The sequence below is a fragment of the Lygodium microphyllum genome, chromosome 4 (assembly GCF_053477565.2).
Source record: "Lygodium microphyllum isolate KBCC chromosome 4, Lygodium_microphyllum_v1.1.10, whole genome shotgun sequence".
Lineage (NCBI taxonomy): Eukaryota > Viridiplantae > Streptophyta > Polypodiopsida > Schizaeales > Lygodiaceae > Lygodium > Lygodium microphyllum.
In genome coordinates, this window is record NC_141138.1 from 41,919,872 (window position 1) to 41,991,960 (window position 72,089).

The following is a 72,089-nucleotide window of genomic DNA, read 5'->3' on the forward strand; positions in this document are numbered from 1 at the left end:
TATGGACTCATGACAAAGCTTCTAAGGTAGGCATAGATTCAAGGGTATGTCCAAGGTGTCTCACAAAAATAGAAACCATTCCTTACCTTTTCATTGGCTGTAAAGCTCATAAGAATTAAAATACGCCACAAGTGATTAGTCTCCCCCTTCATCCTTCAATCCTCAATTGGATGATAATCTTGTTGGGTGAAATTCATGGATTACTTCCAATAGTCTAGAACTAGCTAGGGAATTATTGTCTATGGCACATTTGAATTACTTCCAATCAAGCAATCTTGAATCGTGAATATATTGATCCTTACTTTGGTTCTAATCTAAATATTTTATGGTAGGTTAAGACGGACCAAGAGAAAATCAAAAGAGCACATCTCAAGTGGGCTGAAGAGAGGGAAAGGAATGCAAGGATTGTTGCTTTGGAAAAAGCATCAACACAAGACACTAAAGGTATCATGCAAAGCTTCAACAATTGGCTAAGATAGTATGCAACTTTTGTTGCAATATCTGATAGAATTGGTATGCACATCATTTATCCATTGTTTTTTCAAAAATGCAAAGGCAATGTATTTATATCATTGTGAAAGTGTCCACAGCTTCCAAAAGGAATTATAATGGACTGTCATAAAGTTACGATGCTTTTGGAAGCATTTTAGCTAGAGACTTAAAGGAGCTGCTTTTGGGGGTTTTCTGAATGGCCATAGCCCCTAAGGAAAGTACATGCAAACGCAACATGATTTTGAGGTCTTCAAAGGATCCATCGCGCCTAAAACCTGACCCAAGCGAAAGTGAAGAGCTCAACTTTAGGAGCTTAAGATCCTAACCATGCAGAGGTTTTTGCCAAAAAGTCTTGCGAGGGAATCGATCTTTCAAATACACGGCTCTAAAAGGCCATAATGTGTTAGACACTTTTTCACGACATATGCACACACACCCTCATGACAGGCATGCAAGACGCGCAAGGCATCTATGTACAACACGCAAATGTTTCCATATCTATGTATCATGGTTTGTGGTTTATTTCACATTGCATGCATCAACCTTGCGTGCTAAGCATGTATTGACTGTGTCTTTGTGCAGATCGACTCTGGGTTGTATTAATTATTTGCCTACTCTTGCCCTGTTTCTCTACATAGTTGGGAAGAACCAACCGGATCCCAACTTTGCCATATAGAACTTACTAGTGAGGGTGCTACTCAAGGCATGCCAAGGAGACAAGCATGGATTTCATGCCAATCTTCAACAGTATAAAGAACACCAGCTGACTTCCGACTGCTGTTTTGCCTTGCTGAGAGAGACATCTGTTTGTCCAGAATTCCCTGGAAAAGTGGTACTAAGGCCACACCAAAGGCTTGTGCAACCTTTTTGAGAGTCGTACTTGATCCAACAACGATACCCAAGTCCGCATCCAATAAACACAGTAGATCAGTGACGCTGTCCCCAATGTAGACAGATAAAACAGGCCTTTTCCGAGTCTCTTCAAGATCCTTTCGTAATTTCTCAAACACCCTCTCTTTGTCTAGAGGAGTTTCAACCCTACGATCTATGTTCCCTGAGGTGCACCAACCATCTTCCATGAGCTCATTACTGTGAACCGTAACTGATGTGATGCTTTCTGTAGAGAACACGCCAGATTTCAGAAATTAGAGCTAATGATCTAAGAAACATGTTTGTGCACTTAGTTTACTAGAAACCTGTGCTGAAAGTTCTTCAGAGGACCAGAAAAACGAAAAAGGGGAAAATAACAAAAAAGACAGGCTGAGGTATCTCTGTATCTCAACTGAAGACAATAGTTGTTCGGATTTCGAAAGCTATTTATAGCCAAGTTGACCAGGTAAACTTGTTGGACTAACAAGAACTTCAAGCAGCTACAGTATAACTCAAGCTACCATCCCCTCAGAATGTTCAAATGGAAAATTGAGTGTTCTTTTGTTTGAATATCAATAGATTTCTATAAAGATGAGGTAAAGAAAGTGCACCTCTGGACAAGGCAGCTTCAATGAATGTTCTACTCCAGCATACTGATATAATGTGTGCTGTCAACTCACAATTCAATACAATTCTTCTGAACAAATCAGCACACCCTTCTTGTAGCACCATTTCAGCACCAGCTTTTCTCACTTCACCAAGATCTAAACCTTCAAATACACCTGCTTCCACAACTGCAGAATTTGACTGGGTCTCGAATTGTGAGAGTTTCTCCAAAAATGTATTCAGTCCTTCATGATCATATGACCTGAAAGCGTTCACTGTTCAGACTAAATGTCAGATGGAGACAATTAAAATTTCATAAACTTTGCCACCACAACGGGAAAAGGGGAAAAAATTAAAGGAGAACTCCCCCATAAAAGATAAGCTACCACAGCTAGTAATCTTGCTCACAATGCTTTTGGCTACCAAATTGTATAATGAATACACAGTCACAATTGAGAAAGGAATGGAAAGCTTGTAAACAATATTTGCCATTCTTCTTAACTAGACCACCACCTGAAGCCAGACAGATTGAAGCCTCCAGTTATGGGCCTCAATGTTCATTATGACAGTCATAAAGTGGGTGCTTAATAACTTGGCTGAATCAGAACTTGGACAGTCAATTTGAGACAAGCTGTGTTGCTCACATGCCATGGTCCCACCAGCTCCCTGCCCCTTTTGTGCTGGCCTTCCCTCCCTCTGCCTGCTTGCTGCGACCCTCCCCCTCTTCCTGCCAGCCATGCCCTCCCTTTGTGCCAGCCTTCTCCCTCTCTTCATGCCCCTTCCTCCACTCGTGATTGGTACTAATCAGCTGCTATCATCTGTCCCCTGCCATCCTGCTCTCAGCCACCTTGCCCTTCACCGTCATGGACAAAACCCATGAGGATCCTCTCATGGAATGTATGAGGCTTCAAAGGACAACTGTTCAGGTAGGGCCAGAGCTTCCTGAGACAAGACCAGCATAGAGCATTAGTGGGAGGATTGATAGACTTTCTCATGTTACAAGAGCACCTCAGCAGAGGGGGTATCTTGATGCTGTGGGAAGTTTCTGCCAAGGTGGAGCTATACTTGTTGGTCAGCAGCTGTGGGTCCCATAGAGATACAGGTAGGAGTTTGCAAATGTCGGGGAGGAGTGGACTCGGGTAGTATACGACTGGGGCATCTTGATTCTAGGGAGAGCCATGTAGTTCTTTGCAAGAGTGGAGGATGCACTTATTGGTCTATTGGTTATCTATGCACAAATGGCCGAACAGATAGGAGACAATTCTGGACTACCCTCAATAACGGCTCAGTTAGTTCCTACCACTATGCACAACCCTTCCTCGATAATGAATATCGTGTCATGCATCCCGGCCTCATACAGAAGGTGACGGCCCTAGCTGACTGCCTGCCAACAGAAAACTCCCCATGAGATACATCCAATTCTAGGTGCTATACAGCAAAGGACACGGCATACTCCTCTCCACACGAGCTGCACCTCCTCACATGACCAAAGGCAGAGCTTTGGGGTTTCTAGAGACTGCTGTGTGCAGCACTTACAACCTCCCTCTTGCATCTGGGCAAGCCAACTTCCCACCGCCAAGCCTCCATGTGCCACCAGCCATAAGAAATACGATACCCTCCTTGGCGTCCAACTATCCCATAGGCGACACCAGAAGGTCTGTCGGAAAGGCTCTCCGCGATGCTGTGCTCCGCCCAGTGCCTGCTACATGATGGCGCCCAATCCATATCCTCCTGCATCAGTACATGTCTCCCAATCCTGGCAGTGTACTCTAGAAACCTCGATGGCTTCTTGGCGACTGCAGTGGCCGTCCATATCCACTCTCCTAGATCTCACTCCAACTCATCAAGTGGTCTGCCCTCCTAGATCCAAAGGCGTCACTCCCTGAACTCCTTCCAAAAAACATAGGGGTCCAGTCGCCATGTCTTCCCCTGAAGGCCCACCACCTGAATCCTCCTCCACGAAAGGGCAGCTATCCCCTCATCCTACTACCCTCTGTCAAGGGCCAAACGCCCCCCCTCCTGAACGGTGAAGAAAGTCCCCTGCGGGGCACCGCCCACTCTACCTGCCACCTGTAGGGGTATGCCTATCGGTGAGAACCTAGCGGCCCATACCTCCCCAGGCTCTATCGGCTCTCATATCGGGGGAGTAAGCCACTCCAGAGATATTGCTGCGTCTACCTCCCTTCTTCTCGACTCCACTCCTCTCTAGCAACCTGATACTCGCTGCAGCACCTCCTTGTCCACCATCCTATACACCTCCCACCATGTCCTAATGGTACGAGCCGGGCTGGCTTCCCAACCAGCCCACTGGATGTGGGGGCACTTGCCAATCTATGCCCCTTCGCAATCTTTGACTTGGGGGTTCCAAATCATTGGCTGACGGTCTATCTCCTCCTAGCATCTTGGGGGGGCTCTGGATTAGGGCCTTACGAAGGCCCTGCCACACATAGAGTAAGATGCGTAGGAAAGGTGATCTGGGCTGACGTGAAGATCCATCTCAAGGACAGCCTCCACTCACCGCTACAATCCTAAAGACCCTCCTGCAATAAGACCTTCCAGGTCTGCCCGCCTGGTGTGAGGCCTCGGACAACTAGCTTGCCCAAGAGAGCCATACTCTGATACTCTGGGTCAATGATCCCAAGCCCTCCCTCTTACCGATGCCGTATGATAGTTACCCACACCACCTTGGCCCTAGAATCCCTGGAACCATCTGACCCTGACCAAAGAAAGTTCCGCACTAGACGGCAAAGCTGCACTACGCAGGATGAGAAGCACCAACACGAGGCGATGTACCAGGCCGTCGTTAGGAGGACCTAGTTAGCCACCAGGGCTCGGATGGCTAGTGAAAGGCGAGCCGTGCTCCAATAGGTCAGCTTCCTCCGAATAGAATCAAGGATAGGAAGAAACTGTTGGGCACAACGATGTCGAGTCCCACCTGGAACCCTAGGTACCGAACAGTCTACCCTTTGCTCACCCATCTAAATCCAAGGTGGACGCCCCACTTCGTGCTAGAGTCCGGGTCTGTGAGGAAACCAACCGATTTTTGCTAGTTGATTTTCGCTCCCGCTGCAGAACAGAACACCTCAAGAGCGAGCCTCACTCTCTCCAGCATCAACTCATCGTCCTCTATGTAGAGTGTTGTATCATCTCCACACTCTGAGTCTAACAACTCAGTCTCCTCTCTCACTGGAAGTCGGAGGCCACATAATCCACTCACATGTGACCTGAGGAAGTGAGACATTGCCTCTGCAAAGAGTAGGAACAGGTACGGGGCCAGGGGGCAGGGGGCAGGGGGCAGCCCTGCTGGACCAATCTCTCCAGCCGAAACTCCTCTCCTCGCCTATCACTTGTGAGAACCCTGCTAGTGGCCAATCTGTAAAGTGCAGAGACCCCGCGAATCCAAGCCTGGGGAAAACCCAACCTCACCATGGTGCCCTCTAGGAAATCCCAATCCAACCTGTCATAAGCTTTCTCAAAATCTAAGAGAAGTACGGCCAGTCTCTGCCCACTATGCTAAGCCCACTCTGTCACCTCAAAGAAGGTGAATACATTGTCTAGGATGCTCCTATTCTGGACAAAGCCTGTCTGTGTGTCATGGATGATGTCTGGAAGCACGGGGCGTAGTCTCCTGCCAATCATCTTTACCACTGCATAAGGTAATCGGTCTCCACTGGGACAACTCCAACCGGTCTTCCCCTTGAGGGAGAAGACTAATAAGGCTTGCCGAAAGATTCCCTTGCATCTGTCCTGAAGTGAAAATCTCCTGGAAGGCCATCAGTAGAGGGTTCTTCACCACTTCCCAGTAGGTAGTGAAGAAGGCTTTAGAGAGGCCATCCTCTCCCGAGCATTTCTGCCCATCCTGTGTATGGAAAGCCTCCTCTAGTTCCTTCTCTGTGAAGGGGGCTAGGAGGGATCTTCCCATCTCATATGTGACGAGGGACAGGATGTAATCCCAAACCTACTATCTACATCGCTCTCCTCTAGCTGAGGGTGTCTCTTGCTAGAAAAGACGTCTGTAGTAGTCGGTGGCAATCTCCATCACCTCGTCAAGGCTAGAACGAGTCCTCCCATACTAATCTCGAAGGCTGCGTATCTGCTCTCCTGAGGTGCGAGGTTGGTGCACCTAGAAAAACTCCATACACATTGTGTCCCCCTTCCACGCCCAAAAAGTTGGTAAGGTGCGAAAAGAGAACTCCGAGAGCTTGTCCTCTAGGCCAGCCAGGGATGCTCACGCGCGCACCTCCTGTGCGTGGAGGGTGGGATCCCTTGGTGCCTCCTATAATAATCTCTGTGTGGCTGCAAGGTCCCACCAGAGTGCTCTCTCCTCCTCCCAACACTGCAGCCTGGCTTGTCTGGCTGCCTCTAGACAGATACTGCTCAACTCGGCTAGGACCTCTGCAACCTCCTCTTCAATCCGATCTCTCCTACCCCACTCCCTAGTCCAAATATACTCAATCTGTCTCGTCACCTCCTCCCTCCTGTAGATCAAGTTAGGGATCCGATAGGATCATATTTCTAGGGTGGATGTTGGGGGGTCAAGTGTCAGGAGAACCAGGCATTGATCGGACAACGTGATGCCCGCCAACTGCCCAATCTGGCCTCCACAAGAACCTTCCCATTCTCCCACATAAAACCTGTCCAACCGCTCTAGCAGGACTCCACCTAGCCACCTGTATCCCCAAGAGAAGTCCAACGACTTCTCCCTCCTGTAGAAGGCAGGGTCTCTCCAGGCATCGCGTGCTCCTACTGCCAGTAGAAAGATCTCCCATGCCTCCTGCTCCTCCCTAGCCATGCCCTGGCAGTTTCTGCTTCTGCCCTGCTGGTCCTACAAAGCCTCCAGGTTGTTGAAGTCTCCTCCAAAAATCCAAGAGTCCACCTCTAGGAGTCCATCCGCGATCTCCACCCAGAACCTGTTGCGTGCCCTAACCTCCGTAGGGGCATAGACATTGAGGACTCCAAGGCCCGAGTCCCCAATATCCAATCTAATCCATAGAATCCTCCCTACCACTATCGTCCCGTGGTCACGAACACAGGTGGTGAGACTCGGGCCAATAGAGGTGCATACGTCTCCACTCATGCCGTGGGCCCCTATGGCATGCTCCTAGTAAGTATGCGAGCTGCCCGGGAGTACCTTCCCTACATGCTGGGCCTGGGCGGGGGCGAGCTTGTGCTTCTGTAGAAGTAAGATGTCGATCTGTCCGGCAAGGGCAGGTTGCAGCTCCTGCCGAACAATCAACTTCCTGGAACCACGTGCCCCACTGTAGTGGAGACTATTCACATTCCAAGATACAAGGTGTAAGCTCATGGGGAAACGTATGACTGATCGAACAGGCGTGGAGTCTGCTGATGAGGAGGAAAAACTACAGGGCATGCAAGTATGCTTTACCGCAGGTTTGGACGCGAACTCCAGTCTCCCATGGTGGCCCTCGGCCGAACCATAGGGGTGATAGATGCTCCAGGTGGTACTATCAATACATCTATCAGCCATATTGAGAGTCGTGACTCTATACACTGGTAGAAGCAGGCCGCCTGTGCCAGGGGCCACTCGATCACATCCCTCGGAGCTTTCCACTGTGGGGGGGCTCGAAAGATTAATGCTCAAGTATGGGACCTCGGCACCAGCCCACTAGTTGATGTCCATCATGCAACCAGGCCATTGCTGTGCAAACAGTGCTAATCCTTCTTCTCCCATCCACTGGGAGGTGTGGTCTGCCACCTGACTCTTCAACTCCTCCTCTATCTGTGTTGATGTCCAATCCCCTGAGTGAGAGGACTGAAGAAAAAAGACATAGTTTAGTCCATCCGATGGTGCTAGTAGATGGACCTTGCCCCTCCTTGACTTATGAACCACAAAGATCCCCACCTCTAAAGGTAGTGGGAACTCTCCAAGCTCCACAACTCTCAAGTAGGACCAAGGGCCACTGCAGAAGAACTCTTGTGACAACAGCTGTGCCTGTCTCGGGAAAGTGTGACAGGTGGCAAGGGCAGATGAGCTGGTGGCTGTGTGGGAGGGGGAAGACTACTGGTGCAAGAAGGATGTAGGTGTGTGTGGCTCATCACCTCCTATGGGAGGAGGGCTAGGTTTGGGGGGGATTACCTAAACCGGGTGCGGATTAGTAGGGGGGGTGCTCGGTAGGGGAGGTGGTGGGATGGACAGAGGTATGGGGCTGGTGGCCCTGGAAGAAGGGGGGCTGTGTACCAGGGGGGGGAGCGCGCCTGTGGGATCTCAGGTGAGATAGTCTGTGGCGCAGGTAGTGGATGTGGGGGACTACGGTCCTACGGGGTGGGGCAAGCAGAGGGGGGCTGTGAAGTGCCCTGAGGGGGCGTCGCTCGCCCTCCTACTCCCTGTTGCGTCGAGGCTGGGTCTGAGGAGTTGGCTGCGCCCCCCTACCGTCTCCCTCTCTGTTGTCTCTGGACCTGTGTGAAGCCCTCAACATCCACCTACGGGCCTGTAGGTGGAGCCGCCTTGGCTCCGAAACGTATACAAACTGCTGCCTAATGCCCAAAGTCGTGGCAATGCAAGCACTACCCTGGTTGCCCAATCACAATGACCTGCTGCCTAAAGGAGTGACCTCCTGCCTCAATCTCCAAGAACTTTGGTATACTCTTTGTGTCTTTCACGGCCACTCGTACCTTTGGGACTCCTACAGCTATCACTGCATCCACGAAGGAGGCAGGAAGAACTGTGCCGAAGAGCCGTCCAAAGTCTTCCACTAACTGGCAGTACTCTACCGCCAGTCCACGGAAAAGTAAGGTGACTGGATGTCTGAGAAATTTGTTATGGAGCGCAAATGTCTCCACTGTGAAGCCGCTATACTAGGAAACCATGTAAATGACCCCCTTCGTGGAGGCATAGGGTGCGCTCTCCACTAGCTCATGAGCTGCATCCACAGAGGTGAGTCGAACCATGAAGATACCTTGGCCCATGAGGACTGCCTCCACGATCTCCATTGTGCCAATGCGCAGCGTGGAGTGGAGCTAGTCCCGCAGCTAGGCCCTCGATGGGGAGTGTCCAATGACCTGACCAAAGATTGCTGTTTCTTTAAACTCCAGCTCTGTGGCACGGACGGCTAAGAGCTGTTCCTCAGAGAGGATGATGCGCAAGGTGTTTGACTGAGGGGCACTCACGGAATGCGCCGACGTCTGACCGGAGGTTTCCATTGCACGTCCCTGCTGAGAACCTACCTATCACGCTGCAGTGCTACCTACTGCTTTTTTTTTAAATATAAATATTAACTAGGCGGAGGCGACAAGCAGGGGAGGAGGGGCGACAGGCACAAGCGGGGATGATGTCCATGGGGCGAGAGGAAGCACTGGCGGGGGATGATGTCTAGGGGGGGGGGGAGGGATCAGGGGGCGGGGGCGGGGGCGGGGGCGGGGGCGAAAGCCACATGCGAGGGGGGCAGGCGGAATGATGGCCAGGGGGTGGGGCAACGGGCAGGGCAAGCGACAGGCGGGGCGGGGGCGGAGGCCATAGGCAAGGGGGAGGCGGGATGATGGCCAGGGGGTGGGGCGACGGGCAGGGCGGGGTGCAAGGCGGGGCGGGTGACGGGCCGACAGGGCGGAGTGGGCAACGGGCAGGGCAGGGCGACGGGCCACAGGCGGGGAAGGGGGCACCAGCGAAGGCGACGGGCAGGGCGAGCACAAGCGTGAGGGAGTAGTCGGGAGGTGGGGGTAGCAAGCGACACGACGGCAAGAGTTTTTTTGCAAATGAAAGAATCTACAAGAAGAATCTTTGTGTGGCATCTAAAGAGAATGTACGAGAGCTGGAGGGATTCTAGAACATTCAATCTTGCTGATTCTAATGATGTACATAAGACTATAATCCAATCATGCTTGTGATGTGCATAGCCTATAAAAGGCACATACAACTACAACAAAGATAATGTTGTTGCTTCAAAATATATTGCTTCTCTTTTGTTCTGTTGTATCTTAATCATCCTATTACCGTGCCCTAAGTATGTCTTGATGAACTGCTTAGTACATTTTCTTCCACCATAGCATTTATGCTTTTCCATGCATTATACGTTTAATTTATGTCAATTGCTCAATCAAATTCACAAAGTAACCTCAACTTGTTTAGGAGAGTGTTGAATGTTTATACAATCACCAGAGTTGGCAAATTGTAAATCACATCTGTAATGATCACTAAAGGTCCATTTTTCAGTACATAATATAGGCAGACAAAAGTAGGCAAGTAGAAATTATATTGTAATGATCAATAAAGGTCCATTCTCTTGTTCATAATATAAGCAGAAAAAAAGTAGCACATCCCCAAATTGATATAATGAAGTACAAGAGAAGCAGGCGATAACCTTGGTCAGTTGGGAAAGTTGAAGATAACAGACTCATGTATTTATCATTGTAAGACTTCTCAAGTTTGTCCCAAAGTCTCCTCAAGTCTGCAGACAACATCCAGGGTTTACTGGGTATTTCTCTGCCTTCCTCCAGCTTAGCAGCTGCTTTGATAGATACTTCAGCTAGAGCAGGACAGGAATCAGCTACACTGCAAGTTGAATCGAAGTCAGACACCAAGAGGTAACTATAGTCAGAGTCAACCTGCCTTCTGAAAAAAGGAACAAGTTCAAGCTGACAATCAGGTTGAGCTGAGAAGAACTCCAATTCAAGATTCATAGCCTCATTGTAAACACTCTTCAACTGTCTGACATCATCTTCCCCTAGACAATCTGCTAAACAGTTAAGAAGTTGTTCAATATGGAAAGTCGAAGCCTGCATAGCAAACAAGAAAACTTATTGTTTTTAACATACTTGCTCCTGTAATTTGGTAACGACCCCATATTTATGATAGGGCAGCGTTGATTGCAGATCACTTTTCTACTCAAAGAGGATGCACATTTTGTCAATGGTAATACATTGAAAGAAACAGACATCAGTTTCCTACAAACACCATTTTGACATGTGCACAGCAACACTTTTTACACACATCCAAAAGAGAGAAATGTTTTAAACAAGACCCAACCATAAACCTCAGTAAAGGAATGAATGGTTTACCTGGAAAGCTTCTGAAGAATACGTGTCAACCCAGTCATGATAAGGTAGTCCGCTTTTTTTTTCACCTAGTGATTTTGAAATCTCATTTCCCAGAAATGCATAAAGCCTCATGCATGGTGTCATGGCTCCAATGGTCAAGGCAGCAAGTCGTCTTTTATTGAGTAGTGTTCCAGCTGCATCTGTAGATATTTTCAAATGTCCTTTACCAGTTGCCGTTGCCAAGAGAAACTCTGTATATCTCAATGTGGAAAGGTTTGGCTTGCATTCCTCAGTAATATCTACACCCCAAGCCTACATAACATAGCATTTAGGATCCTGTGCTACAGAATCTCAACAGCATAGAAGCCAAAAAAGAGGTAGCTTGCTATTCTTCTTTAAAACCATCAAACTTGTTGACATATAAAGCAACTTTCAACTGTCAGGAAACCCACTAGAAAGATAGGGAGACTGTTTTTCAATTGAGAAGACTCCACAGGATGCAGAAGCTAAAAATACTAAAGATACAAAAAACTATCTGTATCATGTAGAAGCTAAAAATACTATAGATACAAAAAACTATCTGTATCATGTAGCTGATTCAGATTGGAACTACAATACAAAAGTTGTAAGTGATCCTTAAGGGACAAAATGAATCTACATCGACCAAAGACAAACAAATCTACATCAGGTTTTGGAAACAGGCAGTAATTTCCAAGAGGTAAGACCAAAAGTCCAAAACTACAGGAAAAGAACATGGACACATGTCGCCACCATGGACTCCTGGACTCTAGGGCAGCCCCATAGGATAAATAACTTCCTAAGAGCTCTCCTCCAAACCTCCTGGACTCTGGGGCAATCCCATAGGCAATGTCTCTATCTTCTCTGGCTAACCACATCATGACATGCCACTGGGTCCCTGCCATGGGCTTCACCTGCTTCTTTTGCACCAAGATATTATAGCACTGCTTCTGCTATATAGCAAAGTTGTGTGCACCCTCAAGCTTCTTAATGTGCAAAAGATTGCGGCTATCACTAGTGCTAGCCATGATTCACAGCCCAAAAGTGACTCAAAAGTCAACAAATGTAAGTCCAACTGTCACACAAATGACCTAGGTACAAAATAAGTACCAACTAGCAATGAAAAACCAAGTAATTGCAGAAATTTCAGATCTACAAATCAATTTTCAGAGTGACAAAATATGTTCTACAGCACACCACAGGTAATTACAGCTCCAAAATTTAGCTGCAATTTCTGCTCCAAATGCATCCACGGGCACAAATTTGACTCACACAGTTAAATGCCCCAAATTTTCTCTGCTCAAATTGCATCAAACAACTCCCAAGTAGATTCCACAATCCAATTTTGCCAAAATTTCACAAATTTTGTAAAAGCGCCAAATCTACCCAGGGTCCAATGTCTCAAATTTTCAAGAAATTGTGCTCGTCATTGTGCAATTTCCACAAATACATGAAAAGCCCCAATTTCTGAGACCTGAATGTGTGCAAATTTCCCAAATTTTACTCAACTAAGTAAAACCTTCAAGCATACGTCAAAAACCCCAAATTCCAGGAGTAAATGCATGCAGAATCACTCAGATTTGGCAATGTGCGTATCCGCACTCACGACAACCCGCAAAATTTGCCAAAGGATAAACCTTTTGAAAAACAATGTGATTTTTGTCAAGAGAAAGAAAAAGTGGAATATCGGGATGCTGTGTGGCCTACCCCTGGCCTAGGAACTACCGCCGAAGTGTCACCTAACTACTGTTGTGACCTACGCCTGACTACGATGGACCTGTGTTGTCATGCGACTTGCACCCTGTGTGACCTCCAACCTACACCTAAGACCTGTGCTTGGTCTGCGTGTCCTGTGTGATCTGCAAACTGATCAGAACTGAAGGAAACTTGCTGCTCTCTTGGGTGGGACGAGCTGACACAGCTCGAGCAAACTCCGAGAAGCGCGCTCGCAATAACTGACACTCTGAGACAGTTTGAAGTGTCGAATGCGCAGTTCAGAAGCAATGGTCAACAATGGCGATGGCAAAGAGAGAGAAAATAGTGAGCAATAGTAAAGAGTAGAGAGTGAGAAATGTAAAATGTGCGGATACAATAGAGTTGTACCTTTTTTAGGTTTTTGAGATAGATATATATAAAGTACAAGTACTAAAGGTGCGTTCACACCCGTGCACATATAAAAGGCATGGTGGCCTTTTATTCCCAACACTACCCACCTCCTCCTCCTCCCCTCCACCACCTCCTCCTTACCCACACTATTCTCCTTACCCCACCTATCTAACACCTCATGGTTCTTCCTCCTCATCAGCCAAGCACGCTTTCATTGACAAGACTCATTTTAACGAATCTAAATACACTAACTGGACAAATCTGATGAGACAAGTCCTTGACTCCCAGAACCTATGGGATATTGTGCAAGAGTTGAAACCCCAACCCGATCTTGCACTTGTTCCAGAATCCAGAAGAGGTTGTCTGCTCATGGAAGGCTATGAATGCATTTGCTATTGTCAAGATGATGCTGGGTTTAGTGCCCAAGTTTCATTCTCAGCTTCAACATTTTAACTTAGCATCAGAACGTTGGGCACACTTGCCTAACCACTATGTGGCTCAAGATAGGACTTGTTACATAAGTCTTAACCACGAGCTCCAAAACCTTAAAATCATTCATTGGGATGACTTGAAAGTCAAGTTGGCTGAGTATTGGTGACTTCTCGCTAAGTTCTCTACAACAAAGGCTTCCAAGTCCTCTGATGATTGCGTCAAATTTTTCCTTAACAAGTTGACGCAAAAATACTTTCATTTCGTGTAGCAAATGATCTTACAGCCTACTATGCCCACATTCTTTGACTTCGAGTATCAGCTATTGTGTTACACTTGGCTATTCAATCAATTTTATAGTATGACCTCCTCAAATAGGGCTCTCGTTGCTTCTTCTCAAAAGGGGCCGCAAGGGAAGGGCAAGAAAAACCAAAAGTCCAATCCAAATCAAATCCAAATCCAAGCTAGTGAGACCCAAGGGAACTTTGAGTCCTCTCTCAAAATGTACCGAAGAAAAATAGGTATTGTCAACATTTTGTCAAAAAGCTAGCCATTTTGACAACGAGTGTCAATCAAAGGCAATATGCATAGCACCAAAACCTAAGACTTAGAATCCTACCTCTTGGCCAAGCAACCCCCAGCAAGGAGGCAGGGTGGTGGCGACCCCCAACACAGGCAATGGCAAAGCCAAACCCACATTGCCACCAATCAACCATCATAGTCAATATCATTTTTAACGCCAAGAGCATGTCTATCTCCTTGAGACAGAGGGCCACATCATCTCCATAGAGACATTTGAGGATGTAAGTCTCGTCCATATCTACGAGTTGCCTCCCCATGAGGTTACTACAAAGACCTACTCATCACAGCCGAATACTTCAACTACTTGGATTATGGACAATGAAGCTACTCATCATATGACCCCCTATCAAGGACATTTTCATCTCCTGAGACCTTGCCATGGAGATAGTTTGTGTTGGAAACGACTCCTCGGTCAAGATTCAAGCTCATGGTCATGCCCGTTTTGCCAGTAACTAGGGCTCAAATCTCACTACATTGGATAATGTAAACTATATCCCCCAACTTTAGGGTGACTTGCTATCTATTCAACAACTTTACTGGTGGGACAAGCACTTTTCTATACACTCACCACAAATGACTCTCAGATTAGTTTAGAGATTGCTCCCTATGAAGCACAACCTATTGGTCTATGCCACATGACCCACTTCCAAGATTTAGCCACCACATGGAAGCCCACAAACAATGAGCATCTTTGGCCTCTATGCACAGGTATTCAGTCCACTCTATTAGTTTCTACATTTTCCTTTTTTATTCACAAAAGAAAGATCTTCCTCTCTCTCTCTCTCTCTCTCTCTCTCTCTCTCTCTCTCTCTCAATCTATTATTCAGCATTAGTTTTGCGTGCGTGCAAGAGGTCCTCTCTCTCTCTCTCTCTCTCTCTCTCTCTGTGACAAATGATGCTTGACGCCTGACAGAGGACGCCTCTTTGACGCCTGATGGAGGATGCCTCTCTGACGCCTGATGGAGGATGCCTCTCTGACGAATGATGCTTGACGCCTGACGGAGGGCGCCTCTCTGACGCCTGACGACGGACTCTCTCTGACGCCTCACTCTCTCTCTCTCTCTGATGAATGATACTTGACGCCTGACAGAGGATGCCTCTCTAACGCCTCTCTCTCTCTGACGAATGATGCTTGACGCCTGACAAATGATGCCTGACGGAGGACGCCTCTGACGCTTAATGGATGACGCTTGACGCTTGTGCTGACTACTGACAGACGCGTCATGAGGACCTGACGAGACGTACCTGGCGTGACGTCAGACCTATCGTGGTGTCAATCCTGTAGGGAGGGACCTATTGTGATGCGAGACTTGTCGTGAGGTAGTATCCCTCTAATGTGAGGCAAACCTGTCGTGAGGCAGACACCTCTCTAGCATGAGGCAGACTTGTCATGAGCAAGAATGTAGCTGGCGTGAGGCAAACCTGTGGTTAGCACTATAGTGTTGCAGAGATGTACTGAATGCATTGACGCAGGCGTATTGTATGCAGTAATGTACTGACACAGCAAGGTACTCACACTAACCCAGATGCCAATGTACTGAGATTGCAGACATAATCAAATCGATATGACACGAATGTACTCAGAATGACATGAATGCAGACTTGGGTGAATGTATTGATGCACTGGTTTGTGGAGTAGGCAATGATGCACATTGACTTTGATTTTGATCATGTCTTGGAGTATGCAGTAATGCACTGACTGGGGCTGCAATTTGTATTTCTACAGTGATTGTAAACAGTGTGAAGGCATTTGGGCTCATAAAAGATTATTGGGCTTAAAAAAATTTAATTAGGGGTCAGGGAAACCCTGGAAATTTGCACGAATCACAAAAATTGCTCTGATTTGACTGTACAAAGTACAAGCTGAGTGGCTTTGCACACAGTGTGTGAGAGATGGATAATGTAGACAAATGCAAACATCAAACCGTGAAAAATGAATATCTGGGAGACGAATCTGATCAAGAAGAATGACTTACAAGCACAAATGCTGTCCAAAATGCACACATTGAAAACTGAAATGCTGAAAGTTGTAGATGCCTCTGAAATCTCAGAACTGGGAGAAGAATTGAATACATTTAAGAAAAAAGAAATGAACGTGCAATAAGAATTACCAAAAGAGAAAGAGGCTTTGAAGGCATGTGAAAGGGAGGTTCACTCATGGGCAGAAGTGTCAAAGACAACACAGAAGCGGATAGAAGAAGCCAGCCCATGGATTGAGGTAGTAAAAAAGAATAAGGGAGCATCAATGAACAAGACTGAAGTAATGAATGCTACCTTGGAAGAAGAGGCTAGGAGACGGGGTAAGGTTTTACATGTACGAGTAGTAGGATGGGATGCCCACAGGAAGATGCTAAGACACTTGCTGACAAAATTGGGGCTTCAGACGTACCTATCATTAGTGCTTGGAGAGTGGGGAAAGAGGACTCTAAGTCCAAGGCTCTAATTCTTCGCTTTGGAGACAGAGAAAAAAAAGGCCTTCCTCTCCAAGAGGAGAGCCTCAAGGGTGAGAAGATTTATTTGGATGAGGACCTTACCCCAGCACAAATAGCGCATCGCACAAAACACATGGCCAAGGTATTGGAGGCTCGCAAAGAGGGAAAGTGGGCTGTTTATAGGGATGGACGAGTCATCATCACTGACAAAAGGACTTCATGACGGTACGAGGCCTATGAGACACTTCGGATGTCAATATGGAATTGTAATGGAGCCCTATGCTTGGATGCTGGTTACTTTGAAGATAACTTCCAAAACATAGATATAGCAATGTACACAGAAACACACCAATGTAAAGGTAGCCGACTACCAGACATGCGGGGATACAAGTGGAAAAGTGCATTTCGTCCAACAGCTAGAAAACCAAGAAGCACTAGGGGTTCTGGAGGTGTGGCCATACTATACCGGGAAGACCTCAAACGGATAGTGCAAGTAATGAAAAGAGATGATGATGCAAGATATTTATGGATTAGGATACATGCAGGAAGACCATGGGATATATTCATCGCAATATGCTACTTTCTTCCTGCAAATTCTACCTATGCCACACGAGATGGATCTCCCTTTAATGTTCTTTATGAGGATATCATGAGATATGCTAGCATTGGGGACATATTATTAGTAAGAGATTTCAATGCACGCACTAGAGATAGAAAGAGTGACTTTTATATGCATGATAATGCCATGTTCAAAGAGATCGAAATAGATGAAATAGGCCTACGCAGGAGAGCCCAAGATAAGGAAGTGAGTACCTAGGGGATACACATATTGACTTTAGGAAGTGCACATGGACTAGCCATCTTTAATGGTCTGCCACAATGGCCAAGATCTGACAATTTGACATGTTGGAATTACAAAGGAGGGGCAAGCATTTTGGACTACTTGATAGGCTCACCAGCATTGATACCAGACATCCAAAACTTTAAGTTATCTAAGAGACCAATTGGCATAGCAACAGATCATGCTATTTTGACACTCATGCTCTCTTGTGTACATATGAAACATGAAACACCATGCCTCCCTAAACATCCCAAATACTACTTTACAGAAGACACCTCACACATCTACAGTGGTTCTCTACAGACCAGTTTACATACATTGGACTTGAGTAGATCGTTGGAAGAATGTACAAGGGATATAGTAGAGGCCATACATGGATCAGCCATGTATGCATTCCCACACACCTTGCCCCGATGTAGACCCACACGATCTACTGTTCCACAAAATAGCTGGTATGATGATGAGTGTAGAGTCACCCGAGCTTGCTTACAGAGAGAAGTGGAGCTAGACACTCAAACACATCGCCAAGCAAAGGTGTTCTTCAAATGCCTTGTGCGGAAGAAGAAACGAGACTACTTAGAGAAAGCACAAGCAAAGATATATCAGCTATTTTGGGGGTGGGATAGCAAGAGCGCATGGAAGATGTTTCATGAAAGACAGCCCCCCATACAGATTACATCACCAAATGCTTGGCTTGACTATGGGAGACAGCTGTATGACCTGCCAGGACAACCACATATGCAACCCCCACAAGCTTGTAGGCCAACACAGTGGTCATTCTTTACATGGAAAATGGTTAGGGATGCAATTTATAGATTGCAAAATGGGAGGGCACGGGATGAAGATGGACTAGTAGCAGAACATTTCTCACATACTTGTGACATATTAGCACATATGTTCATTAGAGCAGTATGTGAAGGTTTCCCTATGAGTTGGTCAAACAATACTATAATTCCGCTATTTAAAAGTGGTGATCCCTTGATTCCTAGCAACTACAGGACTATCATGATCGGTCCTACTTTGGCCAAGATATATGGATCTATATTGAAGCATGAACTCAGTGAGTGGGCTGAAATGCAAGGCAAGAGAGCACAAGGATAGGCAGGTTTCTAATGAGGATATACCACACTAGATCATATTCTCACACTTACAGCCATTATTGAGGAGGGTCGAGCCCGAGACAAGAAGATCTATTGTTGCTTTGTAGACTTTCGCAAAGCTTTTGATACAGTGCCTCATACACACATCATGCAGAGATTGCACGACATTGGAGTACTGGAGGGTATACTATGTGGTGTCTATGCATTATATGAGGCAGTGACAGGTCATGTACGAGCACCTGGGGGGCTATCAGAGAGGATTGACACTACCATAGGAGTGAAACAAGGATGTCCACTTTCACCCACATTGTTTGGTCTATACATAGATGAAGTGTTTGATTACATAGACCAAGGAGGAGGAGATGGAGCCAGCCTAGCAAGGGTGCTGATACCGATATTATTGTATGCAGATGATATTGTTCTCATTTCAGATTCACTGGAGGGACTGCAGTGCCATCTAGATGCTTTGCACATCTTCTGTAGAGATAAAGACCTCATAGTGAACCTTGGGAAGACCAAAACCATCGTTTTCAATACTTCAGCAGCATGGGTGACTAGATCTATGTACCAGTTCACATTTGGGGGAGACATACTAGAGCATGTGAGGGAATATGTCTATTTGGGAGTCACCTTCTCTGGCCCACGTTTTTCATTGAGAGGGGCATCAAAGGCACGTCTAGCATGTGGATACACAGCACTAGGGGCACTCGAGAGTCAATGTGCTCACATACAGTTCCAAGAGCCCCGCACCAAACTCTGGTTATTTGACACCCTAGTCACACCTACATTACTATATGGAGCAGAGGTATGGGGTTGCAGCTTGTACCATAGGCGTCTTAGCCGACTCACTGATCAAATTGGAGTAGAGGGAGATTATTATGATGGTTGGGATAGCATGGAAAGGCCATTGATCATGATGATAGCACGCATGATTAGGAGTAAGCCCTCCACCCCACATCCCATTGTCAGAGCAGAGCTAGGGGCAACACCTATAGTTACGGAGGCACTCTTCACGGCGGTGACCTTTTGGCACAGACTATGGGAACTTCCACGCCATAGATACTCTAGATTGGCACTAACCTCATCTAGACAACTAGCAACAGGAGGCAAGAAGAACTGTTGGTTTTCACAAATGGCTATTTGAATGAGCCTACATGGTTTGGATATTGACCGTCTTCCACCTTTGGATTATAGCCTTGACTACCCTACACTTTCTCTCAGCCGATCAGAGTTGAACCACGTGATCAAAGCTGCTATCTTGAGGATTGAGACAGCAAGGACATGGATCCATCCACCACTCCCTCTAGAATCGAGGATGGAGTTCTACAAGAGTCATTTCTTGTGTCTCTCTGATGATGGTTTCACTATTCGGCCAGCATATATGGACACCCATATCTCCCATAGCGTACGGGTTGCTATCGGACAGATTCGCACCTCCTCACATAGGCTTCAGATGGAGACACGCAGATGGACAAATACCCTAGCAAAGGATAGGACTTGCCAGCTTTCTGGTCAAGAGCCTGAGACGGAGGAGCACTACATATGCAGATGCATAGTATACTATGACATACGAGGACGGTACCACTGCCTCTTCCGTGATGGATTTGGACCCCTTCGTCGCGTCATGGAGTAGAAGGACAGAGATGCCTAGGTCTTTTCCTCCTGGAGCTCGAGAGGTGCCAAACTGCACTACTACGAGACAGGAGGCTAGCTCACCCAGAGGGACACACACAAAGAGCAATGACAGACTTCTACAGAGCCGACCCTACTGACACTACCAGCCTAGTAAAGACATAGCCACCACGCCAGACACCTTACAGGCCACACCGTGGAGTCACATTGGATAGAGCCATTTCCCTTCGTCGAGCACGACGACCCCGTCTACCAGGATCACGTCCGAGGAGGCCACACCACAGTTGGATTAGAGCCATTATCACGAGACACTGCAGACTCACCACCAGGCATATCAGTGAAGCAGCTAGGGACCGCATCATAGCTGAGATCATGTGTAGATCTTCAGATCAGCTACAGCCCATAGTCTCCACTACACTTTTGTACATGATTCTATCAGATCTGGTTCTCCTTTCCTTTCCTTCTCTTTTCTATAGATGGAACAACACTACACATGGTTCAACCCTAGTATAGTCCCATCATATAGTTATTTCACTATTGTTTCATAGGCCACCCACTTATTTGTAATGTTATCTTTACCTTGCTGATGAGATGACAATAGACACGGATGTACTCTGGATTTTTGTCTCATAGGCCACATTGGCCTTATGTAGACGTTAATATTTCTTTCTTTCTTTCTTTCTTTATGAGTTCTCACATTGACAAACGGTTGCGGCCCTTCCACACCTGAAGTTATCTCAAGAGATTTGTAAATCTTATCGACTCAAGAAGCAACATTGTACCCCATTCCCTCAGCAGCCCACGCATAGAGCTTAGATATATTTTCAATTGATTCATGTTGATCTTTGTGGGCCAACATCCACTACTGCCTTAAATGGAGTGATGTCCTTTTTTATAGTAGATTATCATTCTAGATACATGTGGGTGTATTTTCTTGTGCATAAGCCCGATGCATTTTTATGTTGATCTTTGTGGGTCAACATCCACTGTTGTCTTATATGGTGCACTGTACTTTTTTATAGTGGATGATCATTCTAGATACCTGTGGATGTACTTCCTCAAGCATAAGTCCGATGCATATCTATATTTCTCAGCTTGGGTGCTAGTGATTCATAACCACACCGATCATCATATAGGATGCATGAGGAGTAACAAAGCCTAAGGTGCAAGCTGGCCAAATCTTCTAGTGCCCTCTAGAGTGGAATCTAGTGAAAGGATCTTAAACCCCACGTCTACTGGTACTAGCGAGGTTACTAGCGAGGTAACATATCTCACAAAGGGGGCTTGGTACTGTAAACAACATAGAGTGTGCCATGTTCATGATAGTCCGATTCCTATGCTCTATAACTCAATTCTCAGAGGGGATTTGGTAGAGGTAAGGTGGCAATAGATGCCATACTCCTATAGAAACTCAAAAAACTCGTGGTACATAAACTCACTAGCATTATTGTTTACAGCTGATATAGCACACATTCTGAGCCAAAAAGTTAACAGGAGGCTCTTCAATAGCCTCAATGGTGAGAGACCATGGAGAAGGAGCTAGAGAGTATTGACCAAAATGAGACTTGGACCTTTGTGGATCGTATGAGTTACAAGAAAGTCATCAAGACAAAGTGTATATCTAGGACCAAATTAAAGGCTGATAGGACTTTAGACAAGTACAAGGCTTACCATGTCATGCAAGGATTTGGATAGAAGCAAGGCATTGACTATGAAGAAACCTTTGCTCCTACTATGCGGTTGACATCCTTTTGTCTATTGGTTATGCTAGTTGCTCACCATAGTTGGCCAATCTATCAGATGCATGTCAAAAGTGTCTTTCTGAACGGTTATCTGGAGGAGGAGGAAGTATATATGGAGTAGCCACTCGGATTTTCTTCTACTAACCGGAAAGATAAGGTCTTTCGCTTTGTAGAAAGCTCTTTCTAGATTGAAGCAAGCACCATGGTCTTGGTTTGAGCGGATGGATGAGTCCTTCAAATTTATGGACACCATTCTACCCCTTATAACCTAAACTTATATATCCATCGGAAATTAAGGCCAAGCTCTATGCTACATTTAAGATGACAAACCTTAGTTTGTTGACTTATTTTTTGGCCATGGAGAGAGTTAAATTTGGGGAATATATTTTTGTGTCACAACAAAAGTAAGCTCTTCAATTGGTGGAAGACTATTGCACGGATCAAACACAACATGTGGACATCCCTCTCAATGACACTATCCACTTACCTAAGAATACCCTAGGTCAGTCCTTCAATGAGCATATCTATAGATCTATCATAAGGCATCTTCTTTGGTTAATTCATACTAGGCAAGCTTTAGCATGCTCAATTAGTTTACTCAGTCAATATTTCATAGTACCTAAAATGTCACATTGGATTACATGTCTTTGTATTTTAAGATATTTGAGATCTACTTATTCCAATGGTTTGACTTATGGTTCTAGTTTATGCTTGCAAGGATACACTAATTCTGATTGGGCAAGAGATTCTAACACCCAGCCTTCCCATGGAAACTACCCATTTACCTTGGGCACAGCTCCCATTTCTTGGGCTAGTTGTAAGCAAGAGATGGTGGCAATTTCCACAACTAAGGCTAAGTATAGGGCTCTCTTTGATGGCACCAATAAGGCTATCTATCCAAGGAGCTTACTAGCGACACTTCAATTCCCATATGTTGCACTGGCTATTATTGACTACGACAACCAGAGTGCGATTGCACTAGTTGGTAATCCGATCATCACATCTTAAACACGGCCCATTGGCATCTACTATCATTTCATCAAAAAGCATATTGAGCTCAGCACTATTCGCCTAGAGTATGTACCTTCATCAGACAACTTTGCAGACTTATTGACCAAGGCAGTGTTAATTGGCCAATGCTTCCGTATTTACTATCCAAGATCACCTTGGATACAACCTCCTCTAATTCTTCATATTCACGGAAAAAGAATGCTTCCCTCCAATCTTCCCTTCCAGTTTAAGAGGGAATGGCTTGCTTCTCTTGATGGTGACTTATTATTGTTCACAATTTTGTTTCAAACATTATACATATTGTACATTGTATCTTCATCCCCATCATCAAGATAACCATGATTATAAAATGACACTTAAGCAAGTAAACTATTCCCTTGCAAGAGCAATGTTCCAATGATACCATCGCATAGCATTTTGCATAAGCATGATCACACTTGCATTGCCTCTTAAATAACTCCAATGCATCGGCATTTAGTTCTTGTAAACATGCAACTGTGCACATTTATTTCTTCTCAATCTTTGGAGTAGTTGACTCTGGATCCACCATATGTGGCATTGCACCTAGTAGTCTCCCTTGCTTGCTTTGCTTACTCAGCTTGTCTAGCTTGCTTTCCACACTTTTTTTCTACCTCTCCACATATCCACCATAGTTGCTTCACATAGCCTATTTCCTTCATCATTGACACCCAATAGTGGTAGGGATAGTCTTGCTTGTTTTGTGAAGGTCTTGGGACCAACCATCCCTTTCTCCCCTTAGGGCACTAGTACTCAATACGCTGAAAACTTATGGGAAACTCTCACTTATGCTAAATCTATTGCAAAACAAAACAAAAGCCCATTTCCATCTGCCTTGCACAACTTGGTAGGCCACTGGGCAGCTGACGAGTACCCTTTGTCTAAGGCTCTATCCTCTTTGGGGTGAATAGTTGGCCTCCCTTGATCAAATAACCATTGGCTCTATAGTCTTGGTAAGTCACTACACAACCAACGTGCACCCCTTGCTCGATACCTTGGCTGCTTTTGAGTGGGATGCCTTGGGAAAAAGATAAGAAAAAGGGCTTGGGCTTATTTGCAGTCCTTTCTTGTTCCAAATTTAGACTTCAAAGAGGGTGTTGAGCTAAAAATCATTGACCTTAATTAAACAACCCCAAAACTCAAGATTAATTAATGAATTTAAACCATTTCTTTTAAATGAACACAACTCTAGAGAGTTTCAATGTTCCGCATGTGAACGTTAATTTGGGAGGCCCCAAACTATCTATAAAGAGATAAGTTGCCTTTCCTCTCAGCCCAATCTCATTTTTGTAGTTTGTAGGTGCTAGGGCTTTGCTGCCCACACCCCATTCGTGAAGGACATCTTAGTTGAAGCTACCCCAACCTATCAAATTGTGGCTCTTTGACACATTAGTAATGCCCACACTACTCTATGGAGCAGTCATTTGGGACCCAAGCCTTTATCATACTAGATAGATGCCTCTCATGGACTGTAACAGACCTGAAGCACAACATTATGATGGCTGGGAACATATGGAGAGACCGCTGGTCATGATGATAGCACGTATGATAAGGGTGAAAGCCTCAGTACCACAAGAGATCATTCGAGCAAAGTTGGGTGCAACACCCATGGTAGTGGAGGCACTATTCCAGGCAATCACTTTCCTCCAAAGGATATGGAAACTACCTAAAGACCGATACCCTAGGCTAGCTTTGGAGTCTTCAAGACAGCTTGCAATCACTTTCCTCCAAAGGATATGGCAGCTACCTAAAAGATTGATACCCTAGGCTAGCTTTGGAGTCTTCAAGACAGCTTGCAACAGAGGGAGACAGACAATGTTGGTACGCACATATGAGCATGTGGCTGAACTTGCATGGCATGAATATGGACAGATTGCCACCGTTCAGTTACAGCCTTGATTGTCCCACTTTGAATTTCAACCGTTCAGAGTTGAATAGAGTGATCACAGCAGACATTACTAAAGTGGAGACAGAGAGGACTTGGTCCAAGCCCCCTTTCCCATTAGGCACGAAGATGGCACAATACCAGTGTCATTTCTTGCAACTTTCCCATGATGGTCTCATAGTGAGTCCGAGATATATGGATGCTCAACTCTCTCATGGGCTTCAAGTTGCTATTGGACAGATCCGCACCTCATCACATCAGCTAATGATTGAGATAGGTCGATGGAGTCATGTTGCAGCAAATGAGAGGATATGCTAGCTTTGCGGATGGGAGCCAGAGACGGAGGAACACTACATTTGTAGATGTACTGTGTACTATGATATCCAATGCCACTACCATTGCCTCTTTAAGGAGGGCTTTGGACCATGGAGACAGGTGATGGACTATGAGGACCAGAGATGTCTAGGTCTTTTCTTATCGGAGCTCTAATGGCACATCGTAGCATTGTTACAGGATCAGAGCCAATCCCAACCACGTCCACCCCTCCAAAGAGTAGTTACAAACTTTTTCAGTATAGCTAACCCTCTGGCCACTGCCACCTTAGACACTACATCTCCTACTAACAAGCACCATCAAGGGACATCATCAGGTGGCATCACAGTAGACAAAGCTACAGTATTATGCAAAGCATAACACCCTAGGGTACTTGCGCGGCAACGTAGGCATACTCATATGCGACACATTCGCACAACGATTGCTCACTATAGACAAAGATTACCACGCTGACTCAATCGGAGATAGCTGGCAGAGTTTTGGTGGATTCCATAGAGACTGAGAGGGAGATACTCTATACTCTTTCCTTATTTTCATTTCCCATTCCAAATTATCATGTAGATCTAGACATAATTTTGTTTTTCTTCGCTGATGCAAGATGATGATACCAGTTGTATTGGTTATGGTCTCATAGGCCATCCTAGCCTTCTAGAGACGTTAATAGCTCTCTCTCTCTCTCTCTCTCTCTCTCTCTCTCTCTCTCTCTCTCTCTAGCTCATCGATTTGGGGGTTTCTACTCAGATTGAGTGTTATCTTGGTCAACTAGGTTGACTAGTTGGCAAGCAAAGTGGGTAGTCCCTTCAAGACAAGGAAGGCCTTGATGGCTGACATGCAACTCGCTTCTGCTAGAGTGTCTACCACAAACTGGCACCTCTTTTGCTATGGTATCTGCCATAAACTGGCACCTCTAGCAACTGTGCCTAACAGGGTAACCCCAATGACGAAATGAGTAGCAGTTTTTGATGAGTTGCACATTGCTTTTTTGACCAAACTACGACTAATGGTGATGCTGGTGGGGCTTATATGGCAATGGTAATATTTTGGTTTATCTTGGGTAAGAGGTAAAGATCATAGCAAGCCATGATGGGGTGTTTAAGGAGAAGCCACATACAATGGACGAGGAGAATATAGGTTCTTCCCCTTTATCATCCACCAGCAAGAAAGTAGTCCACTATGAACCTATCCTAAGAGCTCTCTCTACCCTCAAGGAGAAGGAAGCATCATCTTCGGATGATGAGGAAAAAGTTCACCAACCTACAATTATGCCATTGGAAAAGCCATTGCCACAATGGGTGAAGCAACTCTATGATTGCAATAATCCTACACCTACCACAATTGAGGAAAAAGAAGATGGACCAAGAAGGTCTCTGAGAATAGAGGAGCAAAGAAAGGCTTCTGCTCACATAGTCAATATGGCCTCAATGGTTGAGATTATGAGAGAAGTAAAGAAGCCAACACACTTAGAAGAAGCACTTGCCGATCTAGCATGGAGAGCAACTGTGCAAGCTAAGTATGACAGCATAATGAAGAATCATACTTGGGAGCTAATGGATCAATCCGAAAAAAAGGAAGATTATTCGCACCAAGTGGGTCTAGAAGGTAAAGTACAAGACTGATGAAAACTTAGAAATTTACAAAGCCAAATTAGTTGCACAGGGATTTTCATAGGTTGAAGGATTTGATTTTCAAGAATCATTTGCTTCAACTACTAGAATGACCACTATTCACATAGTACTTGTAGTGATCACTCATAAGAAATGGCTAGTTTACCAAATGGATGTTCAATCAGTGTTTTTGAAAGGAGACCTCAAGGAGGAGATGTAGATGGCTCAGCCACCAGGGTTTGAGGTCCCCCCATTCCGTGAACAAAGTTTGTAAACTGAAGAAGGCATTGTATGGACTAAAACAAGCCCCTATAGCATCGTAACGTCAAATACATAAATTCTTTTAGGCTTGAATTTCAAAAGATATGCCTCAAATACTAACTTGTATGTTTAATGCCTTTCTTCTCTGCGTAGCCCTTGGCCACAAGCCTGGCCTTATATCTGTCAATGGATCCATCTGTATTCCTTTTCAGCTTATAGACCCACTTTGTACCAATGGCTTTCTTCCCAACAGGCAAGGATACTAAATCCCATGTTTGATTCTTTATGATGGAATCAAGCTCAACTTGCATTGCTGCCATCCAATTCACACTATGTTGTGCATCCTCAAAACATTCAAGCTCCTCATCATCAAGTGTATCTGCTGCCATAACAAAGTCCATGATATATGCACCATCATGCATACAAGCTTGCCTTCTAGTACGACCAGCAATAGGAGCATCCAAATGACTATCTTTCATAGTCTGCAAATACCATCTAGGCATCTGCCTAGCCTCCTAACTGTGTACAAGCTCTTGCTGAATTTCAAATTCAACACCTTGCTGAATATTCAAATCAACCATGGGCTGATTTTTTGCATTACCCAATGGAGCAACTGGCTGAACATTAAGTTCACTTGCTGAAGCTTGAGCTGTATCACCAAAGGAAATGGGCAACAGCCCTTCAAAAACATCATTGGCAGCCTGATATGTCTCAAAACCAGCAAGGGATAATTCTGATTTTTCATTGAAAACCACATCCCTAAAAAATGTGGAACGATCCTGCCGTCGCGTCGCGTCCACTATCCTGCCTTCCCCCCCCCCCCCCCCCCCGCCTGATCCCTCGCGCCAGTCCGCCTGCCCCCTCACCATCGCCATTGCCTGGTCCCCCATCGCCAGCACCATCACCTCTCCCATCGCCAGCGCCTGCTCCCCCTCGCCCGCTCCACTTGTTTTGGCTACTGCTATCCCGCACGTTGCCTACTCCTAGGCGCCGCCAACCCTTGTCCGTCCCCTACTCCTACCCCGCAGTGCCTACTCCACATGCTCCTAGCCGCTGCCAGCCCGCCCATCGCATGCTCCTGCCCTGCAGCCCTTAACCGCCGCCTCACCTGTTCATGGCCGCCGCCATCCCGCCCGTCGCCTGGTTTTGCCGTGCAGCCCCCCGGCCGCAGCCCCACCTGCTCCGCCTTGTCACCCCGTCCCTACCCTTTCCGTCGCCCACACGACTGGCCACACCCGACTGCCCACATTGATGACCCCCACCCGACTGCCTGGCCTGCCTGCCCACACTCGACAACCCCTCCCCCCCCCCCACCCCGGCCCGCCTAGCCTCCCATTCCACCTAGCCGCCTTGCCCATCCTACCCCAACATTCTGCGCCCCCCGCCTAGCCCAGACAGTTCACTCCCCCCCCCCCCCCCAAAGGCTACCCTCAGTTTCCAGATTCCCCCCTCCCCTGCCCCAAGCTATCCTCTGCTCCAGATCCCCCCTCGGGCGCGCTTCCCCCGTCCGCAACCTCGAACCCATCCGTAGCAAACACGGCAGTATCCCTCCCCCCTCGCCATTGATCCCCCCACCCTCCAGTTGCTCCCTCCATCTACAGCAACTCCCCCCTTAGGTAGCACCGCGACATGATTGGTAGTCCTCTCAAGAGGGACACGCAATGGAAACCTTTGGTCAGACGCCGGCGCACTCAGCGAGTGCCCCCCGGTCAAACACCTTGCGCGTAGTCCTCTCTAAGGAACAGCTCTTAGCCGTTCAAGCTAAGGATCTGGAGCTAATGGAAACAGTGATTTATGGTCAGGTAGTAGGGCATTCCCTAGCCACGACCCAACTTCGGGACTGGCTACACTCCGCGCTGCGCATCGGAACAGCGCAGATTGAGGAGGCGGTCCTATCGGGCCAAGGGATCTTCATGGTCCGGCTCAGCTCGGCAGACGCAACTCGCGAGTTACTCGCCAATTCACCATATGCGTCCACGAAGGGGGTCATACACATGGTCCCCTGGTACAGGGGCTTTACTGTGGAGGCATTTGCACTCCACAACAGGTTTCTTTGGCACCCGATCACCCTTCTTTTCCCCGGCCTAGTGATTGAGTATCGCCAATTGGTGGAAGACTTTGGACGGCTTTTCGGCACTATCCTTTCCGCGTCCTTCACAAATGCAGTGACAGCTGCAGGAGTCCCAAAGGTACGGGTGGCAGTGAAAGAGGTCAAGAATCTCCCACAGTTCCTAGAGATTGAGACGGGCGAGCACTCCTTTAGGCAAAAGGTCATTGTGACAGGGCAGCCAAGGCAGTGTCTGCGCTGCCACGACTTTGGGCTTCAGGAAGCAGGTTGCATGCGTTTCGGAGCCAAGGTGGCTCCGCCGACATGCCCGCAAGTGGACGCTGATGGCTTCACACAAGTCCAGAGACGACAGAGAGGGAGACAGCTATGGGGGGCGCAGCCAACGTCTCAGACCCAGCCTCGACAGCAGGGAGTAGGTGGGTGTGTAATGCCCCCTCGGCAGAGCACTCCACGACCCCCCTTGCCTGTCCCACTCGGCAAGACCGCAGCCCCCCACATCCACCACCCACGCCACAGACTACCTCTCATGAGTCCCCACAACCCCCACACCCACCGCCCTCCACATCCCATGCCCCCCCCCACTGACCCTAGCCCACAGCCCCCCCACTTTCAGGACCACTAGTCCCCCTCCCACACCCGCCATGTACTTCCGTCCATCCCACCATCCCTTGATCATCTTCCCCCCCACCACCTCCCGTACCGAGCACCCCCCCTAATCCGCACCTGGTTCAAGCAATCCCCCCCAGACCCACCCCCCCCTCCCACAGGAGGTGATGAGCCACACACACCTACATCCTCTTCGCACCGGCAATCCTCCCCCTCCCATATAGCCACCAGCTCATCCACCACTGCCGCCCGTCACACTTTCCCGAGACAGGCACACCTATTGCCACAGGAGTTCTTCCGCAATGGCCCATGGTCCTACTTGAGAGTTGCGGAGCGCGGAGAGTTCCCACTACCTCTAGAGGTGGGGATCTTCGTGGTTCGTAAGTCAAGGAGGGGCAAGGTCCATCTACTAGCACCACTGGATGGACCAAACTATGCTTTTTTTCTTCAATCCTCTCACTCAGGGGAGTGGACGACGATACAGATAGAGAAAGAGTTGAAGAGTCAGGTGGCGGACCACACCTCCCAGTGGATGGGAGAAGAAGGACTAGCATTGTTTGCACACCAGTGGCTTGGTTGCATGATGGACATTAACTGGTGGCCTGGTGCCGAGGTTCCTCACCTGAGCATTATCTTTCGAGCCCCTCCATAGTGGAGGACTCCGAGGGATGTGATCGAGTGCCCCCTGGCACAGGCGGCCCGTTTCTACCAGTGCACAGAGTCTCGACTCTCAGCCTGGCTGATAGATACATTGATAGTACCACCTAGAACTTTGATCACCCCTATGGTCCGCGGCCAAGGGCCACCATGGGGGAACATGATAGATATTAATTAGAAAAGTGCAAAAACATTATTAAGATAGGCCATGTTTTTGGCCTTTGAAACTATGTTGCGTATGTTTATGAAACACCTAGGTATGAAACAAGTTTCCTAACCTTATGAAACACATTGCTTGGAAACTAGGAGTTGTGTCTAGGGGATTGGATACTAAACTTACCACCATGATTACAATGGATCACAATAGACAAGTGGGCAAAGTAAGAGGGTTAACCAAATCATGTGGGGTATGCTACATGCATATATAAGTAGGCAACAAACTCATTGGGTAGAGTACATATCTACAGTAGAGTTTGTATATGCAGTGCCAAGCCCTCTTCCACTATATACACTCCAATCATGTTAATATATGGGTCTCAATGTAGAGCTCCTTATACAATAGGACCGTAGAAGGAAAATTTTCAATAAGCCCGAGTTTTCTTAGAATATATGAATGAATCAATATAACTTGCTTTCACTTTTAAGAAAGGAAAGAAATTTTATTTTAGGGTACTTGAGCAACCTGAACCCATGAATACATGAAAATATCCAAAACTATAACCTATGTATTGTGCTCCATTTACAATACTTAAGAGGATAAGAGAGATGGCTTGTGATGGGATAGTGAAGCACTTTGATAAACAATCACTTCCAAGGATTGTTCAAAAGAGAGTTGAATATGGGATGGCGGAGCAATTTGAGAAATAATCACTTCAAAGGATAATTCAAAAGAGAGTTCAATATGGGATCAGCACAACATTATGAAGAGTTGTGACTATCTATGTAGTATAGAAGATACATGTATAGGATTCAAGGGGTACAACTATTATGCACATGTGAGACACGTGTGAACACAAGCTAAGGCCAAAGAGTTTATGGGCTTGGGCCATTTAATGTGTGTGAAGAGGGACTAAAACCAAGCAATTTAATGTGTGCACTAGCATCCCTTTACTGGAATTAGCAACTTACCTCGTGAACTGCTTGTATGAATTCAGCAGATCCTAATATTTGCTAACCATATTTCTAGGACAGTTCAAAAAATACTGGCTTGCTTGTTGCATGAACTAATGAATCACTAAGGTCATGATGCATACTCAAACAAAACTCACATTTAAATATTTGGTCATTTTGGTTTCTTGAATTCTAGGTTAAAATTAAACATGCACCTAAATGTAAGCCCCTAAAAAACTGGACACCTAAGAAATATCAAATCTCTTATGAATTCTTTCTCTTGAAGCGACACACAAAAGCGTTATCCTATTCAAGCATGGGAATCAGATAATTGCAAGTCCATTAGCTGTCACATATTATTACCTTTGCATAAGATGAATGCAATTTAAGCTCGTCAATGACTGCCTGTTGGAGCTGGCAAATAGACAACCTTGAAGCCTCATCACCAGTGTTCTCTAATGCAAGGCCATACCTACAGGAGGAAAACACAATTAAAAGATGCAAATGAAGCTCCTCTTCAGGCAAACAAAATGGAAACAATAATATCCAATCATATCTATACACTAGTTCAATGAATCTTATCATAGGGAGCCTTCACACAGCTTGAAAAGTGACTTGTAAGAAAATGCACAAGACTGAATTCTGCTGAAAAGTAAATTAAAATCTGCAATCCAATCCTCTCCAAAATTGCAACTTTATAGGGTTCTCTCTTTCATACTTAAGACAAATTGACCTACCCAATTTAATAATTGGCCGGTGAAATTGATTTTATGGGCACTAGAATAATTATTAAATTAACTTTCAAAATAAGAATTAATATTTTGAAAATTAATTTAAAAAGCTAGATAATAGTGAAAATGGGATTAGAAGGCTGCCACTTGGCAAAACTTGCCCATGCAAGTGGAAAAAACACTTTTAGGGGCTCGTGAAAGTCTATTCCAATCATTGTGAGAGAAAAGGAGGCTGTTAGAGAGCAAGGAGAGACTGCTGATGTGATTTGCAATCACCAAGGATCAGTCCTACAGCATGTGACAGCATTTTGGAGCCCTCTAAGAGTAGGTGATAGCAGCCCAAGGTCCTTCTAGTACAGATGACAACATACAAGAGGGGACAACAGTCGTTATGGTGGTCCTAAGCTGTCAATGACAACTTCCATGGTCGTTTGAGCAAGGTAGCAATAGCTTTTCAACGTTTCTCGTGATGGAACTTTAAATTTTCTCTCTCTACAATATTCTCTACATCCCCGAACCATCTCTCAAGTTATCTTGGCATTTTCTAGCAATTTGAGCTGTCAGAGGAAGAGATTTCAGTCAATCTCTACTATAAACCCTAATTTACAGCAAAAATTACACTTTTCACAACCGCCTTGGGATACATACTCAAAATTGAGGACCTAGGGCTTGAATTCCAACAGCTAAAATTGAGGAATTTCAAGGAGATTCAAGAGGCCAACCAGTCAATATCAAATTTGGGACTTAATTTGTTTTTTAAGGAGCAGGGTGAAAGCCAATCCTTGAGCAAACCAAGGGGCAAATTGGTTTGGAGACTTGTTGGTCAGTTTTAATAACAAGATGCACTTGCATTAACGGAGGAGGCCAAAGGATCTTAGTTGTACTCCATCCATTTGCAATAAAAGTCAAAGAAATACCACAAGGGATACCAATTTTGGGGCCAATGGGCTATCCAATATCCAAGATTGTATGGTAAAGTGTGCATTTCAGTTTTGTGAATTTATTAATTATTGTAATTAAGTGCTTAATTAGATTTTTTACCACCCTATCTGAGAAGAAAGACTCATCTCTGTTGGGTTTGACTCACGTCTACGCTTATAGAGGAGTGTCAGTGACCTTCAGTAGGACACTGGGGCAGTTTTTACTCTCCGTACAAGAGGTTTTTTCCCTTAGATTTATTCCTTTTATTGTTTTAGACACTTATCGTATTTCACACGCTTCGGGTGTGAACACCCTCTTACAACCCAAAGGTTTAAGGGTTGTACTTTGTACTTGCACTACACACTTCAGATTATTGCCTTTGGGTGTTGTGCTCTCACACTCTACACTTTCTACTCCACTCTCAACTAAGCTTCGATCTCTTCCTGCAAGAAGCATGTGGAAACTTCACCTCTAACTTTACTTGCCTCAAACCTCCACTAGATTGTAGGCCTGCCTTCTCCTTAAGCATTGCAATGCTTTATACTTTTACATTGTTGCAATTCCAACTTAACTAATATGCAACATTGCATCCAGTTGACTAGCCCCTCACATGCACTTGATATATTAGGAGCACCATATGCATAAGAAAACATTCTTGTTTGCATACTTTGGACCATTGCAATGTGACTTTGCATGGAAATTTGCATACTATTGGCCATAACAAGATACATTTTTCCATACATTGCATGCATTACTAGCAACATTTTCCCTCATGACCAACACTATACAAAGCATTTGCATAACCAACATTAATACCATGAGTCCCAAACACAGTTGGCTTCATATATGCATTGCCAAACTTACCACTTTGTGACCCAGCACCATCCCAACATTGCTATACATGAGGTTATGCATATTACCAGCCATACCCTGATACATTGGGCCTTGCACAACATGCATTGGTTGCTGCATACCATAAGGAGCTGTGTCATACATCCCCGTATGTGGTCCCTAACCCACCATAGCATGGACACTAGTGCCACCAATAAAGCAACCTGGCTGCCCCATAAATATATGCATGCCCTACTGTCCAAAAAGCATTGGATTGGTACTTCCAAGTTGGCCTTGCATAGGCATCAATTGCCCCACTCGCATCATTTCCTTGTGGTCACTGACACATTTATAACATGATGCTGCTGTATTGGCTCTTCCTTCTGTGCATCTTGCTGTCCCAAAGCTCTTAAAGATAATTTCCTCATCTTGCCTTTGCTGCCCTCCTTTAAGGGTTTAAAAAGTGCATGAATTAAGAATCATTTGCCAATTGCATTAACATTTCAGCTGCTCTCCTCAGCTGATCTTTACACTGGTCATCAAATTCCTCTTCTATTGAGCTAAAATATGCATTACTTGCTGATTAGCCTCTTAAACAGCCCCAAAACACACTAAAAATGCTCTTTTAGAGTAAAACCCTAACACGCTCAGACATTGTTTCAGCCTGCTGTTTACAGCAGACTGTGCACAGTTTCCAGCCCCCGATCGGCAGTACATTGCTGCGTTTTGGTGACCAGCCTGCTGTCATTCACTATTCAGCACTCCTACACTCCGACCGGTGTTCACAGACTTGGGATCCGTCTTTGGTGGACGTCACACTCCGACATTGCTCTGCCCTTGAGCACACTATACACTCTTACATTCATTTACAGCATTCATTCACTTTAGAGTTGTGTTCTCTCTCTCCCTTCTTCTATTTGTGTTTGAGTTTTTGTGTTTGAGTTTTGAGTTTTACATTTAGGGTTTGAGTTTTGCCCTCTGTGTCTATGTCTGTGTCTTTGTGTTTCTGTCATGGTCGTACACTCTGTGTCCTCAGTGCAAACCCTAGCAGTCTTCTTAACATGGTATCAAAGCCGGTGCTCTTGTAAAGAGTATCCTGCGGATATTGTTGAGAGCTAGTCTTTGTGCAAGGCACACAATACGAGTCGTAACCGAATCACAATGTCCCTGACACCTTCTTCTCCAATTCCTATGATGTCTTATCAGGCTTCTCCATCATTGGAGGCCCTGAGAAGGCATTATGGACTCGGTGAGGAGGATGACACTCCACCTTCACCAGATTTCACTAACATGACAGAGGAGGACTTTGAGGAGTACTATCGCAACAAGTATGGTGATGTTTACACCCCTCCTACCAATTTTGCTACCACATTCGAACCGGTTGGTGAGGCTGGCCACCTCTCCGATCATGGAGGACATATGGCATTCGCAATGTCTGGCGATCCATCTTCATCATCTCCGCCAGGTCCAATGTCAGGTTTATACAATTCTTTTGTGTTGCATAAATCAAAACCCTCGCTTGTTTCTTCTTTTGAGGTACAGGATCCGGATGGCTTTGCGTATGTGAACTTCAATAGAGGGGGCTCACGGCAGACGAAATTCAGGTACATCTACAGCTTCTGTTTCATTTGAGCATATTACATACACTTCTCACTTCCCTCCCATCCCACCCTCTTCTATATCACACCTTGATCATCTCTCATCATCTTTCCAAAATCTTGGATTACACTCCACATCTGCATCACACACCCTAGGGGTTGGATCTACCATCTCCGCTCCTAGCACCTTTTCCTTCTCCACCCCATTCTCTACCTCTTTGCACCATGGTACTTCGTTAGAGGGAATGCCACCCTTTAACACAGTGCCTCTCACCTTTCAGCAAATGAGCACACCCATCACTCCTGGGTCGACTGTGATGGGCATCCCCCTCACTATCCCCAGCTTCACATCTCCCAGGACCACTCATACGCAGGGGTTTCCATCCTCAGCTTATGGTGCGTCTTCACACTCTCCTTGGGTTACACCTACGCAGGGATTCCCATCTTTTGCTCCCCGTGTTCCCATCCCACCTCCTTGGGTTCCTCATGTGGCTACCATGCCCATGCCTAGTCAGCCCATCCCTACCTATGGATCCACCTTGCACACTACCCGCATACCCGGTGGGCACTCTGGGGCCCATTCCCAAGTATACTCCACTCCCCCATCCTACCCCCACTACACTTTTTCACACTATCCATCTCCGAGCACTACCACTCCTGTTGCAACAGCCAAGAATGCCTTCACGGATAAGACACATTTTAACGGGTCAAATTTCATGCAACAAGTGCTTGAGTCTCATGGACTTTAGGACCTCGTCATTGGTCTAGAGCCTATGCCGGACCCTCGACTAGCTCACCCTGACTATATCCGTCAATGAAGAGTCCGCAATGCTACAACCAATGTTGAGCTGCAACAGGGATTGCTTCCTGAGTTTCACTCTCAGTTGCAGCACTTCCCGCTCACGTCAGAGCGTTGGAGTCACCTTCTCGACCGTTATGCGGCTCGTGATCATACTCGACACATCAATCTCGACTTTGAGCTTCAAGAGTTCTCTCTTAAGGAAGGGGATGATCTGAAAGTCAAGCTGGCTAACTATAGGCGGTTACTTGCCGAGTTCGCCACTACTGGCTCTCCAAAGTCAGATAATGATCAGGTTACATTCTTCTTGAATAAGTTGCCCACAAAATACTTCGATTTCATTCAACACATCATCTCCCAATCTCGATTGCCAACCTTCTACGAGTTTGAGTGCCAACTCTTGCGTTACACAAGGCTGCATGATCAAGTCCACAAGAAATCCTCATCACAGCCTTATTCAGAGCAGAGGGGGTTGGTTGCCTCTTCTTCGAGAGGGAAAACCACCAGTGGCAAAAACTCGCTAGATGCGAAGGCAAGCCAATCAAAGGGTGACTCCTCTTCCTCAGATGGAACCAAAGAATCAAGACCTCTCTGACAGCAACTCCCTAAGAAAAATCGGTTTTGCACACACTGCCAGAGAGCAGGCCATGTGGATGAGGAGTGTCGCTCCAAGGCCTAAGGTCTTCCACCTAAAAAGCCTCAGCAGACCGCTGCAACTCCACAGTCCAATGGGGCTATGCCTTCCGCTCCTGCTTCATCTGCTCCTTCAGCACTCGTTGTTGCTGCTAGACATGTGGCTCGAGTACAGCCTCAGCAGCCCATCTCTTTCACTACCCTTGAGGAACTGGTTGATTGGTCTGCAGGTTCCGATCCCGTTGCACTTCATGCATCTATCTCACCTTCCTCCCCACCTCGTCAGGCATTCCCTTGGCAGAGCCCTGCTACTAGACGTACGCGATGGTGGCCACCTTCTTAGACTAGCATGTCTCTAGGTCCTTTCGGATAACCTAGGTTAGTCTAGCATTCATTTTTCGCACTCTTTGAGTCGGGCCCATAGGATTTTTGTCTCTACATTTTAAGTCTTCCGCTGCATTTACTCACACACACATCCACATTTGCATCTTTGTACTTGTTCCTTTAGTTAGATTTCCATTTTTGTTTTGTTTTGTTTTTGAAGCATCTCACTACTGACCTCTGTGATTACAAACTTTGATCTCCTTTGCAGGTTTTGTTTTCAGTGTAGGGCTAACATGCAGGTTTGCCCAGTCCTACCTGGGCTAGAGACTTGGGATGTGCGCCATTCCTTCATGGTTTCATCATCCTTGGAATTTTGCTCTTCTACCAGCATGGAGGCTTCCCCTCCCGAGGCGGATCGTGCAGCATCTCTCTTGATGCTATCATGGCGGTGACTTCTACCTAGCTCTTCCAGCTGGGATGCTTCCTCCTCCTCTTCATTCCTTATGGTTCTCGGCACCACACAAAGACCGACATCAGGCTCCTCTTCCTTATTCGGCATCTACATCCAAGTTGAGAGGGGGTTCCTACCCTTCTTGGTATTCTACAAGCTTCAGCACTTTGTCTTCGACATCGGCTTCTCCCCCTTGTTGTACCTTACTCTTTGCATTGCATGATTTCATCATCTTTGTACTAGGGCGCTTGGGCAAGTGAACAATTTTCCCATGAGGGACACTGTCCAAGTGGCACCTGCTGTATGAGCATTCTTCAGCATGTAGCATACTTTGCATCTCATTGTGCAGAGCACCACTTACGCGGATCCTAAGTTGTTTCCACCGGCGGCTATTGTTACCACACCACCATCCTTCTTCATCACATGGATACCTCGTCACCTATTTTTCCTCGTCATCGACATCCTGAGTGGATGGGTTAGCTTGTACTGTTTTGTGATGTGTTGGGTGTACCCTCCCTACTCCCGTCTTCTGGGTCACTTTTACTTAATCGGTCACATCCCATCAAATTTACTTCACTTATTCAAAAAAAAAAACATTCCATGTAGTTCCATCCGCCTTTGTAGGGCTTGGTAGGCCATTGGGCAGCCTTTGTCCGATGCTGGATTCCCTTGGTAAGATAACCATCGCCTCTGTAGTCTTGGTAGACCACTGTGCAGCCGACATGCACCCTTTGTCCGATGCCTTGGCTGCTTTGGGGTGGGACGCCTTGGGGTACATCAACATCACAATGGCTGGCCTAACCTTTCGGCTCAGTTTTGGGCCTGAGAGGGGGTGTTGAGCTAAAATATACATTATTTGCTGATTAGCCTCTTAAACAACCCCAAAACACACTAAAAATACTCTTTTAGAGTAAAACCCTAAAATGCGGAGCGGTTCGAGAGAGTTCAGTGGAAAACCTAAAACGGGTAGCGGTTCGAGAAAGTTTACTGGAAACCCTAATTTTTGGGGCGCCCTTCCACATCTATAAATAGACAGGTTGCCCCCATTCAGCAATCATCCTTGTTTTGCAGGTTACACCAGCCCACACACCCTTTGCTGCTGTTTGCGCCCACCAGCGTCCAGCCTGCAGCCCGCTTCCATCTGCTGTCCAACCATCATCAACTGCAGCCATATCATCTTCAGCCTGTCCATTGCTGTAGGCGACAGCTCTTAGCTGCTGGCGACTGCTCCAAATTGTCCCAAACTGCTGTTCAGCCTGCTGTCCATTATCTCCAGGGTCAACTAGCCTGTGTTTTCAGCATTGCAAGCCCTGACACTCTCAGACACTGTTTCAGCCTGCTATTTACAGCAGACTGTGCACAGTTTCCAGCCCCCGATCGGTAGTACACTACTGCATTTTGGTGACCAGTCTGCTGCCATTCACTATTCAGCACTCCTACACTCCGACTGGTGGTCACAGACTTGGGATCCGTCTTCGGTGGATGACGTCACACTCCGATATTGCTCTGCCCTTGAGTACATTGTACACTCTTACATTCATTTACAGCATTCATTCACTTCAGAGTTGTGTTCTCTCTCTCCCTTCTTCTATTTGTGTTTGAGTTTTTGTGTTTGAGTATTGAGTTTTGCGTTTAGGGTTTGAGTTTTGAGTTTTGAGTTTAGGGTTTGAGTTTTGCCCTCTGTGTCTGTGTCTGTGTCCTTGTGTTTCTATCGTGGTCGTACACTCTGTATGTCCTCAGTGCAAACCCTAGCAATCTTCTTAACATCTTCCTCTTGCAAATCATCAGCTTCTAAAGGCCTAGAAGGACCCACCCCTTGTCCAATTCTTTCCTTCTCGGCTTGCTGCCCATGCTCCATGCCTTGTCCAAGATCAAGCATTGCATTTTCCCCAACACTCTGTGAATTTTCAAATTGAGAGTCATCATCCCTGCTTCATCCCATCTCACTATCTAAAGACATTTTTGCTGCAGTACTCAACTAAATACAATTTCAGCACTGCTTCTATTTTTCAATCACGTACCATGGGTCCACCAATTCGAGGGAATTTATAGTATCTGGTGATGGAACCATGAGAGCAGCCTTCCTTCTCAAATAGGGTGGTAAATAACCTAGTTAAGCACTTAATTACAACAATTAACAAATCCACAAAACTGAAATGCACACTTTACAATCTTGGATATTGGATGACCTGTTGGCCCCAAAACTGGTGCCCCTTGCGGTATTTCTTTGACTTGTATTGCAAATGGATGGAGTACAGCTAAGATCCTTTGGCCTCCTCTGCTAATTCAAGTGCGTATTGTTGTCAAAACTGACCAACAAGACTCCGAATCAATTTGCCCCTTGGTTTGCTGGAGAATTGGCCTTCACCTTGCTCTTTGAAAAACAAATTAAGTCCCAAATTTGATATTGGTTAGTTAGCCTCTTGAATCTCCTTGAGATTCCACAATTTAAGTTGTTGGAATTTAAGTCATACGCCATCAATTCTAAGCACACATCCCGAGGCGGTTGTGAAAACCCTACTTTTTGTTGTAAATTAGGGTCTACAACAAAGATTGACTGAAATCTCTTCCTCTTACAACTCAAACTACTGGAAAATGCTGAGATAACTTGACAAATGGTTAGGAGATAAGAGAGAATATTGTAGAGAGAGAAATTTCAAAGTTCCATCGCGAGACACATTGAAAATCTACTGCTGCCCTGCTCAAACGGTCATGGAAGTTGTCAGCTACAGCTTAGGACCACCAGAACGACTGTTGTCCCCTCTTATATGCCGTCACCTGCACCAAGACCTTGGATTGCTGTCACTTGCTCCTAAAGAGCTCCAAATTGCTGTCACATGCTATAGGACTGATCTCTGGTAACTCCAAATCACATCAGTAGCCTCTTCTTGCTCTTTAACAGCCTCCTTCTTTCTTAGAATGGCTGGAATAGACTTCCACTAGCCCCTAAAAATGTCTTACCCACTTATATGGGCAAGTTTTGCCAAGTGGCAGCCTTCTAATCCCATTTTCCAATCTTATCCAACTTTTTAAATTAATTTTTAAAATATCAATTCTAAAATCCACAAAATTGAAATGCACACTTTACCATACAATCTTGGATATTGGACAGCCTGTTGGCCCCAACACTGCATCCCTTCTCGTATTTCTTTAACTTCTATTACAAATGGATGGAGTACAACTAAGATCCTCTAACCTCATTTGCTAATCCAAGCAGCTCTTACTATCAAGACTAACCAGCAAGTCTCCAAATCAAGTTTGCCCTTGGTTTGCTTGGGAATTGGCCTTCACCCTGCTCCTTGAAAAAAAAATTAAGTCCCAAATTTGATATTGGCTAGTTGGCCTCTTGAATCTCCATGAAATTCCTCAATTTAAGCTATTGGAATTCAAGTCCTAAGTCCTCAATACTGAGCACGCATCCCAAGGCCGTTGTGAATACCCTAATTTTTGCTGTAAATTAGGGTCTACAACAAAGATTGACTGAAATCTTTTTCTCTGACAACTCAAACTACTAAAAAATGCTGAGATAACTTGACAAATGGCTAGGGGATGAGAGAGAATATTGTAGAGAGAGAAACATTTACAAGCTACTATTGCCCTGCTCAAACGGTCATGGAAGCTGTTAACTACAGCTTAGCACCACCAGAACGACTATTAATCCCTTTTGTATCTTGTTGACTACACTAGAATAACCTTGTGTTGCTGTCACTTGCTCCTAGAGGGCCCCAAACTGCTGTCACATGCTGTAGGACTAATCCCTGGTAACTCTAAATCACATCAGTAACATTTTCTTGCTCTTTAATAGTCTCCTTCTCACTCACAATGGATGGAATAGACTTCCACCAACCCCTAAAAACGTTTTATCCACTTGTATGGGCAAGTTTTGCTAAGTGGCAGCCTTCTAATCCCATTTTTCAATATTATCCAGCTTTTTAAATTAATTTTTAAAATATCAAATCCAAAATCCACAAAACTAAAATGCACACTTTAGATATTGGACAACCTATTGGCCCCAAAATTGGGGCCCCTTGTGGTATTTCTTTAACTTTTATTGCAAATGGATGGAGTACAACTAAGATCCTCCGACCTCATCCGCTAATTCAAGTGTCTCTTACTATCAAGACTAACCAGTAAGCCTTCAAACCAATTTGCCCCTTGGTTTGCTTGGGGATTGGCCTTCACCTTGCTCCTTGAAAGACAAATTCAGCCCAAAATCTAATAATGGCTAGCTGGCCTTTTGAATCTCCGTGAAATTCCTCAATTTCAGCTCTTGAAATTCAAGTCCTAGACCCTCAATTCTGAGTACCCATCTCGAAACGATTGTGAAAACCCTAATTTCTGCTGTAAATTAGGGTTTACAACAAAGATTAACTTAAATTTTGAGATGCTTTAATCTTGGTGATAACATTTGATTAAATTATTAATCAAATGTGCAAGATTTTTTAGCACATGTGATACACATGGCCGTTATTTCATGGTAATAGGCCAAGGACCCCAAGGATGCTATGGGTGTCAAAGGCAAAAGTTGTAATAAGTTATGCCTGACAGATACTGGGTAGTATCCAATGTTAGATTTGGGCTTAGACCAATTTATTGGCCACCAATGTCAATGATGTATGATTCAAGACTAGACATAAATTAATTAATTAATGTCAGTCTCAGGATCAACAGCTGCTCAAGGATACTTGGAAGACAAATTGGCTTAGCCAATTTAATTATTGGCCAATGAAATTGATTTTGCGAACAGTAGAATAATTATTAAGTTAATTTTCAGAAGTAATATTTTAAAATGTAATTTAATAAAATAGCTAATACTGAAAAGTGGGATTAGAAGGCTATCACTTGGTAAAACTTGTCCATACAAGTGGAAAAAAAGTTTTTAGGGGCTGGTGGAAGTCTATTCGAGCCATTGTGAGAGAGAAGGAGGTTGTTAAAGAGCAAGAAGAGACTGCTGAGGTGATTTGGAGTCACCAAGGATCAGTCCTACAGCATGTGACAACAATTTGGAGCCCTTCAGGAGCAAGTGATAGCAACCCAAGATCCTTCTGGTGTAGTCTCGAAATGGGACTCTGAAATTTCTCTCTCTACAACATTATCTCTCATCCCCTAGCCATCTCTCAAGTTATCTTAGCATTTTCCAATAGTTTGAGCCATCAAAGGAATAAATTTCAGTCAATCTCTACTATAAACTCTAATTTAGAGCAAAAATTATGGTTTTAATAACCGCCTCGAGATACGTGCTCAAAATTGAGAGCTTAGGATTTGAATTCCAATAACTGAAATTGAGAAAATTTCAGGGAGAATCAAGAGACCAACCAACCAATATCAGATTTGGGGCTGAATTTGTCTTTCAAGGAGCAAGGTGAAGGACGATCCCCGAGGGAACCTATGGGCAAATTGGTTTGAAGGCTTGCTGGTCAGTTTGTTTTGACAAGAAGAGGCGCTTGGATTAGCAAAGGAGATCAAATACTCTATCCATTTGCAATAAAAGTTAAAGAAATACCACAAGGGGCACCAGTTTTGAAAACAAGCTGTCCAATGTCCAAGGTTGTATGGTAAAGTATGCATTTCAATTTTTGTTAATTGCTGTAATTAGTGCTTAATCAGGTCATTTACTAGTCTATCTAAGAAGGAAGGCTAGTTTCATGCCAATGTTGTAACTGTGATGCCTTATGGAAATTCCAGTGCAATATGCTTTTGGTTTGGCACTACACAATGCAATCAAGGATATTGTAGGGATTTGAAGAAAAAGGTCTATCACAGGGTCGTGAAATTTTGGGATACGCTAATCTCGCCGATAACATTTGATTAAGATAAAACATAAGGTTGTTTAGCATATATGATGTACATTGCAATTATTTCATGGTAACAAGCCAAGGACCTTGAGGACATAGCAGGTGTCAAAAAATAGTTGTAATGAGTTATGCCTGATATGTATTAGATAGTATCCGATGTTAGATTTGGACCTAGACCATTTTATTGACCACTAATGTCAATAGTGACATTAGATATTAGGTATTAATTAATTAATTAATTAATATCAATCTAAGGGTCAATAATTGCTCAAGGATACTTGGGAGACAGTGGCCTAGTCAATTTAATTATTGGTTGGTGAAATTAATTTTTTGAGCAGTAGAATAATTATTAAATTAGTTTTTTAAATTAATTTTAAAAATTAATTTAATAAGCTGGATAATACTGAAAAATGGGATTAGAAATTGCCACTTGACAAAACTTACCCATGCAAGTAAAAAAAACGTTTTTAGGGACTGGTGAAGTCTATTCAAGCCATTGTAACAAAGAAAGAGGCTGTTAGAGAATATACAGAGACTACTAATGTGATCTGGAGTCATCATACTAGACATCAATCCTACAACATGTAAAAGCACTTTGAAGTCCTCCAGGTGCAAGTGACAGCAGCCCAAGGTCATTCTGGTGCAAGTGACAGCATACAAAAGGTAGCAATAGTCTTTCTAGTGGTCCTGAGTTGTAAGTGACAGCTTCCATGGCTGTTTCAACAAGGCAGCAATAGCTTTTCGGCATTTCTCGCGATGAAACTTTGAAATTTTTCTCTCTACAACATTCTCTCTCATCCCCCAACTATCTTTCAAGCATTTTTCAAAAGTTTTGAGCTCTCATCCCCCAGTCAATCTCTACTGTATTCCCTAATTTATAGCAAAAATTAGAGTTTTAACAAATGCCTCTGGATACATGCTCAAAATTGAGGGTCTAGGACTTAAATTCCAACATCTGAAATTAAGGGATTTCAAGGAGATTCAAGAGGCCAGCCAGCCGATAGGGTCTATCTTTGACTACATAGCTACCATCAAATGCTCATTCACTAAAGCATCATGTAAAGCAATAGATTCCTCATTGCATGCAGTAGCTACAAATGCTTGCATAACAAAGTTACCCTATGCATAGTGAGTGGTTGCTCTAGTTTTGCTAGGGAGTGAAACAGACTATTTGTTGTTGTACAATGTATCCAACAGCCATCTAGGGACAGTTTTTGAAACTAGCCTTCCTTCTCAGATAGGGTGGTAAATAAACCTAATTAAGCACTTAATTATAGAAATTAACAAATTCACAAAACTGAAATGCACACTTTACTATACAATCTTGGACATTGGACAGTTTGTTGGTCCCAAAACTGATACCCCATTGCAGTATTTCTTTAACTTTAGTTGTAAATGGATGGAATATAACTGAGATTCTCTGAGCTTTTCTGCTAATCCAAGTGCCTCTTGCTGTCAAAACTGACCAGCAAGCCTCCAAACCAATTTATGTGACTTGCTTCTTGGCAAGCGTGCTATAGACACAAAGTGGATTTACAAATTAAAACACAAATCTAATGGTAGCATTGCACCTAGGGCATGGTATGAAAAAATGCATTCACATTTGATTATCCTTGGCTTCAATAATTCACACACTGAAAGCACCCTTTATGTCCGCAAAGATGGGGATAATCTCTTCATTCTCATCCTTTATGTGGATGATATGTTGTTGACTGGACCTCATGAGACACATATCTTAGCCTTAAAAGCTGAATTGCAGCATACTTTTGATGTCACAAAAATTAGCCACTTGCACTACTATCTTTGCATACAATTTATTGCAGTTGATGGGGGCATTATTTTTGCAACACTCTTAAGCACAGTGGGCAGCTCCTTGGCTGTCCATTTTGATTGGATGTGCATCAATTGGATGCGAAGACTGCTTTTCTAAATAGTGATATTCATGAGGAGGTTAATGTCACACAATCTCCTAGCTTTATTCAAAAAGGCTAAGAGAGCAAAGTATACCGATTGCATAAGACCCTCTATTGTTTAAAGCAAGCACCTAGGGCTAGGTATGAAAAGATACATGCGTATTTGATTATTCTTTGCTTCAATAATTCACACACTAAAAGCACCCTTTATGTCCGCAAAGATGGGGATAACCTCTTCATTCTCATTCTTTATGTGGATGATATGTTGTTGACTGGATATCATGAGACACATATCTTGGCCTTAAAAGCTGAATTGCAACATGCTTTTGATGTCACAAATCTTGGCCACTTGCACTACTATCTTGGCATACAATTTATTGTAGTTGATGGGGGCAATATTTTTGCAACACTCTTAAGTACAGTGGGCAACTCCTTGCACATTTTCAGATTCAAGACTACAAGCCTATCTCTATTCTAGTTGAGACGGGCCACAGGTTTACACTTGAGCATACACAAGATCCATTCGATGCTTCTCTTTATCAGCAAGTTGTTGGCTGTCTATTGTATTTGCATAATACACAACCGAATATTCAATTTGGGGTCTCTTAGTTGGCACACTTTATGCACAGCCCTGGTACTACACATTTGGCAAGAAATCAAATGTGTATTTCGCTATCTTAAAGGCACTCAAACATTAGGCCTTTTCTATCCTCAAGACACTTCTCTTTGCTTGCATGCATTCATAGATAATGATTGAGATGGTTGTTTTGACACACGGGCATCCACTAGTGCTAATTGTTTCCTGCTTCTTGATTCATGTATTTCATGCCTAAGCAAGAAGCAGTCTTCCTGATTCATGTATTTCTTGGCTAATCAAGAAGCAGTCTATAGTGGCCACATCTAGCTTTGAGGCTGAATACAGGGCAGCATTTACAACAACATTCAAACATGTATGGCTTAGATGCCTTTTGGTTGATCTTAGCGTGGAATAGCAATCACCCACTCCTATCTATACTAACACTAAGAGTGCCATAGTAGTTGCAAGGAATCCAATTTTTTATGCTCACACTAAGCACATCGAGGTGCATTATCATTATACCAGAGAGAGACTCCATGCTGGGGAGATTCACTTAGTTTATACCCCTACACAAGACAACTTGGCAAACGTGTTTACAAAAGCTCTCTGAAAGAGAAGTTTGAAGCCTTTCGCAAGGCTCTAGGCTTGATATCATTTGGGGATTGATCTGTCTATTTCTTATATACATTCACATCATTCATTTGAGGGGTGTTTGTTACACATATCATGTTGCTCCGAAGTTCTAGTGTGAACACTTCCTCATCCACAAGCACTTTTTACCTTCTTGCTAGAGAAGGGTTTTTTCTCCGTGAGAACACCCATTCCGTGTGAACACCCATAAATAGGTGTTCACACAGAGAAAAAAGAAATGTAATCCTAGAGAGTGTATATGTTCCAAAAGCCAAACCCTAATTGGGAGGACCCATTCAACTATAAATAGACACACTACCCACCACTCAGCCTTATTTTGTCTTGTAGATAGTTGGTACTTGTCTTTGCTATGTACACCCCAACATTCAGAGGATATCTCAGTTCAAGTTGTTGTCCACCAGCTAGTGCATGCATTCAACCCTCCATTTGCTGTTGGCAACCATTTCCAACCAGTCTACAATGCCTAACGTCTTTTCTAGGCTGTGTTTTGCTGTTGTCCATCACCTATCACCTACATTTGACCACTATCATCTACTATCACCTGCTACTTGCATCAACATTTACTACTGCATTTACAATCTAGGCTCTTCGTATAGCTTGCCACATCAAGACAGCTATGTTTTGGTGCTACAACTATCGGCTTCATCTCCCAAACTAATTCCACTATCTGTTGTCCGTCTCACTGATCTAGCCTTCTAATGCTACTAAACATAATCAGAGGCTATCTACTACGTTTTAGGATCTGTCAAAGTATGGCACTCTCCAACTCATACTCTCTGCCCCCAGTCCTAGAGACACGAGTTTGGCGGTCAATATTTCACCTTTGCATAGTCTGTTTGCTGCATTGAGCATTGATCATATATTCAACATTCATTTAGTCATTCATTCATTCATTCATTATCTTTTTTAGTGTTCACTGTGTTAGCCTACATTATTTAGTCTGTCAATCTGTCGTCTCCTAGTTGTGAGCCCTAGTAAGAGTCTAGTGGGAACATTGGAACTCTAATTGTGTCTTCATTCATTTTAGTGTGCATTTCCAATGTTTGTTGGGCATTCATAGCCTGTGCTGCCTTGTCAAATGCTCTCCAACCTTAGACTACTGTGATTTACCTTGGACCTGCCAAGTCATCATTTTTTGCTGCATTAAATGCAGTCAGACCTGCACTTATTGCCATCAGCCAGGTTTTGCATGTCAGACTAGTCAGCAGTCAGCTACTTTTTTTGTCTTTTTTGCTATTTATAGCAGTCAATAAAGCGGGGCAAATCATCATCTTCCGTCTTCTATAGGTGCTCCAACGGTTTGCAGCAGTCTCCTCTGTCTCTGTCGAGGATTGCAAGCTGCACACTCTGTCATTGTCACCATCACCATCACCGTCTCCATCACTATCACAAGTCTTGTCATCATTTTTCAGCCTGATCCAGTGCCCGCACTAGCACTTTGGGTTGCGTGCAAGGACTGATCGGTCCATTCTTGTAAACAGCATTCATTTCAGATTCAGTGCAAACTTCTCTTCCCTTCCTGCTATTTATAGCACTCACAAGGGCTCGGCAAATCATCATTTTCTATCTTCTATAGGTACTCCAATAGTTTGCAGCAGTCTTCTTCATCTCTGTCGAGGACTGCAGGCTGCACACTCTCCGTTACCGTCACCATCACAAGTGCTATCATCATTATTCAGCCTGATCTGGTGCCACTGCCCTCACTAACGCTTTGGGCTATGTGCAAGGACTGATTAGTTCACTCTTGTATTTAGCATTCATTTCAAATTCTATGCAAACGTCTCTTCCCTTCCTATCATCGCCCTTGTGAGGACACAGAGTTTCAAGGCAAAGAGGAGACCACATTGTTGCTGAAAACTCAAATTTCAGCCTACTATTTGCTGCTTCAAACACATTTTTTCTGCAATGGACAGGTGCTTTCGACAAAGGTAGGATATCCACAACTCTCTTCTTGTAGATGTCACTAATTTTCCCTTCGTTCTCCATTTGGGCCTCTCCAACAGCAAAACGCAGCAGCCTGTGTGTTTGCAAATTACATGAAGATGTCTTATCACTAGTTCCAAGGCTTTGATGACTCAGACAAGAAAGTGAAAGGCTACCCAAAAACACAACCTACCTACTTAAGTGACTAAAATCAAATCCTCCATGTGATGGTCCATCTCAATAATTGACTTCCTCTGCTGCTGAATCAAACATTTGTCGATCTCCTTTCACATCTCAAAGAATTGGTTGAGTTCATATTGTCCAACCCCATATCCCATATAAATCTGACTAACTTATAAGCCTATCTATGTTGGATCCTCCAGAAAGTCTTGGCGTGACACTAGAAGGTTGCAAGCAAATAACCTTCATTTCAATAGTTGTAAGTAACAACGCCACTATGAAGAATCATGCTTGTTTGTTTAGCTCCACTGTAGAGGCAATGCAATGCCAGCCCAACCAAAAAGGCATTTCTTAATCTATGTGAAAAAGCAGATACTTCCCAGATCACAAGAGCAAGCCATTTCTTTTTGCTGAGAACATTGTCGTTATCTTATCCCTTGCTTGTCTGCAGAAGTCAAAAATGGAAGTTTTGAAACGGCTAAGCCAGTTCATTTGGTGTTTCAGTCCTCCAAAAAGGTCATGTGGTCTTCAATCTCTCGTTTGCTGTGTCTATGTTACACTCGCAGGATAGATTATGGCATTTGAGGATCTAGTGAAATCATCCAATCTTAGTGAAATCTTTCCAGGCGTTTGCGCTTGATAATGATTTTTAAAAAAATAAGCTGCCATTTCCCTTTTTTCCTTGCCACAAATGATTGATCAAGGTAAGACCGCGGCATCTGACAGGCGCCGTAGTTTTCAAGGAAGAAACAAAGAACAAGGTACTCACGCCTCGGCAAAGACTTTGAGAAAGAAGGCGTCTTGAGCGATGTAATGGCGGAAGGACTCGATCTTGAGCACGCCTGCGGCAAGCGACACCACGAAAGGATGGTAGAGAGCGAGCATGGCCTGCTTCCGGCTGCTCCGCCAAAGCGCAGCGGCCAAGCCTTCGCTGGACTCCATGGAGGCGGAAGCCTGCAGAGATTTGTGTAGGCCTCTGCGACTGACCTGCTGCTGCAAGTTCAGATGATGATGATGATGATGGCGGACGGAAGCTCTCGCGGGCAGAAGAGAGGAGTTTCTACTCGGCTTGCTAGCGTGTGCTTGAAAGGTGGCGGCGAGAGGGCCTTGGACGAGTGACCTCCTTCCCAGCCTGCTCATCATCGTCATCGTCATAGCGTCCATCTATTGATCCATCTACATGTGCAGCGCTGTCATCCATGGCACGCGCATCCAATGATGGAAATTTGTCATCGTTGAGGTGCCATTGATCCATTGATGGAAAAGTGACATCGTTTGCACCTTAATTATGACAATTTTAGAGGCCCTTCCCACTTGGCACCTAAAGGGGCTTGCTATCGGTACTTTAGTCTAGAAAGTGTCTAGCAGCACGAGGAGTATCTCGACATTGAGAGCCAACAAAAAACCAAAAAAAAAAGGCTCATCTTTTTTTGTTGATTCGGCACTTCATGATAGGTTCGATGTTGTTGGCATTGCTAATAATGCTAGCCCATGTTTTCCACACACTCCAAGAAAGAAAATGGCCTTGACAAGCACCTTACAATAACATGATTATTGTAGCAATTATAGCATTCTATTGGTGATACAAACGTTGGGTGTGAAGGGGCTCTTGGAAGGTTTAATCATGCTTCAAACAAGGTGGACCGAGTGGCCCATTTTTAGGCTTCTCAATTTTAGAGCTCATTTCGTTAGTTCACCTTTTTCCCTAGACTTTCTTATTCTTTATAAAGTAAAAACTTGAGAGAGTGCTTGCTTTTTGGAATTAAAGTAGTGTTAAAAGCTCTTCTTGGAAACAAAAAAGCAATGCTCCAATGCCCATAGGGCGTACTTGTTTCCTTGTTAGTGATGAAAGGGGCGTACAAACCCTTTTCATAATAGTCAATGAATCCTTCCCTTTCTTTTGATTAGCCAATTACTTCCTCCAAATAGTGGTAGCCATTTGGGGGAGGATCTATTACTCTTTTGGGGGCCAATAGCTCATTAGTCCATGCGAGGACTCGCATGTTGGTCTCCTTTTCATGGTGACACAAAGTGCACTTTGCCTGGAAATGGCAGAAAACTACATGAAGACATACTTCAAGTGATAGTACCAAAGTGTTATAAAGCCAATAAGGTCAAATATAAAATAGACTAAAAGGGCCAATCATGACAATGGGCCTAGCAATGTTACACTTTTTAGGCAATATTGAGGGCCAAATTTGCTACAACATTGAATGCCTCATAATAGTACAACTTCTATGGTGAAATGGCTTACAACACACACCATGTGGCTCCTCGTCCCTTGTGCAAAATCACAATTTCAAAGTATGTTTTACTATTGTTCTAAGAAAGAACCATTGAAGGTCTTTTGCATAAGCTCTCCTATGGCTAAAATTTTTACCTTATGTGATTAGAGTGATCAACAAGGCCAAATTTTGTTTTGTGAATTCGCATTCACCTTCTATGTATGCAAAGGCTATCTAATTTTGCTATGAGTAGTGAGACTAAGGCACAAACATTTAGTTGTCATCCCATTAACCATGTTGCCCTTATTTGGGTTTGAAGGCACACTTTGGATAACACTCCAGTAGCCATATTACCCGTTTGTGTTTGAAGGTGCCATCTACATAAGATCCATATGGACATGGACTAAATTCCAAGCACACATTGCACATCTCTCTCTCTCTCTCTCTCTCTCTCTCTCTCTCTCTCTCTCTCTCTCTCTCTCTCTCTCTCTCTCTCTCTCTCATGGACATGCTTTGAGGGATATGGTTGAATGGTATGAATTGTTTCCCCGATACTGAAGGATACACGTGCTACTCAACTAGTGGAGGTTCCAGTGTGGTAGACTATGCAATGGTACACATGAATGATTTATGCATGATTAGAGAGTTCTGGTTAGGTGAAAAACATCTAGAATCGGATCATATAGCTTTGGGCTTGACACTTGATATTTGCCACCAAGTAGAACATGCAGGGGACATAGTAGGTACTGGTGCATTCCGTACTGATGTAGACAAGAAACAAGCATGTGCTGGTCACCTGGATAGTATTATGAGCAATCTTACTAGGAGCACATGGGTTGATTTGAGAGATGCAATGTTAAATAAGGCTATAGAGGTTTTTGGAAAACTAAAGAGCAGTCACAAAAATGTCAAAGGATTGCCATGCAAGAAATGGTTTGATGGTGAATGTAAGGCTGCACATAGAAAGCTAAAAATCCTCCCTAAGGGACAAGAACAAAGGGAGGTGGAAAAACGATATAATGCTCTCACACGTAAAAAGTGACGACGATATGTAGTGGTGAAAGAAAGTGAAGATGCTAGGGAGTTTGAGAAATGTCCAAGGCAAGCATGGAGAAAATTGCAAACCAAACGGTCAAGTGTTATGGGGGATTTTACAGATGTTGACATGCTACCGTATGTAACAGAACTTTACATGCATAAAGGGGTACATCCCATCAAATGTGATGTACATACACAGCCATTTAGTACTCTGTTCACTTTAGAAACTTTGGAGGCAACCCTCAACAAGATGGCTAATGGAAAAGCATGTGATACTTTGCAATTGAATGCGAAGAATGCGAGGATGTTGAAATGGACGACAAAGGAGACGAGACTGTCTATGTTGCATGTGATACATCATGCTTTTGCATATGGTTTTCCCCAAGAATGGCAGGAGAATTGGACACAACCGTTGTATAAGGGAGGAGATCGCAATTTGCTCACAAAGTACCGCACGATTATGGTCAGTTCAACCATGGCAAAGCTATTCAGCACTATCTTGGAAATGCAATTGAGTAAATGGGCAGAAAGTAATAAAAAACAAGCTTATGGACAAGCAGGTTTTCACCCTGGTCATAACACCATACACCATTTGGTTACTTTACATGTGCTTATGGATGGGAGTCAGCTTGAGGGAGCAACCTTGTATTGTTGTTTTGTGGATTTTAAGAAGTCTTTTGACACCATACCAAGGATTGGCTTATGGCAACGAATGCAAGAATTAAGGGTCCCAAATGATCTATGCATGGGAATTTATAGGATATATCAACGAGTGGTGTGCCGCCTCAAAGGTTGCAACGTGCTGTCACAAGTATTTGAGAGTAATATGGGAGTCAAACAAGGTTGCCCACTCTCCCCTACATTATTTGGTTTACGCATTGATAAGATAGAGGAAATACTTCTCATGGCTATGAATGAAGAGGAAGCCAAAAGCCCGCATATTGGTATGTTTGCCATCTTGCTCCTGCTTTATGTAGATGATATGGTCTTCTCTGCATATACTAGGGATGCAGTAGTTCATGGGGATTCTTGAACAGTTTTGTCAAGATAGTGGTTTGATGATGAACGTAACAAAAACAAAGCTAATGGTTGTGCGCACCAAGCAATCAAAGACCCCACCAAAAGTACACTATGTGGGACAGTCTATCGAGGTAATATCTACTTTCAAATACTTGGGGATTGAGATACTTGCAAACCACAGATGGCATACATGTGTGGAGCGGCGATTAGCGGCAGGGAAAAGAAAGTATTATCACTTTGAAAACGATTGTAGCCGTACAGATACTAAATGTTGGAAAATACGCTGTATGATTTTTGATGCATATGTTCTACAGACAATATTATATGGAATGGAAGTGTCGGGAGGGAGCATCTCCTCATTTGCATGGAATGACATTGAGAAGTTGCAGAAAGCTTTTATTCGTAGACATTTGGGCATCAAAAGCACCACACCATATGTACTTATGCTTTTGGAAACTAGCCGTCGGCCAATTGAGGTACATGCTATGATTCGAGAATTGAGATATGCCACCTGAGTACGTCAAATGGATGACAATAGGCTCCTCAAACGGCCATGGAATGCTAGCAAACGCCTACAGAAAACATGGAAAAGTAAAGTGCTTTCAACAAAATGGGTGCTGGATATGCGAAAATGGTTTAAAGGGTGGGGAGTGGATAGATATCTAGATATGGCATCCAAATATATATGCATGGACACATTTCAATTAGACCTCTTACAAGCGTACCAAGCAAAACATCAAAGCAAGGGAGCAAATGGCAAACTTGCTTATTACAGTATGCATATCTATCCTTCATGTTGGGAATCCTACATGCAGGCAAAGACACACACACAGCCATACATAGCCAATCTGCTCTCATTGGTATTTAGACGGAGTATTGCACGACTTCGAACTCGATCACACACTTTATTGATCGAGACATGTGCATGGAGTGGACAAGCAAGAGAGACAAGGTTATGCAAGCTGTGTGGACTATAGAGTATAGAATCAGAGGAGTACATGATTATGACATGCCCAGCATATGCACATATATGGGCTGGCTTTGATATCCCTTTATAGGGGCCACTTCACCAATTTTTGACTACTACTCCTGTATTGAAGTTAGGTGCTCTCATCACCCGCATGTTGTGCTTTTGGGAGTACCACGCTGCATAGATCGTTCTTTTGCCGTAGCTACCCTTTCCTACCACGAGGGAGGAGAATCATTGTATATGTGGAAAGGTCCGATGGGTCATAAATTGGCCTTCCCTGGACGATAATAAACTACTCTACTCTCTCTTCCAAATATACATTCTCATGTGCAAAGTGACATCTCACACAGTTGCCACATTAATAATTTTGGGAAAGCTAGATTGCAAAACTTGACAAGTAAGTTGAAAGGAGATAGCCTTCTAATATATCTCCCTCTCGTGCTTATTATAACCCAAATCCATGGGGACCAATGCTAAAACTTGGTGTGGAAATCCTAACCTAAAGCAATACCATCTTCAACTCAATGAACTCGTGATGTTGGAAAAGTTAAAACCACTCGGCATGCATGACACTATAACCTTTTAAACCCATTTAACATAGATCATGCTTCAAAGCCTGCAAACACATTAATGAGAACCGTGACATGTGAGTAGATACAACTAGGCTTAGAAACGTGAACACACTTCTCAATGCTTCCACACATTTATCAACATGATTATAGTTTTCAAACTTTAAGCATTTTTTGTCCATCAGTCAAAGCTACACTAAACTACTCAACTATGACACAAAGGTAATTGGAATTGTGAATAGGGATAAATACGAAGAATTTTTGGGTGGAACACATTTTCCAATTTTAACATAAAAGTTGTCTTTTTGTAGATGCTAAGGTCACATCATAAGTGCTCACCTCAACTAGGGACTTGATTTGCTAACAATAATGAAAAAGTGTCATAACATAATTATTAGATGCGCATGATCATTACATTAATGTATGAAGGATGTTGTTACATGCTTCAAGAAAGTATAATGTTACCAAGGAATAGTATATGTTGACTACCATAATTACTCCACAAACAAAAATCCCAATGAGCAATGAAATTGCTGTCAAATATTCCACTTAATTCTTTACAAATGGAACATTGTTAGTGCTAGAGTCCATTTAGTGCACAAATAAAAGGCTTGGGAAGCACCAAGAGAAATGTTAAAGTATGTATTATTAAGCCAAAGATAATTAATACCATCTATGTACTTTAATTGTAAAAATGTCATTGGTTCTAATATGGGACCACATTTTGAAACACTTGGAAATATATGAGACTGATTGCAAATAATTATATTTGCCAATTGACAAATTGTATCTCTTGCGAACTTTAGGAATGTTAAATATCTATAAATCACATTATGAGTAATCTCCTCAACTCTTAATAGTGATGCCAATTGCATTAAGTACTTATAGACTCCATAAGGCTTAAAGTTATTTTTTCTCGACTTTGAAAAGTGGTGGCAATTTCATGGTATCCTACACTTGAGAACCTTGAGGACATCATAGTAAGTATCTAACTTATGAATATAATTTTTGAATGGTTTGGAAGCATAGACTAAATCAACTAAATGTTGTTATGTGTTGATAAAAACACAGTATTTGAGATTCTCAAAATAAAGGAGCCACCAAGGATGAAAAACTAAACCCACTCTAAGTGCAAATAGTAAAAACACACACATGCATCATTGTAATTGCATATGGGGCATAAGCGAAGAGTCACATGTCTATAATGTCTCTGGATTTGCAAAAGATAAAGAAAGAAAGGTGCCTTGGTCCACTCTCTAGACGATGTATATCTACCCCTTCAATATTAACCTTAAATGTTATTTGCATTTATTAAAAAAATATTACAAGTCTTAAAAACTTAAGCTTAGGGATAAAAGGAGATACTTCTCTATTATAAATAAAAGAGCCTCATTTGTCACTTGAGTGACCATGTGTAAATGGGTGCCCATTAGTGTGGCTGGAAGGCACATAAAACCGTGTCCTTCAAATAGGATGATGGATGTCTGTGGCCATGACTCGATAGCCTCTTTCAATGTGGCATATGTTAAGTGCTCAATCAATTTGCCACTACCTTGTGCAAAACGGCATCCTTGCAAGAGGAGACTACCTGTATAGGAGCTTTCCACACTGTCCTTAGATAAACAACCACCATGACATGATAAATAAGTGCTCTCAACCTTGTAGGAGGATGCCTATATAGGGGCCTCTCTCATATTGTCACTCTTCATTTGCCTCGTCAATGCTCCGCATACACCCTCATTGGCAACCTCATGGTCCTTCTAGCTAATCACATCTCTACGTCATAATCCTTTCATCCCAGTTTGAGTCACAAACTCACTCATTTCCTCCCCTTTACATACTCATGTGCTCAGCCTATATTCTCACAATGTTTCATACATTCACTCTTTGTTGCCTCCTCAACTATCAGTATACACCCTCATTGGGAACCTCAATCATCACTATACACATCAATTGGATGCGAGTCTTTTAGCAAAACACTATTGTTTGCAAATTTGGGGATTCTATTGGGATTAAGTTTCCGCATGCATAGCATACTTTCACGAAAGAAGATGATGTGGATCCATGGTGTGACAATTTGTATATTTACAGTGTTGCTATTGGTAGAGCGCTCATGTGAGTTGAAGAGAACATGCAATTGTATCAACACAAAACTGTACTTGGCATGTTCTCAAATTCAATTTTGTACTTCTCTTGTTGCTTATGGTCCTTGGTGGCATTTCATACTCTTTAGAGCTAACTTATGTACTCTCATTAACCTTGCTTTGTTCATCTTACCCATGCTACCTAACTCTACTTGCCTTGATTATGACACATAACTTTCTTATGGATGCTACATGTGGCATATTTGCATTGTTTAGCTTTACATACGTATTTGCTATTTCACTACAATGCAATTTAACCTTTGATATACAAATTCCTTTTTTAAAACACGTGTCGAAAAGAGTCTATTATTTATTATATATTAATCTATTATCTATTAGACTTATAATGCATGGATCTCACAAACCTAATACCAAGCCTATGTGGCAAGTATACAGAGTTTCCCAAATCTTTTTTTTTTCACGATAATATTCTCACTTGCCTCTCTCTCTCTCTCTCTCATCTATACTACACACTTCCTCTATCCCCACTGTTTCTTCCATAAGGCGAAGCCATTTTAATTGTTTACTCAATGAATTATAGTGTGACATTATTGGGCTTATGGACTTTAGGGGGGAGAGAGAGAGAGAGAGAGTGTGTGTGTGTGTGTGTACATTATGGGCTTATGGAAGCTGTGGAGGAGGAGGTCTTAGAACACCTTATCACATAGCTAATGAGAGCCTTGGATGTTGAAGGTGAAGAGGAAAGGATCATTGGGGCATTTCCCGCAACGGTAGACTTTGTACATCGACCTCACAAGTTGTTCCATGAAGTTTGGCATTAGCATGGCCTTTTGCACTAGAACACACGTCTTCCTCTCCATGGTCGCACACTCTCTCGGAGGCTCCAAAGCTAAGCTCAGCATGCTCGATAGCGCCTCCTCTCTGGTTTGGGTCCGTAGCTCCATGCAAGTGCTGCTGCTCTCAATGTTGCCACGTATCAATCTTGCTACTCGTGGCACCTTCTCAATGTTGCCGCGTAAACAACCTCCCGCCATTTATTTGAAATTCCTCCATGATTTTTCGGTGTGCTCCAACCAGCTGGCATTTAGCACGTACTGTTGGGTTAGCTTATCACTACTGCAACCATGCTAATAATGAGTATCACTAGTGCTATGGTCGAAACTAGCCTAATTACCTCTTGCCAGTCACACAGATATCAGTGTCTATGCATGTTGGCACCTTCAAGAAACCACATTGGTACCCAGCACTTGTCATCGATGATGTCCATTTGATTGTAGTGATAGTGTATGTGAGATTTTAAAGAGGATGTGTGTATGTGAAGTGGGAATACATGTGCACTTGTTAGTTTCTGTTTTGAATAAGGAGCAAACATAAGGGGCATTTGTTAGTTTCTATTTTATGGATATACGTTGGCATCATACCTTTGATATGGCTGTCAACCACCCACTCTCAAAACCGGGGCATGGAGATCAAGAGGCTGGGATGGATGGACCCAATTGTCAATGAGGTGCTTTGCAAAGCATTGGTGGACCCAAGACCATAATATGACATTCTTGATATACTACTTATATTTAGAGGCGCTATTGAGAGGAGTGGACGAGGAAGCCTTTGACAGGTCTTTCATGGCAACAAGAGGTCGATTGTTTTTGTTTATGTTATTCATACTATGATTGTGTGTTGATGCGCCAATGTGATATAAAGAACATGTAGAAGGAATGTAGGGATCGAGGGTGGCTTGCTAATGTGGCTCTAACATTTCAATTGGCAATTAAAGATAGCAAAAGAAGAGGAAGTTGAAGAAAATCATTACAATCTTCATCTCAAATAAGTTAGAAGCTAACAAACATGCCTCTATATCCAAGATATTCTCATGAAAAGTTTGTATGAATAGATCCTTTTCCACTTTTAATATCGACCTAAGTTTATTTAATTACGGATTCAAAATTAAGTATATTATCATAAACTATATTGAAAGCTAAGCATTTAGTCTATTTTAAGACTTAGTTCTCCACTATATATGTAAGTTCACTATAATTTACAATCATTGCACTTTTAGATACTACCAAGGTTAAGATAGGTAGCATCAAAGTTGCTAAAGATTATTTAAGTTAGAGAATATGTTGGCCATGAACTATAGAGATCTCTAAATTGAGGTAGAGGACATGCAATCGCCTAGACTTTCAAGCACTCTCCTTACAATAAGTAATGGATATTAGACATATCTTTAATATTTTCTTGATACAAAATGAAAATTAGTAGATCTCTATCTAATAATAAATGAGTAATGTAAATGCTAACTAACAAGTCTCTACAAAGAACTTTGATGTCCCTTAATCTTGCATGTGCAAGGTTAAATTTACATAATTAGCCTTCTTAGAAAGAGTTGATTGTTTGATAATGTTATGTTCACACACACACACACACACACACACACACACACACACACACACACACACACACACACACACACACACACACACACACACACACACACACACACACACACACACACACACACACATTTAAAGAGACATTCCCAACCCTAATATACATTCAAAAGGTATGCAAGAGCTTGTATGTTTGGTAGGTTTGGGTTTTTTAAAATGGTGCTTTTGAGAGAGTGATTTTGGAGATGGTTTTATGCATCAGTGCCATGTGTACGGTTTCTCCTCAATATTTCATTATAAATAGTTGGAAGATGAGGTCTTTTAGGTTAAGAAACAAACATTTTCATAATATCAATTATATAGAATTTTGTAGCACAGAATCTACCGAGATGCAAGCAACTTCATAATCATCGACAATGAGTGGACAATACTTTGACACTAAACAACACATTGTTGAAAAGTTTTACGATAATGAAGATAAAATATATATTCAAAGCATGAATGAATAAAGGGAAGCAACCACATAATGCTCACCAAAATGCAAAACAAGTGAGTGTAGCCTTGCGATCTTCGCAATGATGCCAACCGTGAGAAGCTAGTATATATTATGGATAGAAGAAATAAATTTATAAATCCTCTCCAACAAAATGAGGCTAATGGAATGCATGAAGCTTTAGACCTTAGCTAAGGCTTTACAGAAAACCTTAAAAGAACTTTTGGACCTCTTGAGACTCTTGAGCACCACTAAAATTTCAGCTTTTAGCTTGAACCACCTATCTTTAGGAACAAGTGGACATTGAAGTCATTCAAAAAGTTTGTGATTTCTCAAATTCCAAGTTTCATGCATGATAATTGCTTTGAGAATATTCTAGAGACTCAAAACTTGGACATCTAGCTTGCCCTTATCCCCAAATAATATTAATTTGCAGTTCACAACATCATTAAAACTAACTCTCCTCACCCATTGTTGGAGACGTTTCCACAAAGTCCTCACCTCCTTACACTCCCAAAATACATGTCTCACTGTTTCTATTTCCTTTTATGTAGAAAACACAATAAGTCGAAATAGGAAAGACCTTTCGTGTGGCCATTTTATTCATGCAAACCTTTCAGAGCATGAAGTTGAGCTTTTTTGAAGGTGTGGACCTCCAAACCCTGTTGAACATTTTAAGCCACTCTGTTTCTTGATGTGTGGAAGCCACTTTCTCTAGTACTTAGAATCTTTCAACAAACATGTCCTATCTTTTGGAAATAAATCATTCTATCTCTTGCATTTCCACAAAGGCTTGCCGGATTGCACAGTTCATAACTCGGTTATATTGCTTTCAAAAATGACTCCAGAAGAAGGCTAATCATCTCCATCATCTGATGCTCTTTTAATAAATTCAACTTCTTTATTAGATAGATAAAATTGCTCTTGGATCACAATAACTATTTGAAAGGAAAGTCTAGAGTAGTCCTAGATATTTTCCCAAAGAGACACTCTTTCCTTCATTAGGTTTTTGGCTAGTTTGGATTGTTGTGACCCAAGCTTGTTTAGAGGGTTGAAAGCATGCTTAAACAACTAGAAAGCTTGCTTTAAAGATGAGTCTCCCCTTTAGTCATGGGAACCTCTCCATGAGGCACCTTCTAATGCAAACTGCCATGCATGAACCAAATTTTTAGTACTTGAGATGGAGAATGATGATCTTTCTTCCAGAAAGGAGGGTATTATACCATGCACATCTAGATAATCCAAGATTATTTTTACTAAACTCCAACCAAGCCTTAAGAATGAAAGTCCAAGGTTGAGGAGCATGAAATATTTTGAGCATACCAAATAGCAATGAATGAGCTTTGACACTCAATTTAGGAACCTTGAGACCACCTTCTTGTTCACTACTAGTGACTTCATCCCATGATATGGACCTCCATCCTCTTTGTCACTCTTCCTTACTCTAGAGAAAGCTAGCAAATAGCAACTCAATTTGAGACCAAGTTCCTTGACTAAAGTTTAGTACCATTGTGAGAAAGGTGGTAGCAAAAGCTAGCACAACTTTTATGACCACTATTTTACCTAGAAAGGAAAGAGATTTAGTGTTACAAATGTCAACCTTGCTCTTGACCTCTGAAATCATCTAGTCTGCTCTTTGCTTCATAGAGATACTAGTCCTTCCCTAAAGGGCAACCCAAGTATATAAATGGTTGTCACATGTTTGATTATCTTGAAACCAAGATCTAGCACCCACATGGGAGGCTCATCAAAACTCAAGAGCACCCACTCTATTTTGACAGCACTAATCACAACCTAGATAGTTCATAGAATCTATCATAAACATTAAGCAATTCCTTCATAGATTGTTCTTCTGCTTCCACCAACTTAGAATTGTCATTTGCAAAAAATTGAGCAGCAAAATGGTTCCCCCTAGGAGAGGGAGACCTTTGATGAGCCCTTGTTTGATCTTTGAATCCAAATTCCTTAACATAGGATCAGTGATGATTGCACATAGCAGGGGAGCCAAGTGGGACCTTTGCCTAAAAATCTCCTTATCACAAAAGGGTTTGAGCATACCCCATTCACTTGCAGTACAACAGAAGCATTTGCAAACATAGTCTCACCATCTTTATGAATCCTAGGCTGAATCCTAGAGCATCCATTAACTCTAAGATAAACTGCCAATAATTGACTCTATCATACACTTTGTTGAAGTCCATATTAATCAAGACAAACTTTGACTTGGATGATAGAGAAAAATCCAAGGACAGAATCAATTTCAATATGGCATCATGAATCTTGCAGCTCTACATAAAGCCATGTGGCATGTTGAGCATGCAACACTCTACCAAGATTGAATTTGATCATGTTTGCAAGAGCATTAGCATAAATCTTATAAATCACATTGAGCATAGTCAAGGGTCTCTAGCTCCCCATCTTGACCCTATCTAATGACTTAGGAATGAGTTTTACAAGACCCTAGTTAAGCTTTGCAGGGAATTCACTAATCCTCCTAATATGATTGAAGAGATGGCACATGTCATCTGCACATTCATTCCACATAGCCTAAAAGACTTCAACTTTTTGTATTTTGTCAATCCTAAGTGACTTGCCTTTAGCCACTTTATTCACTGTAAACTTTAGCTCTTCTTCCACTGAGAATGGCCTACTCATAAGAGGAGCTTCAATAATGCTAATTAAGTTCCTACCTTCCTTCAAGAAATATCTTAATTTGCCTTGATAATTCTTAGGTAGCTCAAGTTCTACTCTAACAATAGCAGAGAAATGTTTGGTGAATGCTCTTGCAGTGTCCATATCATCTATCTGGATTTGTCCTTTTCCATAATCAATCATAGTGATCCTCCCTTTACTTTCCTTGATTCTCAAAGCTTTGAGAAACACACTATTTAGTGTGTCTCCTACTAGGTACCAGGAGCCTCTCGATTGTAGTTTGGGCAACCTCCAATTGATACTAAAGAAGGTCTTCCAAGAAACCCTCAACATCTTTCAGTAGTAGCAACTGCTGTAGTATGTTGTCTTTAGGAGCCATTTTAAATGCGTGTAGGATTGCATCTGTAAAGGCTTTTAAAGTATTATCATTGCCCCTTCTCTCTTGTGCATGAAAGTAGCCAAAATAGCTACATCAACAATATCATTCATGCAATCTAGCCAATTCCTAATTGGATGAACTGAGGCTTTGTTGCAACTTGACCTTGCCTCCTTCTTCATCATTGAATAGAAGCTTTCTTTTTTTAGAATTGATAGATTAAATCTAAACAAAGGATGGCCACTCTTTGTATTCGAGACATCACCCAATCTGAAAGAGTGAAGCATAGGAACATGATCAGAGATAGAATGCTCTGAAATATGGGTGAATTTAGCATTGGGGTAGATCCACCAAGCTCCCCTATTCAAATATATATTGTCTAGATGAGTTGCTTGCCAGTAGACACCCAGCTGTTTATTATGCCAAGTGAAATCAAGGGAATTTCCACCATTAAATGCCACTCCTAGATCTATCAACTCATGGGACACTTTAAAATCACGCCAACTATCTCTCTCTGTGCACAACATAAAGCTAGAACCATGCAATTTGTCATCATTACAAAGTGTCATATTCCAATCACCCATAAATATAGCATTATCCTTCAACATGAGTTTTTGCATCTCAGCCCAAAGAATTGCTCTATCTATCTATTGATGCATTTGGACAATAAACTGAAATGATAAAGCATTTCTCATTGTCAACCTCAATAGCGACAACAACAAGACTGCCGTCACCTTTGCAAAAAAATAGGGAAGGATTCAAAGTTTCTCTAACCATAATCATGGTGCCTCTCGTGCCTTGACTATAGTAATCACCAAACAAAACATATCTTTTGTATTTGAATTCCCTAGCCTCTTCACCTCCAAGTTTGAACTCCTAAAGTGTGGGGGAATCAATCTTTCTCTTTCTTAAAGATGAACAACATGCTTTCTTTTTAATTGGGGCACCAGGCCCATTACATTCTAGGTCATCAATGTGAGTTTCTGCATCCCCAAATAAGTTGCAATTCATAGCAACCATCCATCTTCACCAACACCATGCAAGATAGCATATATATATTCTTATCCACAAGTGGCTAGTGAACCAAGATCTTAAGTGATTCTCTCTTCTTCTTGGGCTTGGCTCCTTTAGCCCTTGCAGGAAGAACATTTTCCTTATCATAAAACACATCTTTGTTGATACTCGAGGGGCAAGTAGAAGATTTAGCATGATGGCCTTTTTGAGTATCAATGCTGTTGGATTTAGATTTCCCCTTGGTGTCAATTGACCCCTTAGCCTCTTTCTGGTCCTCAAAAACACCAAAGTTACTTTGTCTTTTTCTTTAGCATTGATTGAAGTATTCTATATTTTACCTTGCTTTGCAGTGAGAGGTGTTATCTTCTTAGCAAGCATGGGTGTGTCAATGACATGGGCCTTCTTTTCTTCAAGCACAACCCTACCTGGACAATCCTTTGCATAGTAACTGATACCTTTGTAGAGAAAAACGTATCTAGGAATTAAGTAAATTTGACCTCAACCACAAGTTCCAAACCACTAGGGTTGATAACCTCCATCTTAAAGTATATATGCATGCTTTTCGGCCTTGATAGCACCATTGCCAGAAGCAAATGATGGAACATAAAGAGTCCTACCAAGTGTACCCATCAGAAGCTACAATCTGTAAAAAAGGGAAAATATAAATACATGGAAAAAATAGGGGAAAATACTAGTTACAGGGCCAGACATATAAGATGTATGGCATTTTGTTTTAACATAATCTGTTAATATGAATACCCTTTCATCTTTATCTTCTTCTCCTTTAGTTGTCATGGCTTCCTCTCTCTTCTTTCTGCTTTTCTTGGCATTCTCTCTCTCTTTTCCCTACCTATCTCTCTCCTGCTAATCTTTCTCTCTCGTCTTATTCGTCTCTTTCTCTCTCTTTTGCTCATTCTCTCTCTCTCCTATCAGCCTCCTTTTTTATAGTTGGTATCATAGCTTGGGTATTTGGTACCTTCTTATTTCTCTTTCCTCACATCCAATTACATTTTAGGGAAGAAAAAAAGAAAACCATAGTCAAATATGTACATAAGGACAAGAGTGATAAGGAGCAATGATGGAGTACCATAGGGTGCTGGCAGCCTTTCTTAGAGATCTCATAGGAGCCATGGACAAGTTGGAGGTAATTAGGTTAAATTTAGCAGCTCATTTTCCACTTTGAGATAAAATTTTAGGGGTTCTTGGTTGAAGGATGCTCATAGGACTTGAAGAGAGTTTTAATTGTGGTTACTTTTCCAAAAGAGTTCTTTTTCTTCCTTTCTTTGAGCTTTCATGGAGCATGCAACTAGAGATCTCTACATTTCTCTTTGCCCTTCATCCTATAGCAAGCATGGATCATATAGACCCTTTCTAGGCATCTCAAGAAGGAGATTGACCACCATGGAGTAGGGCCTCACCTTGGAGGCTTCTGCTTTTGAGCCAAAGGACTAGTAAGCTGCCTACATAGATTTGAGCTTATCTTTCTCTAGCTCTACCACTTGATTCATTGAGTCTAGCCATTCAATGGTCTTGGGGAGTTTCTCCCTACTCAATAGCCTATTAAAATAATCAAATCAATCAAGCATCCATTGCAACCCATGATAGCCACCCATCCAGATATTGCTTTTGCAGTTGGGGTTGTGGCATGTTATATGGCTACACCTGGCAAGAAACATTGGGATGCCATGAAGTGTATCATGAGGTACCTGAAGGGCATAGCAGATATGTGTCTTTGTTATGGGAGCCAGGATATAGGAGCCGTGGGATACACTGACTTTGATTATGCAGGACATGCAAATAGTAGGAAGTCCACTTCTGGCTATGTGTTCACTTATGTTGGAGGGGCTATCTCTTGGGTGTCTAGGGCGTAGAAGTGTACGGCTCTTTCTACTACAGAGGCTAAGTATATTGCAGCCTTTAGGCCGTTTGATTGCAGACCTTGGTATGACAGATGATATGCCTACACTGCATTCGGATTCTATGAGTGCCATTCAGTTGGCCAAGAATTTGGTCTTCCATGCGAAGACAAAACATATTGAGGTGATGTATCACTTCATTCGTGAAGTCGTTGAGGACAGGTCTGTTGACCTTGTCAAGATTCCGACTAAGCAAAATCCTGCAAACTTGCTCACGAAGAGCCTCACTACAGAGCGCTTTGCCTTCCTCAGGAGATTGATAGGCATTGGATGAGATGACGTCTTTTACCTCATCCTGTTGTACATGTATACATGTTGTACTATCTTTTCTTTTTTCTCTCACTGGGGTACATTCTCCTTTAAGTGGGAGGTTGTTGGAGGTAAAGGCTCCTCCGCCTAGCCGCCCGTGTATTACTACACTGATAGTACCCGCCACTGCACACTACAGGTAGTGGGTGCCCATCACAATCACTTATTCTTTATTATTTTAGTAACAGTTTGAATAAAGGAAGTCCTGTGCACACATTGTGGTTGTTGGAGTTCCCACTTTTGAGTCTCTCTCTCTCTCTCTCTCTCTCTCTCTCTCTCTCTCTCTCTCTCTCTCTCTCTCTCTCTCTCTCTCTCTCTCTCTCTCTCTCTCTCTCTCTCTCTCTCTCTCTCTCGGCTCTTGCTCTCCATCCGCCATAGCTCTCACCGCCAAGCTCCTTCTTCCTGGGTTCCACTTCCCTTTCCTATGTCAATGGTAAGATCAATGCCCCATTAGCAAAAGAGAAAGGTGAAATCCCTGCTCAAGACTTGGTTGTCAATGGTAAGATCAATGCTATTCACCCTTCATCCGAAGACAAAGGTAGTTCATCATCCAAGTCACCTCCCCAACAAGCAATCTTGTAGTAAGCCCCTACCCATTAGTAAGCCTCCTTAGATCCTAAGGACTAGACCGCTCTATCTCTTCAATCACAACCCAAGTCTATGTAGAAGAGTGGCATTGCTTCATTTAGATTGCAATCATCTAGATCACAACAAACCCCTGAGATAATTTTCCAATAGAACTAGTATCAATAGCCTCCATAGGTGCGGAAAACCAATTTGATCAGGTGCTCCAACTATGGGCTACAAATGTGGTTGAAAGACCCGATTTCTTGATTTAAGTTCTGATTTCAGTCTGCTAACTTGTGAACCACATAGCACAGAGAACTCCTCATAAACTTTCAGCAATCTCTTTTGTTAATGCCTCCTACTACACAGCCTTGAGAAGAGGAGAGGCTTGATTATCTCCTTCCTAATTGATGAGTCAATATTTCACATAGAGCAACGATAGCATGTGCTGGATCGGGCCAGTCAATAGAAGTTTTACATGTCTACAAATCTTGCCCCTACTCAAAGGCAAAGGAGATCTCTACTCACCTCTAACAATCTCAGCCATCCATGGTGGCAATTGCATCGTGTGCTGACTCCTTGCACAACAAGCAATTGTCTATGGCCAACAAAAACACATATCCTCTTGATTGAGAAGAATGGATCTAACCAGATTGGAATGCATATGTTCATCCTACGGCTTTGTGGATGACGATGATGATGAGAAAAAACACTGGTAGATTGGAGGGGGGTCCCTACCTCAAATCGGTTCCTATAATCTAGGATAGTTCCCTTGCTCCCTAATTGACATTTGTCAACCCTTTCTATTGCTCTTCTTTTGAAGATCAGTCTTGTCCATCCCCACCCATGCAATGGATGCTTGATTGATTTGATTCTTTTAATAGGCTATTGAGTAGGGAGAAACTCCCCAAGACCATTGAATGGCTAGACTCAATGAATCAAGTGGTAGAGCTAGAGAAAGACAAGCTCAAATCTATGTAGGCAGCTTACTAGTCCTTTGGCTCAAAAGCAGAAGCCTCCAAGGTGAGGCCCTACTCCATGGTGGTCAATCTCCTTCTTGAGATGCCTAGAAAGGCTCTATATGATCCATGCTTGCTATAGGATGAAGGGTAAAGAGAAATGTAGAGATCTCTAGTTGCATGCTCCATGAAAGCTCAAAGAAAGGAAGAAAAATAACTCTTTTGGAAAAGTAACCACAATTAAAACTCTCTTCAAGTCCTATGAGCATCCTTCAACCAAGAACCCCTAAAATTTTATCTCAAAGTGGAAAATGAGCTGCTAAATTTAACCTAATTACCTCCAACTTGTCCATGGCTCCTATGAGATCTCTAAGAAAGGCTGCCAGCACCCTATGGTACTCCATCATTGCTCCTTATCACTCTTGTCCCTTATGTACATATTTGACTAGGGTTTTCTTTTTTTCTTCCCTAAAATGTAATTGGATGTGAGGAAAGAGAAATAAGAAGGTACCAAACACCCAAGCTATGATACCAACTATAAAAAAGGAGGCTGATAGGAGAGAGAGAGAATGGGCAAAAGAGAGAGAAAGAGACGAATAAGACGAGAGAGAAAGATTAGCAGGAGAGAGATAGGTAGGGAAAAGAGAGAGAGAATGCCAAGAAAAGCAGAAAGAAGAGAGAGGAAGCCATGACAACTAAAGGAGAAGAAGATAAAGATGAAAGGGTATTCATATTAACAGATTATGTTAAAACAAAATGCCATACATCTTATATGTCTGGCCCTGTAACTAGTATTTTCCCCTATTTTTTCCATGTATTTATATTTTCCCTTCTTTACAGATTGTAGCTTCTGATGGGTACGCTTGGTAGGACTCTTTATGTTCCATCATTTGCTTCTGGCAATGGTGCTATCAAGGCCGAGAAGCATGCATATATACTTTAAGATGGAGGTTATCAACCCTAGTGGTTTGGAACTTGTGGTTGAGGTCAAATTTACTTAATTCCTAGATACGTTTTTCTCTACAAAGGTATCAGTCACTATGCAAAGGATTGTCCAGGTAGGGTTGTGCTTGAAGAAAAGAAGGCCCATGTCATTGACACACCCATGCTTGCTAAGAAGATAACACCTCTCACTGCAAAGCAAGGTAAAATATAGAATACTTCAATCAATGCTAAAGAAAAAGACAAAGTAACTTTGGTGTTTTTGAGGACCAGAAAGAGGCTAAGGGGTCAATTGACACCAAGGGGAAATCTAAATCCAACAGCATTGATACTCAAAAAGGCCATCATGCTAAATCTTCTACTTGCCCCTCGAGTATCAACAAAGATGTGTTTTATGATAAGGAAAATGTTCTTCCTGCAAGGGCTAAAGGAGCCAAGCCCAAGAAGAAGAGAGAATCACTTAAGATCTTGGTTCACTAGCCACTTGTGGATAAGAATATATATATGCTATCTTGCATGGTGTTGGTGAAGATGGATGGTTGCTATGAATTGCAACTTATTTGGGGATGCAGAAACTCACATTGATGACCTAGAATGTAATGGGCCTGGTGCCCCAATTAAAAAGAAAGCATGTTGTTCATCTTTAAGAAAGAGAAAGATTGATTCCCCCACACTTTAGGAGTTCAAACTTGGAGGTGAAGAGGCTAGGGAATTCAAATACAAAAGATATGTTTTGTTTGGTGATTACTATAGTCAAGGCATGAGAGGCACCATGATTATGGTTAGAGAAACTTTGATGCATAGGGAATCTTGGCCATCTCGGCCCTCTATTCATCTGTTTGCGGAAAATCGGCTTGTGAAACCTTCGCATGAGAAGGTAATGGACAGCCAATAGGCTTAACATCCTGCATGCAGAAGCACTCAAGGACTTTATGAATGTACTCCCTCTGTGAGACAGATAGAGTAGTCCCTGAGATCTATCGCACATAATGCACATACCAAGGACATGAGAGGCATGTCCCAGATCTTTCAACTCAAAGCCCTTCTTAAGCTGAGCCTTAAGAGCATCTAGCTCCTCATGAGCTGTCCCTGCTAAAAGCATGCCATTCACATAGAGTACCAAAATTAGTAAAGAACCGTCACATGCTTTCTTCGTGTACAAGCACAGATCCATAGCACTGCGGTTGTAGCCCTGTGACTGCATGAATGCATCAAACTTATGGTACCACTCCCTAGGTGCTTACTTCAAACCATATAGACTCTTCTTTAGCTTGCACACTAGGTGTTCCCTGCCAGGGTCTGCAAAGCCCTTAGGCTGCTCCATGTAAATCTCATCATGCAAGTCTTAACATCCATCTAGTACAAGTCCATGTCAAACTGTGCAACCAAGGCCAAGACTAAGTGTAGGGTGGTCATCTTGACCACAGGAGAAAAGACTTCATCAAAGTCAACACCATGCTCTTGCTTAAAACCCTTAGCAACCAATCGATCCTTGTATGCCCGCTTGAGGTGTCCAGGGGTACTTTTCAGCTTGTATATCCACTTGCATGGCAAAGCCTTCTTACCCTGAGGCAAGGGAACCAAATCCCAAGTCTAATTCTTATGCAATGAGTCAAGCTCATATTACATAGCCCTCTCCAAAGAGTGACAATCACCCCTATTCATAGCCTCATCATAAGTGAGAGGCTCTCCTGCATCTATAACTAGTACATAATCCATAGAGGGCTCAAAACGGTCAGGAGGTCGTCTATCTCTAGTAGAACACCTCAACCCAAGCTGTGCTACCTAACCAACATCTTGTCTAACATCAGCATGTCTAACATCTGGGCCATAAGTATCAGGTGATGCTGCACGTTGTCTAGCTAGCCGTGGAGCAGGCTGAATGGGAGCAGGTGGCTTTTCTTGAAAGATAACTCTTCGTATCTCCACCACTTTCTTAGGCTGCATATGCATTTTGTCCTTATGAAATATGACATCATGGTTGCAGATCACTTTCCATGCTTGCGGATCTCATAGATGGTAACCCATCTCTCCTGCATCTCCATTGCCAATGAAAATGCATTTGACACTTTTAGGATCCAGCTTATTGTGTTTGTCCTTGGGCACATGGAAGAATGCCTCACATCCAAAGATACACAAATGATCATAAGAGGGGGGCTTGCCTTCCCATACCTCCTTTGCAACCTGAAAGTCAATGCCACTGCTAGGCGACCTGTTAATGAGATGCACTGCAGTAGTAACTGCCTCAGCCCAAAAGTGCTGCGGTAAGCCAGCTTGGCTAAGCATGCTACAGACCCGTTCCTGAATGGTCCTATAAATGCGTTCAGCCATACCATTCTAGGGTGGGGTGTAAGGGGTGGTCAACTGATGCTTAATACCCCTCTCATCACAAAAGTGCTCAAAAGCACATGATACATACTCACCCCCATTATCTGACCTTAAGCATTTGAGCCTTTTCCCAGACCAGTTCTTTGCTAAAGCAAGCCAATGCTGAAATGTGTCTAAGACATCAAATTTTCTCTTTATGAGATAAGCCCAAACCTTACGTGAGTAATCATCTATAAAAGTAACCAAGTACTTTGCCCCACCAAGTGACTGATAGGGCATGGGTCCACATACATTTGAGTGCACAAGAGCCAAGGGCTCACCATGCATTTCTTACTAGACTTTTTATGCGTATTTCTAGTCTACTTGCCATACAAACAATGATTACAAGAATCAAAATGCGAAGAGTCAAAAGGTGGAAGATACTACAAAGCACAGAGCATTTTCATTCCTTTAAGAGATATATGCCCCAAACGAGCTTGCCAAAGGGATACGTGGAGAATAGAACCCATAGACAAAACATGATACAATGTAGCTCTAGATACAAGTAAGGGATAGAGGGTGCCAGACTTGGCACCTCTTGCAAGCACAAGCCTGCCATGAGTAATCTTCCATGCAGAGTCTTCAAAATACACAAAATACCCTACATCATTAGCTGTCCAGCTGACATAAGGCTGTGAGTTAACGCAAGTACATGGCGTACATCATGCAAAATAAAAGAACTACCAGAGGGAAACTGCAACCTAACATCTCCAATGCCCACAATGTCAAGAGACCGGGCATCACCAAGACACACAGAACCAGACATGGTACGATAGATATGAAACCAATCTCTACAAGGTGTCACATGAAAGGAGCACCCGAATCCAAGAGCCAGCACTGTGCATACATAGAATGTATCTCAGAAGTCTGTAAGATATCACATGAAGAAGTTGCAAGTATGTAATCATCATCTGAATCAGTGGCCTGCATGACATTAACCTCTTCTATCTTCACATTAGACTTTGTAGGTACAATACTGCGCTCATAAGACTGTTATGCACTTTTTCTTTTCCCTTTTTCTTGCACTTATCATCGCGCATTTTATGGCACTGCGGCCTAATATGTCCTACTTTCCCACAATAATGACTGATAAGATCAGACTTCTCTCCAATGGGACTTACTGCGACCACGTGATTTGGACATGGACTTTTGAGAGTCCCTGCCCTTATGATCATTATCATGCCTACCATGTCTTCCACCTCTAATGGTAGACTTGCATAGCTCATCAACTTCCATCCAAACATCATCATTCATATCCTTAGGTTTGACACCCTTGAAATGTAAGGGTTTAATCTACAACTTCTGCATCAAAACATGCCATATTTGGGACTTCCAGTACCCATAGTCGGTACCATCCAACTTGGCAATGTTAAAGAGAGTTGTATATTTCAAATGACCAGCCATACTGTCCCAAATCAAAGCAAAAAAAGGCAAAATTGTAGGTTGCTGTAATTAGTAG

At 43.3% G+C, this 72,089-nt stretch overlaps 2 protein-coding genes across 2 annotated transcripts; one reads left to right on the forward strand and one right to left on the reverse strand.

Annotated features, from left to right (window-relative positions):
- Positions 1–593: 593 nt before the first annotated feature.
- On the reverse strand, positions 594–50,060 carry LOC148036971 (bifunctional TH2 protein, mitochondrial-like). Its single transcript, XM_087675925.1, has 6 exons — positions 49,491–50,060; positions 31,758–31,866; positions 10,981–11,271; positions 10,284–10,698; positions 1,974–2,243; positions 594–1,609 (listed from the first exon to the last, which is right to left on the reverse strand). Exons 1-6 carry the CDS (start codon positions 49,883–49,885, stop codon positions 1,191–1,193), a joined length of 1,899 nt encoding a protein of 632 aa, XP_087532051.1. The 5' UTR covers positions 49,886–50,060; the 3' UTR covers positions 594–1,190.
- LOC148036972 (uncharacterized) lies at positions 16,423–19,611 on the forward strand. Its single transcript, XM_087677013.1, has 3 exons — positions 16,423–16,668; positions 18,919–19,300; positions 19,340–19,611. The coding sequence occupies exons 1-3, from the start codon at positions 16,423–16,425 to the stop codon at positions 19,609–19,611; spliced, it is 900 nt and encodes a 299-aa protein (XP_087533139.1).
- Positions 50,061–72,089: the final 22,029 nt, after the last annotated feature.

What these genes read in the sequence shown, in the direction of transcription:
- LOC148036972 (XM_087677013.1), top strand. Translation starts at nt 16,423, where the DNA reads ATGGGATGCCCACAGGAAGATGCTAAGACACTTGCTGACAAAATTGGG. An exon ending in GCACAAAACACATGGCCAAG is followed by an intron (nt 16,669 to 18,918) that starts GTATTGGAGGCT and finishes GAGGGACTGCAG; the next exon opens with TGCCATCTAGATGCTTTGCA. An exon ending in TTGCAGCTTGTACCATAGGC is followed by an intron (nt 19,301 to 19,339) that starts GTCTTAGCCGAC and finishes GAGTAGAGGGAG; the next exon opens with ATTATTATGATGGTTGGGAT.
- LOC148036971 (XM_087675925.1), bottom strand. Translation starts at nt 49,885, where the DNA reads ATGGACGCTATGACGATGACGATGATGAGCAGGCTGGGAAGGAGGTCA. An exon ending in TGCATTCATCTTATGCAAAG is followed by an intron (nt 11,272 to 31,757) that starts GTAATAATATGT and finishes TATGTTATGTAG; the next exon opens with GCTTGGGGTGTAGATATTAC. An exon ending in TGAAGCTGCCTTGTCCAGAG is followed by an intron (nt 1,610 to 1,973) that starts GTGCACTTTCTT and finishes TGTTCTCTACAG; the next exon opens with AAAGCATCACATCAGTTACG.